The sequence below is a fragment of the Nuphar pumila genome, chromosome 11, assembly GCF_984573655.1.
Source record: "Nuphar pumila chromosome 11, dmNupPumi1.hap1.1, whole genome shotgun sequence".
NCBI classification, from domain to species: Eukaryota; Viridiplantae; Streptophyta; class Magnoliopsida; order Nymphaeales; family Nymphaeaceae; genus Nuphar; species Nuphar pumila.
In genome coordinates this window covers 89,626,606-89,698,694 of record NC_143259.1, presented here as the reverse complement: position 1 = coordinate 89,698,694, position 72,089 = coordinate 89,626,606, and the positions used below count along the sequence as shown (strand labels likewise).

The 72,089-nt window shown below is 36.1% G+C and overlaps 1 protein-coding gene across 3 annotated transcripts; it reads left to right on the top strand.

Annotated features, from left to right (window-relative positions):
* Positions 1-36,025: 36,025 nt before the first annotated feature.
* On the top strand, positions 36,026-50,611 carry LOC149822475 (uncharacterized). 3 transcript variants are annotated; one of them, XM_089981564.1, is made up of 9 exons: positions 36,026-36,516; positions 36,639-36,765; positions 36,898-36,975; positions 46,181-46,547; positions 46,775-46,887; positions 47,353-47,517; positions 47,612-47,751; positions 50,162-50,254; positions 50,368-50,611. In XM_089981564.1, the coding sequence occupies exons 1-9, from the start codon at positions 36,449-36,451 to the stop codon at positions 50,525-50,527; spliced, it is 1,311 nt and encodes a 436-aa protein (XP_089837690.1). In that variant the 5' UTR covers positions 36,026-36,448; the 3' UTR covers positions 50,528-50,611. The 3 variants fall into 3 exon arrangements, with proteins under 3 accessions (XP_089837690.1, XP_089837689.1, XP_089837691.1); XM_089981563.1 differs by having other exon boundaries at positions 36,615-36,765; XM_089981565.1 differs by lacking the exon at positions 36,026-36,516 and adding an exon at positions 45,745-45,962 and having other exon boundaries at positions 36,704-36,765.
* Positions 50,612-72,089: the final 21,478 nt, after the last annotated feature.

The window sequence follows — 72,089 nt, the reverse complement described above, 5'->3', positions numbered from 1 at the left end:
ATACCCCTAAAATTAAAGTTACACCTTTAAAATCAGGGTTTTTTTTTTGAAGGAAAACTTAGTAAAATTGGGATTTCGAAATTCAAATTGAATTCAATGATGATGAAATGCAATATGACATGCTTCTAAACACATTAGGACTGTAAAATCAGAATTTGACAATTTGAAATTTAACCAAATAACGAATTTCGCTTGTTTTTCGCTTGGATCCGGGTCCTGCGGGGCCCTGCTTTGGTATTATGGATGATCCGAACCTCAAATGGATTCCAAATTGCACCAAATTCGGTGTGAAGCATCTACTTACTTTGATAAACAACCTAGAATGCTAAAAATCACGAAATGATATGATTTAAATGCTAAAATTCAAAGAAAGTCCTAAAATTGATGGATTTTGCCTATGGATCCGAACCAAATGCAATGCCTAATATGATAATGCAAGATTTACACCATGGAAACTCCTGATATTTTGCAGACTGATAAAAGACCCGAAATGGAACATTTTTGGTTTTTACAGCCTCGGGATTTGAGCCATGGTGAGTTCAATAACAGGGATTTAGTTCAGACAGGGGTAAAAATCACACTAATCTGATGTAAAATGCTAAAAAAATATCAAACAGTCATGGAAATTTATGCAATTAATCAGAGCTATGAACGACACCTACATGAACAACTTTCATGTTTATGACTTCGGCATTTGATCAACGGAAACACAGATAAAAATATAACTATTTCTGCCTAAACTAACAGAACAGACAAATGTAGCAAAACAGGGGGCTGACAAGAAAAATCCGAAGCAGGGGTCAACACTGTTCTAAAAATTACAGGCTTTCAGATTCAAACAGAGGACATCTTGGAAACCACTTTCACTTTTTACAGTTTTGGATTTGGAGCAACACACAAAGAGAAACCATAGCCCTAAGTCGATCCAAGATCTCAGAGGCCCAAATTAGGCTCTGACACGTGTACCGACATCTCGGATTTTTGTCAGACATAAAACAAAATCATAAAAATCTGATAAAATCATATTAAAAACTAGACATTCTCCCGAGTTCAAAACATCTTTCGGATCGAAAATCGGATCTCCCATGAGGGATATCTCGATTTTACAAGTCGGAAAATGATTTTCAAAACGTATCCCGGGTAACAAAACCCGACTTGCCATTTTGAATGTTTACCGCAGTAAACAAATTCAAATGCCTCCGAATTTTTGGCAAAATTTCAGGGACACCTAAGGGCGCATTCTGTGATTTTTTTGGGATTTTTAAAAAAAAAATGCATGAAATGACGTGTGGACTGACTGACAAAAACAGAGACCTACTGAAAATAAGCAGAATTGAAATAAAGGCTAAATTAATCCTAATTAATTCATGAAATGTACTAAATGAATGAAATAAAATGCAAATTAAACCTAGCTAACTATATGAATGTTAAAAAGCATCAATGAAACATAATGAAACATTTTATGTATGTCGTTTTATGAGAATAGCTCAATCCATCCCTCGGATGAGCTCTTTCTTCAAACGACTCCCGATTCGGATTATAGAATCCAATCAATGGGAAAAGAAGTGCACCTTGCTTCGTTACGCAGCGTAGGAGCTCTTGAAAGGGGCAGCTATCACGAGCTTCCTTCGTCCTTCGCTCCGGGCTTCGGATGGTTCACAAAAATCGACCTCTGTTGGAATCGAATTCGCCACAGCACGAGCTCTGCTCCACCTTCTTCAATGAGCCAAAGGGGACACGAATTCCACAGTTCAAAATCTGATTCTAGGAAGGCTAGGTCGGATTTTCCAAGTTCACCAGAGCTAAAAAAATGATCTCCTTTAGGCTGGGCGTGAACCCTTGTTTTTATAACTTTTCTGAAAATTTTTGAAATTCAAACAGGTTCAATCCGAGCCCTCCATGTGGTGCCATCTCAGGGGGTGTCATCTGAGGGGTTTGAAATTCGAATTTGTCTTCTGCAGGGAGCCCTCAGGTGGCGCCACCTCAAAAGGCTATTTTGATTTTTTGAGAAAAATAAAAAAATGGAAATTTGTGGGTGAGACACCTCAGCAGGGGGAATTTGGAATTTTTCAAAAGTTAGCTTGATTCTCTCTGCAGGGAGCTCCCAGAAGGCGCCACCTCAGAGGGTGCTCTCTTGGAATTTGAAATTCAAACTCACCTTTTGTAGGGAGTCCTCAGGTGGCGCCACCTCATGGTGGGCTACCTTTATTTAAAATAATAAAAAATAAAAATGGAGCCAAGTGGAGTCCTGGAATGGTGCCACCTCAAAAGGTGTTTGACACATGTCAGAAGGACAGAGCAGTGGGCTCAGAAGGCGCCACCTCAGAGGAATTTGAATTTTGCTTTTTCTGATGAAAGGAGATCTGGACATGTGGCGGACAAGTGTCAGTTGTCTGGAGAGGCTTTCTCAAATGGCGCCACCTCAGGGGGGAGTTTGAAATTCAAATAGAGGTTGGCCCTGGAGGAATGGAGGGTGGACATGTGGCGCCACCTCAGGGTGGCTCCTACAATGCCATGTGGCAAGAGGGAGGAAAAAGAGGGAAGGGACATGTGGCGCTCTCATAGGCCATCTGGGAAATCAGAGCTCTGGATTTTCGCCACCTAGTGCCCTGTTTGAATTTTAAATGGTTTGCTTTTTCTGAAGAAGGCCAGGAGTGACATGTGTCTCCTACTTTTCTAAAAGAGGTAGGGAGAAGACATGTGTCCTCTACTTTTTCTGAAAGAAGCAGAGAATGACACGTGGCAGAGGGGAGAGAAGGTGGGCCAAGCCATGTGGCGCCATCTCAGACAGGATGAAAAAGGTAGGAGTTCTTGATTTTCGCCACCTATGGGAATTTTTGAATATTTGAATTCTAGCTTTTCTGAAGAAAGCAGAAAATGACACATGGCACTTGCTTTTTCTGAGGAAATGAGAGCTTGCCATGTGTCCTCTACAAGAGACACTCCAGATGGCGCCACCTCAGAGGAGACAAGCCTACTTTTTCTGTAGGAATTTATGAGTGACACATGTTTCCTACTTTTCTGAAAAAAATAGGGAGAGGACATGTGTCAGGCTACTTTTCTAGAAGGAAGGAGAGGTTGACACGTGTCCCCTGCAGGAGACACACTTCAAGTGGCGCCACCTCAGAGGAGACAAACTCCACTTTTTCTAGACAGGACAACCTATGACACTTGGCATCTCCTGGTAGTCTTTGAAATGACACATGGCGCAGGATGGATACTGACACATGGCAGACATGTGGCGGCTTCTGAAGGTAGCCCCACACTGACACTTGGCATGGAAATGGGAGGAGAGAGAAAAGACAAGTGGCACCAATCCAGGGGACAAGGCTCCTATATTTTTGGGTTTTTTCAAAATTCAAATTTTCAAAAGGAAAGCTTGTGTGACACCACCTCAGTGTGGGTCCCACATTGCTTCTTTATTGAAATAAGGATAAAACAACAACTTCTTTTTGGAATTTTCATAAAATCTGGACTAATGGGCAAAACAGAATTTTTTGGAGAGAGTTGGCCCTTGTAGGGCGATTTTGTAAAAGAAAGATATTTGAAATTGTCAAAAAGGGCAAAATCTGAGGTGAAGTGACTCAAATCCATATTGAAAACTATCCAGATGGTTTTCCTGAGGAAATATTTTGAAATTCAGAGTCCTAGGGGTAAAATGGGAAAAATTGATAATTTTGAATGACCCAGGGCTTTGAAATCAATTTTGAAAAGAGTTGAAATTCTAATCTGGATTGAAAATTTTGAAATCAAGAGTTCTGGACCTCGAAATGACATGCTGTGCAGTGCAGTGATTTGAAATGCTCATGCAATGATATGCAATGTCATGTCTTATGAAATGCAATCTTGAATCAAGACTTGGAGATGTCTGTCTCCTGTCAGGAGTAAAATCTTGAACATCTGAGATAAAAATAGAGAAAATTTGAGAGTTGCAGATGAAATTTGGACTTTTGCAAGGTCCGAGCTCAGAAAATGACCATTTTGCCCTCCAGCGATTTCAGAGGCTGGATGATGATGTTTGGTGGAGATGTCGGGGGGGTGAGTGAAAATTTGGGGTGTTTACACAAGGCGGCATCGAGTTCCAGGGTTTCTCTAGACAGAGTTGTACTGCTTCCTTTTTATTGAACCTTCACTGCTTTTCTAAGCAGTAGTGTTGTAATAAACATGTGCTTTCGATAAAATGGAACACTTTGGTGGTCAATGAGTTGCTTGGCCACATACCTGCAACGTGCTCAGAGTTTTCTAAAACCGACGACTCATTATTGTCTTATTCCGCTGCTAAAAGCTTTCTAAGTTCCGCTGCAAAGAAAAAAAAAAGAAATTCATGAAAAATTTAACTTAGCTTTGTTTTGGAAATCCGGGGCGTTACAAGAGCCATCATTGGCTTTGAACATACACCATTGGATGCATAGGGCGGCAGCCCCATGGCATTCCTGTAATTTAAAAAGTAAAATTTCAAATCTCTTAAGATGATTGAAAGGGCTGGGCGGCGGTGGAGAACCGTGTTCCACCCCAGCCCTACATCTTGGATGGGTGTTTTTCCACCCTCCATCTTAACCCCAACTTCTTTAAAACCTTCTTGGAAAAGTCAAGCCCCATTAGGGGGTGATTTTTTTCTAACACCTCACTCTCATTCTCTCTCCCAAACTCTCTTTCCCTCTCACTTTCCTTCTTCCTCCCAGCCGTGGGAGTGCTTCTCCATTGGCGTTGTAGAGGAGCTGCAACACCTTCCTCCATTTCCAAGTTTCAAGGTGAAGATTCAACACGATATATCTACAAGATTCGGTACTTCATGAAACCGAGGATGCAAATGCACCTATGCGTGCATGCTCCTTAGGCAGATTAGTGTAACAAGTTTCTTTCCATGGTTTTCTTTTTGGGTTATTGTTCATACTTGCTCATGTTTAAGAACTTCTTCTCCATTTTACCGAATTCTTTTGCCTTTGGATGCATTATTCCATGTCATATTGAATGCATGTTATGTTGGGTTATCAATAGCGTTTTCCAGCTTCTTTCACTTTATTTTTTTTTAGCTCCAGCAATACGCCTATGGCTGTCATAGCTAGATCTTTTTTTTTCACGTGTTACCTTTGTTGGGGTGTACTGGATTGAGCTGGGCTCGTCCAACACACACCCAGCTCCTTTAGCACCCTTTTGCAATGCATGCAAGCACAGTTGGTGTGCTGCAGCCATCAACACCATCAATGGGTTTTGCTTGGCGCCTTGGGTTCAACCCAGTACCAACACGTTTGGGACTGGTGTTGTAGCTTGTGTTGGATTGGGTCAAGGCGTGACCAGGCCTTTTCGGGCCCTTTATATATATAGATTCGTTGGTCCTATTCGGACCTTGGCGTAAGGGTCAACCGGGTACCCAAGCGTTTTAGCAGGTTGGGGCCGGCCCATGGCAGGCGCCCAACCCTGCTCAGTAGCTATAGTTCGAGCCAATGGGCTCCCAGCTCCCATTCTAGTAGACGCAAGGTCTGGTCCCATGGACCAGACCCCTGCAGCTGACCCTCCTACCCTGCGATTGGAGTTGGGTGCCTTGCAGGTGGCCCGCGCGCTCAGCATTGGGCACCCAGAATTTTTGTGTTTCGAGTTTCTTTTTTTGTAGCCGTGGTTGGGCTGAAGTGCAGGCCCGAACCATGGGTTCAGACCAGCACTACAGCCAGCTGGGTTGGCTGGTGCGTGAGCTTAGACCCAGCCCGGGCTTGGCACTTGGTGTCAGCCCGGTTTCTTCATTGATTGGAACCGGGTGGAGCCGTGTGGTGCTGAGCACCCAGGCCCTTTCTCCCTTCGGCTAACCTACTTTTGCATGCAGGTCTGAACCAAGGTTCAGGCCTGAGTGTGTTGGCAGTCGGGTTGGCACACGGTGCCAGCCTTGGTTTTTCATTTGTTGGAACCGAGTGTCAGCCTTGTGGTGTTGGGCACCCAGGCCATGTGCGGCCACCTTCCTTTGGTCCAGGTCTGAACAAATATGTTCAGACCTGAGCGTGTTGGACAGGGTGGTACGGTCCTATGGACCAGACCCTCGGATCCAGCCCCTTTGGCACCGAGACCCGTGTAGTTGCCCGCGGCTGCCCTATTGGCGGCCTGATTCAGCCCCAACCGAACCAATATGGCAGTCTGATCCAAACTGAGGATTGGACCAGATTAGCATGATGGACTTAGTAGTCTGGTCCGGAGGACCAGAACCACATAAGTATACAGAACACTGTGGCAGCAGGTCTGCGACCCCTTTGGCCAGCACCCTTGCAGCCCCGTAACTCCATCCAATCGGTTGTTAATAATAATGTCTTTTTTTTATGACCAGAACGATAACCATACTTTTAGCTGGACCTTAATGTGTCCAAATTCGGGTTTAGTTTGCCCGCACCCTTTCGCACTTCGGTTAGGTTGTTGGCATGCGAGCACATGCCTTGGGATGCCCCTGTTTCCGGTAATTATGTATATAAACACATATATGCCTAGATATAGATGCATGTATATATATATATATATATATATATATATATATATATATATATATATATATATATATATGTGTGTGTGTGTGTGTGTGTGTAAGTGTGTATATATATACATATACGGGCATGTCTTATTGAGAGTACATATATATATATATATATATATATATATATATATATATATATATGTGTGTAAATGTAAAATATATATATGTTGATAACAGAGAGCCTCGTAACATATATTTATATATATATATAGGGTAATACATATAGTTGAGTATTTCGGTGTGACCGAATGGACATGTGACACTCTTGTGTCCCGTCCAAGTGTTTTCTCAAAAAATTTTACACCCCGAACTGGATATGAGTTCCCTAGTGTTAATTTACGTTCGTCTTGTCAAAAGGTTTGTTCCGGGTCTGCAGGCGCGGCACCCCGAACCGTGGAAAGCTAATGTAATCCCCATTAGAATGGGATATTACCAGAATTCACCTTTGACACGTATGTGTGTCGTACTACGTAAGGAAAACCCTCACGCCTTGGTTTATGTTCGACGGACTAGTAAAGTAAGCAGATGAACACTATTACAAATCCATGTACTTAGAGTCTCCGTTGATTTAAAATCACAAGTACGGTTCAGTACCTTTGTTTCGGGTCCGCTGGCACGGCACCCCACTCCATGGGAAAAGCTAATGTTATTCTCATAAGATGGGATTTTGGTTAAATTCAATGTCAACACTTAGGTATGCCAAGTCAGGAATTTTCCCTGCGAGAATAATTTCATGTTATGCAAAATGCCAATGTTGATGATTAGAGACAACTACTTGAATGGTGAAAATTGATGAAATTTCAGGTGCATGAAATAGTACACTTGCTTGCATGATTCCTTGTCTCTCAGAAATGAAAATATATTATGCCTCAGTTCTTATGATTGTACAAAAGTTAGAAAGCATGTAGTACTATTACACTTTGCACGTGGCACATCCTGACACTGGTACTGAGTAGTGTGTACCTGGGTTGGTACATTGTTGAGGCATCGATGAGTGCACAAGGTGCACTTACTTCATGAAATAAAAAGACTGAAACTTTAACACCATAGGGTATGAATGAATATGACTTGTTTTGGGCTCAGTTGGAGTCTTTGGGCAATGGCCTTTATGTTGTGAGAGGACTCTTATGTGACTATACCTTGAATTATAAAAGAAATAATATGGTGTTGTGACCGCTTTCACGAGTGGTGTGCTCTTGTTGGCCGCGTGAGGCTGAGCACGTGGATGGGTAGGCCAAGTCCTCGTTTTGCGTACCCTGCGGGGACCACGAGGCAAAATCCTTGTTCAGAGGTATGATTAAACTATGAGCCTAAGAAAGATAAACCCGCTTCGCCCCATTCACAAAATGGTTCACCTTGGAGAGGGTGGATGGTACAGCTCTGAGTGACTTGTTGTTACTACAACACGTGTTTTGACAAGAGCCGTAGCGCCCTTTGGCCTCCAGTCACTCAGAGTCAGGGAGGTCGAGGTTACCTTTTTAGGACCTCACTACTACAGTAGTATGGATTGCAATCCTTGCCTATGTGAGTGTTTTTTCCCAGCTGCGTGCTGCTCGCATGAGGTTTACTCAGTCTGTAGCATCCCTGGTTACCACACTAGAATTGAATAACAAACGCCGGGTGCATGTCTCACAGAATGCGAGGTTCCTTCGCGTACCCGAAGGAGTAATCAAAAGAACTTAAAGACTAACCAATCACAGTTGACTTACTATAGTTGCTACTTTACTTGTTCAGTAGTTCTCTCTTCAGTTACTTTACTTGTTTAGTTGTTACCCTAGTTACTTTACTTGTTCAGTTACTTGCTTTACAGTTACTTCAGCTCTGTTACTTTTCACTTGACTAGTACTTGTCACTCTCGCACTTACCTGACACAGGCACAGACACTTGTTAGTTCTTGTTTATATTCCTTGTTAGAATTTATATATGTTTGTGGTTGTTTCTTCACCACCTCGCAAGAGACCTGACCCCGTTTTATGGAGATGTAGGTGACGAACAGGTGCAGTGCTGATGCGACGACACACGGTGGAGGCTTGGGGACCCACACTTGAGCTGCAGATTTTGTCCCTTGTGGTTTTGGGTTTTTGAGACTTGTTTAGGATATATTCCCTATTTTTGGACATTTTGTACTCTTATTTTTGTAAACCTTTAAACTGATGGGTTTTATACCCTTTTTACATTGTGGTTGTACTTCTATTTATTTACACTATTTTTTACTTATTGCACTCACCTGTGGCCGTCCAGACTCATGGCTTGCTGTCTTTCTTACACCTTGCTTTCTGTTGTTTTCTAGTAAAACCTTTCAAAAAAAATCACAGAAAATTCTAAGGTTTTCCAAAGTCGGGGTTTGGGGCACCACAAGCCCAGTCCAGCAAGCCTTCAGTTTGGTCCAGTCGGACCAGACCTATTTGTTTTCCTGTTCAGTCGAACCACCATCGTTGGGTGCTAGTCCTTTGGCAGGCGCACCAATTTGGTTGGGCCGAGTTGGCAGCAGCCTTGGTACGGTCTGGAGCAACCCATCACCTCTGGATTTGCCCAGACTTACCTAGCCCTGGTCGGTATCCATTCGGCTAGCACCTTAGCCGCTAGATGGTTGTAACATGCATGGTGCGCCCACTCGGTTGGGTCGAGTTGGGTGCAGCCCAGGTGAACCCTGGAGCAACCCATCACCCTGGGTTTGCTCAGTCATGGACCTGATTACGTATAAATAAAAATGTTTTGTAAAACAACAAGGTCTTATTGGAGGTGTGTAGGGCAGAGTAAGAAACAAAATGTGTTTGTCCCTCTTTTCGGTTTGCTCTATTGCCTCATGTTTTGGGGTTGAGCAGGTGAGTCCGGACCAGTTGGCAGTGAGCTGACTCGGTTGTGTTTGTGTCTACCCCTCTTGGCAGCATATCTTGGCTGCTTGGCTCAGCAGCTGGGCGCTCCAACCGTGTGAACCCCGGGTTGTTGCTCTTGCGAACCCCATGGACCCTTGCTTGGGTCTTGGTGCCAGTTTGTGCATCTCAGTCGTGGTCTGAACCCCTCAGTTCAGACCAGGTCTGATACACCTCGATGACCAGATCTTGGTCTGGTCCCACCTAGGTCAGCCCCAGTTGGTTCAGCGACCGCACCCCAATAGGGTGCAGTCTGGCTAAGCTTGGCCGCATCACCCCGTAACCTCGGCCGGCGGCGGGTCTGGGCCTGCATGGCAGGCCAGACCAGGCTGAGTGTGAGCTCAGTTGTGGGCTGGGTACCTACCACTCCAACCAGCCTCTTGTTGCAAACTATTTTTGTTTTATATTCCCGCATGGCAAGACTTGCTTGTTGCCCCTTTTCCTACTGGGAATTTGTGTTGCGGCAACACTATGTTGTTGTCCACCTTTAGCCGTGTTGTGTGTGGTAGCAGCACGTGTTTGTTGCCAAAGTGCCTGCAGGTTTTTGCATTGGTTGGCTGCACTTGCTTGCTGCTACTCCTTCTGCACAATGATCACGGTTTCAGACAGCATTACCCCGCTGCTGTCTTTTTCAGCATGATGGTATTTATGGCAGCACCTCGGGATGTTGTCATCTCATTTCCCCTATATGTATATGTATGTATATATATAATGTGGTTGCATTAACATTTCATAGCATAGTTCGAGCCTCAAACAAAGTTGTTGCACTCGAACGTGATATAGCACGCGCATACCAAGCATATTTGTGAACTTTTCAATGTTGATCATAAGTTCAAGTGTTCTAGCTTTTGTATAGATACGATGAAATAATTCATAGCACGTGCACTCGTCGCACATTCTAACACGAATGCAAGTATACAAACAACCATAATGTGACATGAAAATATCAATGTTATGGCACGCAAGAACACTCTCTACTTGCACATCATGTCACCGAATTTAGATGAATTGAATGAATTATGTTATAATTCGAGTGTCATATATATAATGGTGTTCCTTAGCATATAAAGAATGCTTGATTGTTTTTGTATATGTTTACATTGGACACATGATTCACCCTTGACACTTGATTTGTCCCATAAGTACAAAATGGGACTTGAGGCACATTGTAGTGTTATACTGTCCTTGAGACTTGGTTGAATGTTAGAAACTCTGAGGCTTGTTAAGTGTGGGCGATGGGCCCACCTCGTGAGTCGAGCTCACTTATGTCAATACGTTCTTCTTAGTATATATTTTGTGATATGTTTCTAGAAATACCTTACTTTGGTTGAATGTTTCTAACTGTCTCACCATGATGCACATATACATTCACTTGCATATATGCATTGCTTGCAATATTCAAATTGTTCCATCATATTAAATTCACTTGTGCTATTGCCTTGGTTATTTATGTTAACGGATTCATATCATGTTATAAATGCTTATATTTTTTCATGAATGAATATTGTGGATATTCTCTCACCGAATCGCAAGAGTACTGACCCTGTTTTATGGAGATACAGGTGATTGACAGGATGTGCGATGGGGATCGATATGCTGCGAGGCTTGGATCCCACACTTCTAAACTTCTCATGATTCTGCCAGTCATTTTGGGAGAAATGTCCCATTTTTTTAGAGACATTTTGTAAAGTGAAACAATGTATGTTTGGTAAATCAATTGTAATAAAATGTGTTGTTTCTACTTGTTGTTTCCTCCAGTAACCTACTCAGAATTTCCAACTCTTTTCCCCTTTTGCTTTTTCGCTTTGCCAAAAATAAAAAAAAATACTCTACAATTCAATGGATTTTCTAAGTTGGGATTTTGAGGTGTTACAAAACTGGTATTAGAGCAGTGTTTTAGAAGTGTGGTTCGAGACTCTGCACACATCAACCATTGCACTGTAAGTATACCTAACTTAGTGGATTTTATTGATTGTTTTTTTATTGCTTATTCATGCGTAGTTAGATAAATGTGTATGTTTATTTGATTATCATTGGTTGCGAGACACAACCTGATGCTTAAAGCCTTACATGATTTGGCTCAAGGCATTGAGAGCCTGAACCAAACGGTTTAGACTATTACGTGATGCATGCAAGTGTTTGATAATCAAGCACCTATTTGTGCGAGATGTAACATGAAACATGTGGGGCGAATTTGTCCCCGTAAACTGAGTCTATGCGCTTATTATGGCTTGAGAAAACACTTAGAGATTGAGTGCCAGTTTAAGTTGGTGTAGAGTTCCAGAAAGGTAACATTGTTACGCTGAAGGATGTGGTTTCCCAAGCTAGTTTGTGCCAACTCCTGTGAGGGTTGAAGTCCTTGACCTAAACCAAGAGACTACTTGCGTATTTCACCTTCTTGTTCCACATTACTTGAGTGGAGATGATTGATGAATTATAATGACTATCAAAACTATCACACCAATTGTATTGAAGACGATGTGGCTTTGATAAGAGTCATCTAATGAGACTTTAAGTTAGTGTTTCTTGTTGTTTTCCAACTACGTTGGATATATTTGTAACCCTATCCTTGCTGAAGGGTATTTTTGGAAGTGATCTTTCGGACAGAAGGCTAAAGTTGTGTTTGTGCCAGTTGGACCTTTGAATTTCCCGTTGGAGGAAATTGTAGATCCCCAGTTGTTCTTGGTAATGAAAACATATGCGCTTAGCAAATTGCTTACGAGTTACCCCTAATGGCAATCGACACCTGAGAGGGTCATAGATGGGAACAACATAATGACGATATTCATGGTGGCATTGTTTTTGAGAAATCGTTGTGGGAGTTTTTGTTCCCAGCCATAGTCTGAGGGGCTCGTGGTGTAATGAGATTCGCTCAGGTGGTGATGCCAGCGATACCTTTAGAGTGGTGATTCTCTGACGATGTCGTTAGGGTGGTGATTTCCTGACGATGCCATTAGAGTGGTGATTTTCTAATGAAGGTTATTGAAGTAGTGACTTGTGATCATTGCAAAAAAAATCTTATTTTCCTTTCTTTCCTTTTTCCTTTCAGCCTTTTTTCCCTTTTTGAAAGGGGAAAAATAAAGAAAGAAGAGAGAAAGAAAGAAAGGGAACTCTTTTGCAAGGTTTCACTTGACCTTTATTTGAAAAAGATTTTAAAAAATTACTCGCCTCCGTTTTAAAATTTTACAGAAAAGATGGAGAGATGAGATTCCCTCGTCGATACGAGGTTCAACCGTTCCTGATACATTTACCAGGGGTAATTGAACCAAGGATCGAATTCATGCCTTTGCTTTGCCTAAATTTGTCTAACTAATTATTCTAAAATCCTGAATGCACATTGAATCATGCTTGCGCAATACACTTTGAAGATGATGATTTGAAATATGATGCATGCTTTTGAAAATATTTCAGAAGTTTGGGATTTTCCAAGTGATTTTGAAACCAGTTTGAAAATATCTTTGAAGAAGTGGTTCAGAAATTGAACTTGATTTAGAAATTTTAAAATTTTAAATCAAAACATGGATCTGAAATAAATTTGAGATTTGAAAAGAAAATTTGAAATTTGGAAGTTGAAATTGTAACTGAAATCAAACGTTGAAATAGATAAAAAATTGAATTGAAAAAGGAGGATTTGAAATCGAAAATGAAATTTGGAAGAGGAGTGAAATTATAAAATGAAAGATTGAATTTTGAAACTGGAATTTGGAAATGGAATTTGAAATTGAAAGATTTGAAATTGAGATTTGGAATTAAAGTCTAATTGAAATCTGGTTTTCAAATTAGAATTTAAAATTGAAAAATGAAATGGAAATTGGATTCAAATTAGGATTTTAAAATTGAATTTGAAATTCGATTTGATGTTTGAAATCAGAATTGAACTTAGAAATTAGATTAGAAATTGGAATTTAGAATTTGAAATTAGAATATTGAATTAATTTTGAAATTTGACTTGGTATTTGAAATCAAAATTGAATTTGGAGATTGATTTAGAAATTCAAAGTAAATATCAAAATTTGATTTGGAATCTCAAAGTGAACTTCAAAACTTTGATTTAGAGTTGAATTAAAACTCAGAATTTGAAATGGAATTTGAAAACTTGAAATAGAAATAAAGAATTTGAATGAAATTTGGAGTTAAAATGTGAAATTCTGAAATGAGAATCGAAAATGGAGGATTGGAAATAAAATTTAAAACTGAATGGATTTGAGAATGAAAGAGGAATTTGAATTTCTATAAATAAGAATTGAAAAATGATTTTGAATTTAGAAATGAAAACTGTGTTTTTGAAGATTTATTTCAAAATTCACTTAGAATTTTGAAGTTGATTTAAAATAATTTGAAAAGAATACAATTTCATCCTAAATGATGAATGCTTTGAAATTTATTTAAATATTGGAATTTAAAAGAAATTTTTATTTTTCAATAGAATTGAAATAAGATTAAATCATAATACACTCATGACTATGGTCACAAACATATTATAATCTAATCTATATTTAAATTCTAATAAAGAGTAAAATAAATTTGTGTGCCTTTATAGGATTTAAAATAAAATTAACTTTTAAGATATCCATGACTATGGCCACAAATATATCTCAAGTTAATTTATATCTTAAATTTTGATAGAGGAAGAAAAATAATGTTTTCAGAAAAATATGATGATTTTCAAAAGAGACCTAAGTGGAGGTCAAATGTTATTCCATAAAAGATAAGAATCCTAAGTATTGTTCACACTTTGACTATAGCCATAAATGTGAATTATTTACTTAGGATTAATTACCTTTTATTAGAATGGTGCACATGCCATTCGTGTTTCACCATTGTGAATTTTTGAAATAAAAATAAAATAAGATATCACAAGCAATTATGAGAACTATATGCTCATACATTCTATTCTAAGCTGAAAAGTAGAAATTCTCATTAATATCAAATTATTACAGTTGAATTTAAAATTGAAATTATAAAATTTCTAATCTAAGAAAGGAAATCAACATTTTCCATATTTTTTCTGCAAAAATGAGTTAGCACAAGGCAAAATGCAAAACATAGAAGAAAATGAAAAATACTATGTTAAAAACCAACATGCATATAGTTATGCCTAGGCTAAGGATAAAATGCAGATGCATCTACCTAAGTATGGTGTTTATGCTAAATGAGTAAGGCTACAACAAATATAACATATAAATCAGAGACTAGAAACATTAATGAGGGTGGGAAAATGATGATAATATGTATAAAAGCATGATGAATGAAAATTAGATGACAACTAATTAATATAGATTCAAGCATTGTCAATTACAAGATGAATGGCACACGATTTGCAGGAAATATACAAGAGTTATATTAATGAATGTGCAAAAAAAAAGTGACATACAGGTGGTTTAATATGCCTAAGTATGTAATAGTTAAGCAACCTGTATAATCCATTATATTGTGCAGGCAATATGCAAGAAAGTGATGTGGAGATATAGACTAATATGCAGATGAAGATTATCAAATGAAAGGCAATGAAATGATACATATAATTTAAAATTGATGTAATGCAGAAATGATTTGGATGAGTCCAATGAATCAAATGAATAACAGTGGATAACACCTAGATGCAAAAACTATACATTACCTAAATGCTTAAACTGTAAAAGTTTTGAATGTCATGTTATGACTGCAAATTCCACCATACCGAACGAATATAAATGAGCTTTTGCCTAAGCAATTGCCTTCAGCAAGTTGAGGCCCCACAGCTAACACTGATGTAACTTGATTTCATGCAACAAGTGTTCAGATATTGGCAGTAGCAGATTGATGTGAAAATAAATATGGGATGGATGCACAGGAAATGGGACAAGTGATGGGTTGTGGTAATGGAGAAGGGTATGAAGGTGGCATAGGAAGCCACAACAGCCTTTGAGTTGTTGTGCCATGAAGATACAAAAAGCCACAGCAGCCCACAGGGCTGCTCCACAGTAGCCCACAGGGCTGCTGCACTATGAAGACACAGGAGGTCACAGCATGTGACTTCAACAGAGGCAACGAGTGAAGGTGTAGAAATGGTGGCTAATAGGTAGATGAAGTGGCATATGTTGTGTTGAAGAATGTAGGTGCAGCAAGGGTGAGGTTGATGTGCAGGCACTAAGATGCTTTTGCCCAGCCTATCGAAGTGCTTTCAGCAAATCATGTCAGGCTACCAATGTACAGGAGACAGGGAGCTTCTCGATTTCTATCTCTTCATCAGAGCAGTCATGAGTCTCATGATCATCCATTCCACTAGTCATTGCAGAACTCATTATGTAGTGACAGACCTTTGATATTTGCCAGAAATGCCTTTGTCCTCTTGTGGATGCATAGGTGTGCAAGTTTACACACACAAACATTGCAAAGAATGGAAATATTCTACTACCATATCTACTCTAGTTACAGTCGTGAAAGCTTTAACAGTGCTAGAGGTAACCAAACACAACATGCGATGGCAAATAGAAAAAAAAAATCATGAGGATTTATCAAACATCTTACCTTTGTTCATGTAATTCTACCAAAGCCAAGGACCAACATAATATTTCAGTGCTCTGCAATGTACTTGACTATTGTGTCCAATAGTAAAGGTTCAGATGATACAATTCTTATACCTTAGTGATGGTATCTATGGTCAAAGCTTTAAGGTTGTTGGTAGAAAGGTGTCTGAAATCGCCTGAAATGTTCATATGAGTGTGCATACATCATTGCAAGACTTGGCCAATGCATATAAACAGCATCACAAGATGCTTGATTCAAATTGACCGTGTCGAATTGGTTCATAATAGGATTGGAAGTTATGTAATTGATAGGGTTCTGGGCTCTTAGCACCTGACTCAATTATGGAAGCTCATTGTCATACACAAATGCAAGTTTGAAAGTTCTGCATATTAAATGGATCAATGCCAAACGTCTGAGCATATACAAGGCTCTTAGAGTACCTGTGATAACTATGATCATAATCAAGGTCAAACCTATCTTTTCTTGGTTTATAAAAATGGCCACTTGGCTACCAGCATCTTCATTATTGATGGACTTCTCTAGGCCATCTATGGAGCTTCTACAGTTCTCATTTTCATCCCATCCATTGCTTAATTTCTTTAAGAAAAACACCCTACTTTTGAAGAGGTTGAGTAATAACCTTAAAGTCCTCTTCCTTATCGGATCTGTGAGACCCAACAATAATTCTCGGTGAATGATTATTACAACATGATTCTATGTTGAATGGAGGAAAGGGGGGGGGGTATGTTAAATGACACGCCCTGATGGAGAGTACATGGGCAAATACTCAAAATAATTGTACTTCAAACGACCTGACTGAAGAACATATACTGAATTATAAAATAAACTACAGAAACAACACCAGATGGTGTAATTTTCTTTGTTGCAGAGGTAACCGCAGGACCACTATCTGTATTAAGCCATCCACCACTACCCTTCTTTATACTGCTCACAACAGGAAACCTAAACACAGAGTAACTTAAGCCTCAGGGTAACTCAGTTGTCTCGCAAGGGGTTTGGAAACTATTAACCGTGAAGCAGGAAAGGGATGAGATCCATTGCGTAGAAAGGTTTCTCAGTGAAACCAGAGGGTTTCACTGTGAAGCATGTACAACAACTTATTCCAAATCAATAGTAGATGTTCATTTAACTATTCATGGGTAAATCCATAGAGGCATTTACAATATAGCATATGTATATGGAAAATATGGAGATGACACTATAATGAGATTTAGGAAGTGAAAGTGTACGTATATGCTAAAAAAAAAAAGAAAATATAAGAAGAAGGCAGCACATATATTGTAATGAATATTTTGGAAATGAAAGGGCATATACATGTTGAGATAAAGCATAAACATAAGACCCATGGCACAGAAGCATATGTTTATGCTACTGTAAAACATAAACCTATACTGTAACGAGATTCAAGGAATGACAGTCAAGGCAAACGTGCTAATGATATTGAACCAAACAGAAATGCACATAGATACAATGATATTGCCGAACTAAGGTGATACATGATGCAATGATATCGTGTAAAAAAAATGGAATGGAATGCAAGGCACATTGTGCCGAAGATGCAATTGACGCCAGGTGATGTTGTCACGAAATCAATGCAAGCGCAACCGCCATACTAATCATTTGATTGACTAGAATGTAGCAGAGTAAAAGATGATGTGATTAAATGTGAAATTGGAAGATGCAGGGAAGACATGAAACAAAAGGAACGTAAAATAATAAAATAAGATGAAAATGCGCAGATGCGGATGCTCAAGAATGTGATGCAGAGTAATGCAGGGAAGCGATGATGCAACACAGAATGAGAATGAGGATTCAAACGAAATACAGAAGATGCATATCAAAATAGAGATATAATTGATGCAGAAATTCATATGGCCCATGAAGATGTAACATAGCAAATCCAAATGCTATGATACAAATGGAGGGCAGACGATAAACCACAAGGGAGTATCGAATTTAATACACTGCTATATGCAGATCGACACTACAATGGGTGCTTCAATGGGGTAAGAACAGAAAATCAAGAAAACAAAATTCAAAAGAGGGAAGAAGAGAATCCTTACCATGGTGGAGCTCTGGAGGAAGGAGACGCCTCTTCTGAAGGCTGAGTGGGTCAGGCTTCTTCTCAAGGTGAGAAAAGGAAAACAGGAAAGTGGGAAAGAGAGGGGGAAGAAGAAGAAGAGGAGAGGAAAAGAGGAAGGAGAAGAGGAATGCAAGAGAGAGAGGCTTCTTGGCATTGGAAATGGATGCCTATGGTCGACCTCCTTCGGTTGTTTTTATAACAAGAACCCATTAGAAAAATTTTGACAGGGGTCCTTTAGTTTTTTTAAAAAATTTCAAAATGGTGGTTCTTTTTTACAAGGTTTTTCAAAAAGGGGGATAAGGTCATTTTCTAAATTTTTTTTTCTTTTTTATTTTTGAAGGAGAAATTTAAGAAAAATATGAGGGAAACACGAGGATTTTAAAAGATGGGATCCAGATAAGGTTTTTGAAAGGTTTTTGTAAAATATTTGTTTTGTAATTTAAGGATTTTTGGAAACAAGGTTTTTATGAAAATGCATGATCAATTTCATAAATTGAGTTTCAAAATGGATCTGGATCCGAGATTTTGAATAAATATTCGAGTTTGGATCTCGAATTGAGGAACAGAGAAGAGTAGATCCAAATGGATATTGGATTTGGGTAAAATGTCTGGGCCATTTTATATTTTTAGATTTTGAAAATAGGAGAATCGGGCTCAGAATTGGATTTAGATATCGGATTTGGGTCCGAGATTGGGTCAGATATGGAAATTGAATTTGGATTTCAAATCTTCAACCAGGAACTGAATCCGAGAATTGACTAGAAATTGACCCAATTGCTCAGAAGTTGGGGGTCATGGGCAAAAAGGGAATTTTTGAAAATTTGAAAATTTTGGGGTGTTTACAGGTGCCCCTCTTTGCTGCTAAGCCGCTTGAAAGTCGAGCTTAGTGGTAAAGAAAAACACACCAAATTTCAAAAATAAAATGCCATAGTCAGAAAATCTGAACTGGGTGTGGAAGAATTGTTTTATGAAAATGATTCTCAGGTTTTGCACCTTATCCTGGATGGCTTTAAAAATGATGAAATCCTTGAGCATGTGCACCCTCATCAAATATACCTTGAACAATTAAATAAGTAAGCCATTAAGCAATTACTATGATAGAATCATCAAATTTATAAGTCAGTGGTTAATCTTAATTAGGCATATCCAGCAACATTCCCTCCTTCTAAGGTACTTAGGCCCATCCGGCCTTATGTTCCCTGTAGGAAAACACGATCAACATGTCGAGGTCACACTCGTACATTTACGTGCTCTAGCATAACAAGCCAAGAAGAGTACTTCGCCAGTGAAGGCGATAACATTCAATTAACATACAGGGGTGTGACATACTTAAACAAGTGAGCTTGACTCACGAGGTGGGTCCATTGCCCACACGTAACTTGCCACAGAGTTTAACATTCAACAAAGTCGCAAAGACAAGTATGCCCCTGCAAGGTGCCTAAGTCCCCTTTGTACTTTTGGAACGAATCAAGTGTCAAAGGTGAATCGTGTGTCCAATGTAAACGTATACGAAAACATTCAAGCATTCATTAAATGCTAAGAAACATTATTGAATATAAAACACTTGAATTATCAACATAATTCATTCAATTTTTCTAAGTTTGGTGACATGATGTGCAAGTGGAAAGTATTCATTCTTGCCCTAACATTGATATTTTCATGTCACATTATATTCATTTGAATACTTGAAATCATGTCAAGATGTGCGACAAGCACACGTGAACTATCAATAAGCATGTTGTCATTCACTATCATTCATAAGACATGTTAAGTAACTTACGAAACTTGAATCATCATGCTTATAATGTAACTATGCCATGTAAGGTGCTTCATTAAGCAAAATTCAAAAACATTACAATGTTTGAATATCATGCATACGATAGAAATTCGCAATCATGTCAAGTACTACACAAGTGTTAAGACATAGTCAAACTTATTGCAAAAAGTGCGCTAATTCATTAATACCATTCTACTGCCCTTATAAGAGTCATGTGCATGTGAAAGTATTTCAATTCCATCAAGCATATACTTTCGACGAAAATGCAAGTTTTACCAACTAAGCATGTCACATATGCTTCATATCGAGATCGTGCCAATATGTGCAAGAGTGGAATGTACCTCAGCAACGAAAATTTGTTTGCATAAACAACCATAACTATCGTTTATGATTCTTGGATCATTCCATCACGCATATTGTGAAAAGCTTCTATGTTTGAACATCATGGTTAACATTGTAAAGTTCACAATCATGCTTAGAAATGAGCATGATAAGTTGCAATAACTTTGTTTATGGGCTCAAATTGTGCTATTTACATTAAAAATGTAAGTGCAACCAATGGATGCCATAGGTGAAATGAGAAGGCAGCAAGTACATATAGTTCAAGCGATGATTTAACTATCGCAACAACGACAGCCAAGGTGCTGCCCAAAATGCCAATGATGCAGGAAAATTGCAGCAGCTATGTGTTGCAAAATGTGTGCTAATTGCCACCCAGTTCAGCTCAAAGTTCGTTGCTAGGGCAACAAGGAAATATATGGCAGAAGTAGTGTTGCCACATGGCGACACTTCAGCAAGAGAGTGCAGCCCAAAACATGTTGTCGTGTTGCACCCCTATGGCAGAAGGTTGCAGCAATGTAGTGTTGTCATCAATTGTCAAAATCGCAAGAACCAATGACATGCAAAGCGTTGCCCAGAGATGACAGACGTGCAGCAGGAATTCTCAGCACTATAGGTGTTGTCTTAGAGGCGATCTAGGTGTGAAACAAGGGCTAGCGAAGGGGCTGACCCATGGTCAGCTTCCTAAAGCAAAAGATCACACTGGTTCTTGTCAGTTTTCGCGTAAGAGGAGCTCAGAGGTTAGCTGAGCAAGTGCATCAGTTGCTGACCCTATTAGGCAGGGTTGGAGGGTCATGTAACCAGCCCACGACTGGGCTAGTACACAACTTGGTCTGGCCTAACATGCGGGCCCAGACCCACCGACTGATGTGCATTAGTGAAAACCACACTATACATCGGTGCGAGCTATTCGGGCACATACGATTAGGGCACTCAGCAGCTGAACCAGGCAACTAGGTGTTGCTGCCATGACAAGGCTGACACACACGGCATGGTCAGCCTGCTGACCAGCTGGTCCGGGCTCACCCGCTCAGCCCACAAACAAGGCCAAAACTGGAGTAGAGTCTATGCAGTTTACATTTTTATTTCTTTATTTTTTTCTTTTTTTCTTTTTTTCTTTTTTTTCTTTTGAAACAACCGATTGCAGCCTACTCCCACTAGCATACCTGCGTATAGATCTCACTCTCAAGCTATTGGGTTGACCTAGGACCAGCATGTTGGTGCACCCAACTCAGCCCAGCCGAGTGGTGCACCTGCCATGCAGCAACTGCCCAAATCGAAATCACTAAGTGCCCTGGTCTGAACCGAATGGATTCAGACCAGAGTTAGGCGGTTCAAACCGACTGACTGAGTCTGAACCACATGGTTCAGACCCTGGTCCGAACATCCCAACTGAACCCTAAGGTCTAGAAACAACGGGAAAGAAGTAACTGAAAGTGTAAGCCCAATTCTATTTTTTTTGAAATACAATATGACTTGAGCATGATGTGCATTAATACGCATATATTCTCCTTTTTTTTTGTGCAGGTACCTTCATAGTTGAGTAGCCCTCAGTGTGCTGGGCTGCTAGTGGTCTCAGCTGGGCTGCACCCAACTCAGTCCAGTCGAGTGGGCTCACCGACCAGCTGCAGCCGCCTGACGGCTAGGGTGTGCTCGGTTGGAAGAAGGGGATGCCCAGGTCAGTTCTGACTGGACTCAGACCTGGGACAGGCAGGTTAGGGTTATTCCCAGAGATGATGTTTTGCTCCAGACTGCACCTAGGTTGCACTCACTTAGCCAAAATGAGAGAGATCTAAAATATGATATTTACACCTATCTAAAAATTCATGACTTCCTATAATAGTAGAAATATCGATATTTTTGAGATGCTTAGACAAAGATTCAGCCGTGATGCTAAACATGAAAGTTGTAGAGTTATGTGTCAGCTTTCAAACAAATCAAATTTTTATGAAGAGAGTTAGGAGGAATTCTGAAAATATGGGACACTGTCTACGGTGTTCTGGACTGAACAGGGACTGACAAAAAATCTGATTATCCAACATTTTGACAGGGATTTTGAAGGACCCTTTGGACCAAATCAGGCAAAGTTTTCAACTACAAAGTTTTAAGACTATGTCTTAGCTTTCCATAATGTCCAAGAACATCGAAAATTGACCCGTATCTACGGAGATACAATTGATTCTTTAGAGTCATCTTCAACAACTCTAAAATCGGGAAGCTCGTTCTTGACAAAAATTGAGTATGGACTGTGTGCATGCGGCCATGTTTGTAATAGCATACAAAGAAACTACAAATCTCCATTTACATACCTAATCCGAAAACTGCAAACATAAAAGAAAGACAGGCTGAAATATGTTGCTAAGCTTGAACCAAAATGAAAACCAAAGGGACAACATGTTCATAATGTACCAAAGAGATATAGTGGGTGTGTGTGAGCATTGCATTTATAACCAAATGAAGAAGTAAAAAGGAATCCCCTTGGGGTTCTATTCAGCCCGTTTCCCATGCATTTCAGAAATGCACATAGGAGAGTATGGCAACATGCTATTGATCATGTTTTTGCAAAATAGGAGTTTGAGGGAAAGGGGGTCTCACCTTGCTTCTTCCAGAAAAGAGGAGGAATGTGTTCTTCACTTGGCTAGTAGTGTAGGGGAGAGTCCCTTTTGGTACCACACCCTACACTAGAGTACAAGGAAGCTGTAATGAAGGGCACGACTGGGTAGGGTGAGAGGGAGAGAGAGAGAGAGCCCAAAAACGTTTTTTACTTCTCTCTCCTCCTTTCTCACAAGCTAAATACTCTAGGGTTTCCAATGTGTGGCTGAGATCAATTCTTAGAAAAGGAAGGGCTGAGATGAGTTGCACACCTATCTAGGCCATGACATAGATGTGGTTTCTCAAACACACCTCCCACGCCCCCTATGAGATTTAAGCATTCAAATTTTCTTAAAACTCTTTCAAAAATACCATTGCATTTGGTCTTTAATGCCCTCATGCCTTTTGAAAAACTTCAAAAGGTGCCCCAGGGTTGTCGCCCCCCTATGGCCAATAGGATTGCACCCTCTATGCTACCTTTAAATTCTTTCAGAACTACCATGGGGTTGCCGCCCACATGGCCAATCGGATTCCATCCTTAAAAAGCCTTACCTTTTAATTAGCAAAGGGCCACCGCCCAGCTTGGTCAAACCCCCTAGCTGGTCAAACATGCCCAGCTAGGGTCTAGGTCTGAGCTCTCCGAGTTGAGCCCAACCCAACCACAATCCGATATTAGCTTTACTAATTTTTTTTTTACATAGTGTTATATATATTTTTTTGAAAAGGATTTGTCTAGACTCCCGTAATTTCTCAAACCTCAATCCCTTGTCGAATTACATAAAATGAAAGAGTTTAGATCGTTTAGAGGTCTCGTTGATGAAATTCAATTAATTTTATACTTTTGAACAAAAACTTAGGTATATTTACAAGGAATATATATATATATATATATATATATATATATATATATATATATACTTTCTCTTTAGGATTTCTGATATACATTTACACGTATATATATCTATATACGATTGTGCACACACAGACATATGCATATACATATTTATGTACAAATACATAGATAATTGCATTATGAAATTTCATCTTTTATTAGATAATTTCTCAGAAAATTCATGGGTCTTACACAACTGGACATTCTCAAATATAAAAATGTTGCATACTAGGCTTTTGGTTTGTTCACAATTCATATGAGGTCTTGGTTACTGCTTTAGAGGGTACACGGTTTAAAACATAAGTTGCAGTCTTTAATGCTTCTCTCCAGAGGGACTCTGGTAAGGTAGAAAGAAAAATCATACTCCTTGCCATATACTTAAGAGTCTTGTTTCATCTTTCAGCAGCACCATTCATGTTAGGAGTGTCTGACATGGTATACTGAGGGACAATCCCATATTCTTTTAGGAATTTAGCAAAAGGTCTTGGACGTTGTTCACTTGATCCATCATATCTACCATAGTACTCACCGCTACGGTCAAATTTGACGGCCTTAATTCTTTTGCCAAGTTGGTTTTTAACTTCGCCCTTATATGATTTGAACACATATAGGACTAAGAGTTTTTATGAATTAAATATAGGTACCCATAACGAGAATAGTCGTCTATGAATATAATAAAATATTATTGACCATTCTAAGAAATTGTAGGGAAGGATCCACAAATATCTGTATGGATAAGTTTTAAGACGTTTGTTCTCCTTTCAGCATCTAATTTTTTTATATTTGTTCATTTTTTTATACACTCAACACAAACCTGAAAGTCAGTGAAATCAAGGGGATCAAGAATCTCATTTGACACAAGTCTTTCAATTCTTTGTTTAGAAATATGACCTAAGCGCTTATGCCATAATAAAGTTGAATTTTCATTTGTTAATTTTTGTTTTGTACTACGAGAATTTAATTACAAGGTTTCATTAAATAAGGCAATAGTATCAAGCAAATAAAGGTTATCAATTATAGATAAAGAACTAGTCCCAATAAGATTTGAATCAAGAAACAATTTAAATTCATTATTTCTAAATAAACAAGAATAATTATATTTATCCAAAATGAAAATAGAAACCAAATTTTGCCTAAAAGACGACATAATAAATGTTTCTTTCAAATCTAAATAATTTTTATTCTTTAATAACAACCTAAATGTCCCTATTGCCTCAACTTCAACCATTTTGTCATTTCCCATATAGATGAATCTTTCAACATCAATTGGTGATCGACAACTCAGACAACCCTACATAGACACACTTATGTGAGTGGTAGAACCAGAATTCATCCACCAAGTGTGTTTGGGCACAGAAGTTAAATTAACTTCAGAACAAACCAAAGTAAGGAGTGTATCTTTCTTTTTACGCCAGGCATGATACTTGGTACAATCATTCTTTATGTAACCCTCCTCTTTGCAAAAGCAACAACTAGACTTTGGGTCTTGATGTCTTTTCTATTTCTTTTGCGATTTGGGGTCAACTGTAGCTTTCTTAGTTCTTTTGTTTTTCTCAAACTTGTCTTTAGAGGTTACTGCCAAATGAGCACTCTCAGCCTTTTCTTGCTTCAACCTATCATCTTTTTGCACACAGTGAGAAATGAGCTTATTAAGAGTCTATTTTTCCTTCTAGCAATTATAACTAACCTTAAACTAGTTGTACTGTGCAGGAAGAGATATCAAAACCAAGTGCACAAGTAAGTCCTCAAACAACTCTAACCTTAGTGCATTGAGTTTTAAAGCAAGATGAGACATTTCTATGATGTACTCCTGAATGTTTCTTTTACCCTTATACCTTATTGAGACAAGACTCAAAAGAAAAGTACTTGTCTCAGCCTTTTTGTTTTTCACAACACATTTTCAATTTCTTCAAGAAAACGTTTGGCATTTGCCTCTTCGAACATGGTGCCTCTGAAGGATTCAGGAATTGCACATTTTATGATCATGAGACTCATGTGATTAGATCAATCACAGCGCTCAGAGTTCTTTTTATCTTTAGTAGAACTCCTATCCATAAGAGCAGGTGGTTGATCTTCTCGTAGTGCAAGATCTAGATCCATGCATCCAAGCACAAACATAACATTTTCTTAAAAGTTTTTGAAATTAGGACCGCTTAAAACAGGGATGGAGTTAATGTTTGCAGATATCATAGAAGCAGAGATATTAACTGAATGAAGAACAAACAAGCTCATGATTAACATACATTTTCTCATGTAATAATATAAAATAACATATTTAAACAATATTGAACCCCATTACAAGATACTCAGCACAACATTAACATTTAGTCTTTGTACAGAAGTGTCAACTTGTAAGTGGTACTCTCAATACAGTAATCAAAATATGGACAATCAGTCATGTCAAACAACGAGCTTTTCTTTAGAGTGACTCGTTATTCACATGAAAAAATGAATAATTATCCCATATTTATTACTGAAAGTATACATTTGGGTTCGGCCAAATAGTAATCCTCTTTTGGGTTGATCACCATTCGCATGAACTGCAAACATATGAATATCACAATATTTCAAAATGAACTAACCTACACAACAGAGAATACTTTGGCAATTTATTGATTCAATTAATTCAATTTAAAATATTGGACTCAGAATTAGAAATAATACCAACGTTTAAATATGTCAATAAATGCATATTTACAATACGGCAAGCACAATAACATAAATGAGTCAAACAGTAACCAAATAATGACCCACCAGAATGACCCATAATGTATCCCAAATGGCCCTATAAAATCTTTGATATATATATATATATATATATATATATATATATATATATATATATATATATATATATATATATATATATATATATATATATATATATTAATTGCTAGTACATGGGTCCGACCAATCGGACATGGTCAGACCCACCTGTGGGTCCAAGGTAGGTCTGACCCGGTTCAGGTCAGACTTGGCACATTCATCTGAGTGTAGATCTATAACTAGGCTGACCCGGATTGGGTCAGACGGTAATCTGCAATCGGGTGCAACACTACGCAATGGATCGGGTCTAGACCAGGCTTGATCCACACAAACTGCAATTGACTCGGTTAAGCCCCTCAACCGAATGGGGCTGAACAGAGTCACCAAACCTTCAACCCCTTAAAACAACCTCAAACGGTTCAGCTGGCTGAATGTTGAACTGTCCCCAGTTCGGTCAGCTGAAAGCTGAACTGGCTGGAGTGCTGGTGAAGTCTAAGCCTAGTGAAACACAAGACCGAACTGGTCCCGTGTATGGAGGTTGTAACAGTCTGGACCAACTGGATGAACCGACCTAAACCTAATGCCCAACTCTATCCAAGACTGGCATTCAAACAACCCTATATAGGTGACTGAACCGGCTCGACTAAGTCTAACTTGGTCCTCAACCAAATGACTGAGTCAGTCTTGGCATAAGGTCGACCCACCCTGGTTCGGTGCGCAGTAGAGACCCAAATCATCCCGGATTGGTAGAAGCCTGAACCAGTCCCCGACTGTTACAGGTTGAGCTTGAATAGGGTGTTGCCTTCGAGCAACAACAAGACCTCCGACGCCGAGCCTGGTCTGAGCACTGTTGATTCTCGAGGCATCTGACAACAACGAAATCTAGTCAGAGTGTCGTCAACTCCAACTAGTTCGGCGATGGCTGAATCCGACCTAGGTGTCGTCGAAGACTCTATATCCGGCGAACGATCAAGACCTAAATAGCAACTCGACTGTCGTCGGTCCTGGAGCATCTAAAGATGGTCGATGTGTTCTCTAAGGGCCATCGACAAGAAAATAAGAAGATGTCGGCTATCGTCGGCCTGTAAGCATCCGACGATGGTGTCAGACAAGCCTGTCAAAGAAAAAAAATCACTGACTCGACCGAAATATGAAAGTTGAAAGCATCGCTGAACCCCTGTTGGCCGACAATCAATATAAATCCATATGTCTGGTGGGCAAAAGGTCGATCTAGACCAATAAGGAACATCATCTGAGAGGCGCACCGATGCAAGTCAGGAAAACTGTGCCAAACCTGATCATCCGGTCGTCGGAGCCATTCGGTGATCGAAGCAGGCAGACGCTTGTCCAGCGATTGGACTAGGTGTCCGCCCATTCGGAGGTCTGAATAGAGGCAAGCCTTGCACCACCTGGTGGCAGACCAGTGATCAAGAAAAAATAGGGAAGGGCCAGACGACCCTTCCGTCTGATCGAAAGGGAAAAGAACGAGCCCAACAACCCTCCTGTTCGGCAAACTGAATAGGTAAAAAAAAAAATTTACCGCATGGTGGTGATCTGGCATCCCAAAGAGGGAGGGCTGATCAACCTTCCCTGTATCCAAGAAAAAAAAATTGTGCGAGAAGGGTCGATCAGCCCTCGTCTACCTATGCTTCGCTGCCAATCATAATGGATCACTACGATAAACAAAAAACATATATAATAAAATCATATTTTCAACGATTCAGCGAGAACAGTAGCTCTGATACCAATTGTCAAATTTAGAAATCCACCAAAATGAAAGCAGGATCAAATACATGTTTTTGTTAAGCCGTTGAAATAAAAAACAAAATAGAACTTAATGCGGAAGCATTACCTGAATCCATTGACACTCTGGTAGATCGTTGATGGTATGATCTTCTAGAACTTGTATATCTGGCCTTTTCCCTTTTCTCTGATCCTAATGAGAGAGACTGACTCTTTTTTTGACTTATGGGGTGCCTGGAGAGAGGGACATTATATAAGGTTTTGGGACCTTAACGTAATGTATTTAGGAGTCTATCTCTAATTCAGCCCATTATAGATTTGTAGACAGGGCATGTCTCTCCACATAGTATACCATATCATATGAGATACCACAGGGTCCATCCGGATTAAATCACATAAACTGAGCCTAAACCTGGGACAGTTTTACAATGTGTGGTTCAACGTATGTAGGCCCACACGATTTTCTAATAGGCTGGTTTATTTCCTATCCTTTTTGTACTAGTTTTGTACAATTATCCTCAGAAAGTGAAGATAACTAGTTGGGTCCTAGGTAGAGGTGACCAATGACCCGGCCCTATAAGGGTCGTGACAAGCTGGGCTATATCTTGGCTCGCGCTCTGCCCAACTCAGTTATACTCAGGCTCGGGTAGGTTCCTTTATACCTCAACCAGTTAACAAGTCGGGCTTGTTGGTCCTTGCGTAAATTACACAATGGCCTGGCATGATTCAGAGCAAATTATCTAATTGGTTCGGGCGTGAACTTGACTTGAATTGGGTCTGTGCTGCATTTTGCAGTTCAAAACCCAATGGTATAACATGTATAACTGGTAGGGGTCTAACTAACCCTATCTTGCCTTTCAAAAAAAAAACTTGTAGGGGTCGGACTAACCCCAACCTGCCTTTTTTTAAAAAAGAAAAAGTGATCTTCTTATAATGTTTCAAAAGGGTAAAATAATCATGTTATCTCAAGCTTTTCAAATGTACTTCCTAGGTTTTTATGCTTCCAGTAAGTATGGCCAATTCACTTTCAAAATACTTTCACGTCTCATTGCATTGTTGAACCCTTTCATTTCCCTTTGGTGTACATGTGAATAACGAGTCCACACTCAAATCGAATCTTCCCTGAGAAAAAAAATAGAAAAGGTATCCAAATCCAATCTAAACATGGCACATTTATATAATTAAGAAACCATCGTTCTCGAGGTCCAAGCAATCACTAGCCGTTTGCAATTAATTAATATTTGAGTATGGTGATTCGAGAATTCAAGGTTTGGACCAGGAACTATTTGGAAGGTCAATGTATGGTTTTGTTTGAGTGTTTATATATATATATATATATATATATATATATATATATATATATATATATATATATATATATATATATATAGGGTAGCTAAAATATGTAAACCAGTTAAATATGTAAATTGGTGTATACCAAAAATTTTATAGTTTTTTTTATTCTAAAACTTCACTGTAAGGATGTAATCTCGATGCATGGTTTTATAGAAACAGACTCTTAGATTATTTGATTACGATGTATAAGAAGATCCTATAAGGCTTGCTCAAAAAAATTGTAAATATATAAGCATAAAAAATTATATTTCTTGATCTGATTACGATGATCCAATGGTCGATTCCAAGCAAATGGACCACGCTGAATGCATCTTGAGTGTTAGATTTTCAAAAAAAACTTTGAAAATCTAGTTCATATCAGCTTACATATTCTGCTAGTTTACATATTTCAATTTTCTTATATATATAGAGAGAGAGAATAATGGGTATGTGCGAAATGACAGGTGCTAAATGAGTTTTTTAGGTTTTTTTCATTTTATTTCTAAATTTTGACCATACAAATGTGATTTGTACTTGATTTTATAGGGATAAGCTCTTGAAGTATTCGATTTCGACACATGGGTGAGTTTTTATAAGATTCAAAAAATCAACAGTCCAAAATCTTTATAAATTTTCAAGGTTTCAAATATCATTTTTTTCGAAAACACATGATCCAGGTATGGATTCCTCATAAATCGACCATGCCCAACACATTTATGGGATCAAAACTGCAAAAAACACTAAAAGGCTAGAAAAACCCATTTGGCACGTATCAAATTTGTACCTACCCATTTCTCTCTATATACATAGTGGTAGTTGCTAACCACTTTTCTAACTAATTGTCAGTAATTGGGGCTTTTGAAGGGTTTTTCATGTTTTTCTTAAAATTGAACCATACAAATATATTCAACATGGTCAATTTTTAAGCCTTATAAAAACCTACCTATATATCATATTCATATGATCCAAGAGTCAATTCCTATAAATTCAACATGTAGAATACATCTATATGGCTAGATTTAAAGAAAATACGGAAAAACCCTTCCAAAGACCCATGGTTATGATTAGCAACTACTACTACTCTCTCTCTCTCTCTCTCTCTCTCTCTCTCTCTCTATATATATATATATATATATATATATATATATATATATATATATATATATATATATATATATATATATATGTGTGTGTGTGTGTGTGTGTGTGTGTGTGTGTGTGTGTGTGTGTGTGTGTTTTAATCTAACATTAAACTAGTTGTATTTAATAATAAAAATAACTAAAAATATTCTTAAATGAATGACATTTAAAAAATATATGTTTGCTTTTTTTAGCATGATAGATCCTTTGAACTTTGAGAAAAATGAAAAGTCAAACACATTTTGCAAAAAAGTAACTTTATGAATTTATCAAAGTTACCTTGCTAACCTTAAAAAGTAATCATGTATTTTTTTTAATGTCATTTATTTAAGGGTATTTTAGTTATTTTAACAAAATTGAATCTATGTTTAATGTTAAATTAGCCACATATATATATAGAGAGAGAGTGATGTGTAGGTTCCAAACCATGGTTGGCATTCTCGTGATTCAGTATCGAATTGGCCACATACAACAACTTTGGGCGAGTAAAAAAAATTATTTAATTTATTAAAAATGAATAATAAGTATGTAATTTATTATATAAAAAAGTATATTAGGTGTGATTTATTATATATAGTAATAAACATAACTTCAAAATTTATATATATACATTAAACATATTTTAAAATATTAAAATTAATATTTTCACTATTTAAAATTAAAAATTAGTGTGTTATTTACAAAATATCATCATGCATTTGATAAAATGTAAACATCACATTATAATAATGATATTTTATATTTTAAAAATAAAATATTCAGAAAATATTGATATTTGCATGAGAGTTGCTTAGATGCATTAAAATAGTGTCATTTTGATAAAATACCTATTTATTATCATTATTTTAGTATTAAATATTATTATTTAATTATGTATCTCTCTCTCTTGAATGCTAATAAATTCTCATTCATTGAGTACCAACACCAAATGCAAATTTGGAAACTAAAAATATTTCAAAAATCTAGCTCTGGAAAATTGAAAATTTCAATGTGAATTTTTAGCAAAACATATTTAATGCTTTTAGCAAAACATGTTTTTAGTTATTGAAGTTTTAACATAGTATTTAAGACTCAACTAAGTCAATGATAAACTCAGTCGAGTCTTAGTTGACTCGGCAGAGTCAAAATGTGACTTGGCCAAGTTTGGTCCTAAACATGTTATACTACTTTTTTAGCTTGGTTAGGTCCTGATCTGAGACAAGTAGGGTGAGTCACGAGTTGACTTGCCAAGTTTGCCAACTATGTTCCAAACCATTTATGTCCCATACCATTTTAGACCCTTTTAAAAAAAACCCATTTGCATGTGTTTTTTGCTTAATCCAAACTATAGATGTGTTTATCATTATTTATTTACTAAGAATTATGCTTTAGATCAAATTAATTTAACAAAATTCTTGATTTTTAATTAATCAAATTTTTGGTGTAATATGAAATGTTGATCTTTTTTGTTAAACTAAAAACACATTTAAACATGAAAATTGCTTATACTAATACATGTTTTCTACTAAATGAAGCATAAAGATCACATTTACAAGTTTAGATTAAGTAAAAAATACATGAAAATATGTGTTTTTTAAAGAAGTCTAAGATGGTTAAAAAGATAAATGGTATGGAACTTAATAATGTAGTTGAAAACAACATTTATTTTCTATTATTTTGTGGATCTAACATTATAAATGTGGTCTATATAGTTTGTTTAGTTGAAAATAAGCCTTAGGTTATGGAGTTGCAACCATAGTTGCCAAAGACCGATACAGGTACACAAGGCCCTTAAAAGTTTCGGGTATGTTTTCATTGAAACATGTATCTAAAAATTTTGATACAAGTCTCTAATAGACATTGATACACAATTTTGGTATGTGTTTTTTTTTTATGATGGTACGAGTTTCTAATGAAATTGATACGAGTTTGTGTAAATTAATTCTCGTCATTTGTATTGTAAGAATAATGACATTATATATGTTGTGATAAAAAATGCTAAAATTTAAAGCAAAAGTGCTTACTTTAAACATTAAAATATCACATAATTGCTCAATATATAGTTATAAAATTGGACCAATGTCTCAAGCACATGTAAAAGCAAAATGTTTTAAGACAATAACTAAATAATCTGAAGTTAATATGGTTAATGCCCTAAAGACCGCCTTTTGCAAAATATTGTGAAAAGTACTTGCAACTATGAGTATGATATCTTGTGTCTTCTCAAACCTTAACCATGAAATTATAAAAAGTACAAAAAATAGGTTTGGATTAAATAAAAGGAAACAACCACGCATGACTGCGACCATGGAAGTGAGATGGGCCAACTAATTGTTTCAATAGAAATAAGATAAATCTACTTATATAAAAACAATTTATGAGGGTCTGTGGAGGTCCTATTACTCACCTTATTTAAGAGGGATATAATTACTGACACCACCGTAGATGGAACAAGGTTTGGTACTGGTTTCAATTATACAAGGGATCAATTTTTTTATATTCTTACAGATGAGTTTAATATGCATTTAGAAACGAGTTTCTTGGCATTTTTAAAACTGGGTTCAGTGTTTTTAGAATTAGTTTTGTATCAATACGGTATGCTTGAAACAAGTTAGGTAGGGCAAAATAGAATTTTTATGCAATTATGCATGCAACATGTACTTAAGTTTTTTTAGGGTTTCAAAAGTCAATAGGCCACAAAGTGCCAAATTTTAAAAAATAAAAAAATTCTATTTTTTATGTAAAAACATATGTTCCAAAATACATTTTAACACATCTATAAGGCCATATTGAGTGTACAACTTGCATCCAAAGTTTCAATTGTACAAAATGTAGACAAGAAGTCTACCTTCATCAAATACTAGATTTTGAATTCAACTAAAGTGCCTCATATCTTAATTTCAAATCCAAAGGGTAATATGAGGGATCCAAATGCTAGAATCATTCATTTTTCTAATGATTTATTGAATATGTCAGATCTCAAATAAGTGAAATAAATTTAGAATGGGGATTACATTGAGACATGAGATAAAACAAACATTGAATTGTGAATCCGCCCTAAATTGAAAAGTTGCGACTCATTATTCAACAGACTCGTAAATTTCTACCCCAATTACAAGGGGGTTGGGGAAGAAATATGTGCATTTTAAACAAATGTTAATTAGAATTCATTTTTCAACCGTTTTTTTTTTAAACTATTCACATAACCAACCCAAATGAAATTGATTCAAATAGTTCAAATTAGCTTTCTTTAAACTTTTGATTTCCTAAAAGAAATTCAAAAATCATAAAAACAAAAAAATTAAGAAAGATTATCTTAAACAAGAAAATACAAAAACAATGCACAGGATGGCTTATAAAATCCGATCAAATTTCAAAATGCGCATTTTAATGTTGAACAATATAGTAGCCAATAAGTGTCATAACTCTTCTAAAAAAATCAAAACTATCACAAAAATCACAAATAAAAAAAAATGATTGAATCAACTTTCTTTAGAATTTATAACTCGAAGCCACTGCACCGGCATGAAGACCTGTTCGCACTGACTCAGCCTGCTATACCTATTGTCGTCGTGTCGACAGCATAAAACTTTGAGGCTAGTACCTCTGCCTTCATAATCAACTTAAAAATAAAAAATTGTTGGATCTATTCGATTAAATAGGCCACATCTAGGGATGGCAATGGACTGGGGCGGGGTGGGGGACTTGCCTTGTCTCAAGATTTTTTCCTTCAGCAGCACGAATTTTGATTTTAACCTCCATCCCCGGTTCATTCTCTGATTCATGTCCTTCATCTTTGATTCAAATGGGCCAAGGCGGGGAGGAGGGGTGCGTTTCTCCTATCCTTCCACTGCTACCGTCTTACACCATTAGAGGAAGGAAATGAGAGAAATGGGAGCACATGTGGCTAGTTAAAGAAAAGAGAGAGAGGAGATATTCTAAAAAGCATTTTTTGTTAGAGCTAAGAATATATATATATATATATATAAAAGGATATAATAATAATTTTCTTAACGAAGATCAGGAACCGAGCAGGGTGGAGGGCAAGAGTAAGTCCTTTCTCGCACTAATTTTTATTTTAATCTCTATCCCCAATCCATTTCCTGTTTTATCTACTCCATCTTGGTCCAAACGCCACCAAGATACCCAGTCCCCTGGCGGCATCTTGGCCATTTGATTGGATGCTAACAAAATTTGCTCCTATCGACAGCTTGGGCTCCACGCAGTCAATCAACAATGCCGGTAAATTTACCGATATACCTGAAGTTCAACTCCTAATCTTGCGTCTAAATCCAATCACCAATTTGATATCCAAAGGCAATCAAACTCATACGAAACTGACTGCCCAAAAAAGTGGAAAAAAGAGTAGAAACCCAAACGCAAAACAGTTCAAGGTGCCAGCAGAAAGTCCAAAACGCCACTCAAGGTAAATCATTCATAGCACCATATGAAAGGTGGATGACGTCATCACGGGGCAAGCGACACAATCAATTTCTTTTTTTGATGTCAGACAGCTACCATCACCCATATACACCCCGTTAGTTAGTGTTCCATGTAATAATCCAGACAGTTCCATAGCTGAAAAGAGCAAAACTCTATTAATCTTTTTTTTATAAATGTAAGAAAATAAACGTTGTCTGTCGTCGATTGAACATTAGCTGGCTTCCGGTTGATAAAATTTTTGGAATCCTCTCTTTCACGAGAGGGTACAGCCAGTTTTGACCTAACAGAAAGGAACGCTGCTCGTGGATTTCGATTTTGTGAGGTTTCATCAACTTGGTAACATCTAATCAGATGAGCTAAACCCTTTCAGGCCACCTAACTGCATTGATTCATATCTAATGTGAGGGAAAAGTGGTAGCTGCATGATCAAAACGAACTTGCGTGAAACGTTCATCGCGCGCAGCAAAAGTTAGTTTTGGTCATGTTCGAAAGAGACTAAGACTCACTTATGGTGCTAATTTTACTGATAAGAAAAGACAAGGTAGGCACAGTGTTGTCAGTATTGGCCGGATACCCAATCATATCAGCAGAAAATGGATACACACGACCTGAACTGACTAAAAAAGTCTAAAAAATGATCACAACTAATTTTTAGAATGTATTTTAATATATTTTGACACGGGTTAGTTGATCAAAAGAGATCAATTCATCTCCAGATCAATATCACTCGATTCAGCTGAATAGTTTGAAAAACGATTCATAGCTCGAGACGATCATTACGACACAGTGGGCGACAGATAAAAGATGGCAATTTTAAAGGGAGAAGAAAAGGAAAGGCCTTATCTATATAAAAGCAAAGGACATCTCTGTCAAGCGACATCATTGTCCACAATCACTTTTTTCTTTTCCAAAGTTTTCACCTTCACCCCCCCCCCCCTCCCCCCCCCTTATCATTGTGAGAGAGATTCAAGAAGACCACCAAAGAAGGAAGGGATGCAGGGGCGTGAACTCTCATTCATTGCACTCTTTAAAACTCCCACCATTCGTTCATTTCTTGGAACCCATCGGTTCTATCGAAGGCCGATATTGTGGTTTACGTTGGCCTTGCCTCTGCCCTTCTGCAGTGCCCAATTCCTGATTCTCTTCTCTCGTTTTTCGTTGGTGGTAGTGATGTTGAGAGGTCTGTCCTCTGCCTTCGTCGAGGCCAGGTGTCTTGGAGGAGGCTTCGACTCTTCTTCTTCTTCGATGGTGACACCACGAAAGCGTCACTCGTCCTCCCCTGTTCCTACCACCATAAACTCTTGCTCTTGCTACAACGAATCGTTTTTCCGCGTAGGAGCCAGCAACAACGCGTGATCCTTTGATCTCTCTCTCTCTCTCTCTCTCTCTCTCTCTCTCTCTCTCTCTCTCTCTCTCTCTCTCTCTCTCTCTCTCTCTCTGTGCTATGGCATCTCTGTTGCGTCCGACAATTGCTGCATGCGTTTATTCGACCAAGGGGAGCTTGCCTCTCCGGTAAGGATTGGATGATGACCAACAACCTTTTTTTGTTTGTTTCAATTATGTGGGTATGTGTGGATTTGCATGTATTGGTTTTGATATTACGAGCTCAGGATCAATCCTTGGTGGGGTTGTAGTAACAAAACGATGGCAACGGCCACGACTGATTTCTCGAGTCGAGGAAGACGACGGGTGGTCTTCGGGCCGCTTGCTGCCGCCTCTACCCTCAACGTCCTTAGCCAGACGGAAAATTCTTACACCAAGGTCTCTCTCTCTCTCTGGAATTCTTCATAGAAATGCGGTGGTTGGTGCTTTTGTTTTTACTTTCTCCTCCATCTCCCCTCTCCCCCTTATATCTCAGAGGAGTATTGTTTTTGTTTTACTTGGGAATTTTAGGTTCTTAAAATGGCAAGGCAGAAGTTCACTCAGGAGATCTCCTTTGCGAACAAGGACAGTGATATTTCACTTGCTAAGGTATTGTGTCCTCTCTTTTTGTGGATCTGAATCCAAGTAAAAAATTTGATATAGCGTCGACGTGTACCGGATTCTGTAGCTCTCTTTCTTTCCTTATGCTTCTTATCTTGGTCAAGTTTTTCCTAAATATTGCGGTTTTCCAGTGCTAATAGTTCACTTCCCCTCTTGATTTCATGTTCCTGTGGGCATGGCAGATGTTTCTTCTCATGGTGGCCCCGTGCATGGTTACATAATGGTCCTCCTCTTTGTTATTTTAAAATCATTTAAGCTAAATATTGCTGCATTTTTATAAATGTTCCTGGAGCTCAGCTTTATTCTTGAGGAGATGTATTTTGGTCTTGAGCCATTTTGCTTTGTGCAAATGTATTTGATTGGAGAAAATGTTATTTACAAGTTTTTTATTTTTAGTTTCCGGTTGGCTAAGATGATGAAATTTCCCCCTACTCTTGTCTAGCATGAGGCCTTGATCTGTATGTGTTGTATTTTGCATTATGAGAGATTAAGCTATCTATTTGCTGTTTCACTTCTGTCTAAAGACTCTAAACTGCTGTTGTATCTTAAGTCTGTTGTTCTTTGAGTATTTGTCTGCAAGGGAACTTGCTTCTTGGCCCTGTTAAGCCAAATTTATCAAGTTTTTCAAGCCAATGCTCCAGGTCCATCCTGGCTCATATGTGGATGTTTTGGTTTTTTGTTTTGAAGTGGCTGTTTTGGTTCTGTTTCACTCCCCGGTTGGCCATCAGGGTGAAGTGACAATGTTACTAGAGTTTTTGTCATGGGCTGATCAAGCTATGTGTTTATCTGTATCTCCTTTGGTTGGACATGCAGCTTAGATACCTGTTGTGAATGTTTCTTCTGCTGGCTGTAGTGTTAGATCTAAAGGTACTTTTAACTGGTTTATAGTTTCCATGATTTAGTGTTTTTAAGCTATTGGAAGTCAGAATGATATTCACGGACATTTTCTATGTAATTATCATGAAACATATATAATTATCGCACAACTTGTCATGCAGTCATTTGTTTCACTTGGCTATGCACACTGTCTTGAAACTTGAAATTTGATGCGTAACCAACCCATTTTATATATAGAGCCTTAATAAAACATTATTTGCATGGTGATCATGCTTGTAACTTGTTGAGAATGCTGGCAAGTTTCACACTTTTATGATGGTTTGATGATCCTTTTCTTTTTGATAAGGTGCCATTTATTCTGTCCATGGGATTGCCTGTGAATGCATCTTATGAATAGACTTGTGGTAGTGCGTTAAATCCTTGCTAGAGCATGTGGACCCCGCAATGGAGGGAGGGGGGGGGGGGCATGGGTGGGGTTTTGTAATATTTGAAAATCAGTTATATGCTTTCATATCAGGTGTCATATGAGATGAGGGATCTACTCATCTTGATTTCTTGTCATGTGGACTCATGGGCTAACAGGTTACAATGCCGCATTTGCTTATCAGTCCACTTGTCAGTTCGCAGTCCACTTGTCAGTTCGCATTCTTTATGTATTGTTTGTGTTGGTCATGATGTTACAGGTTGGAAGGGAACAAAAACTTGGGGAACACATTTGTGATGTTACTTAGATTAGCCCATTCTTATGGACGAGTTTACATGGTTTGATCTCATTCAGGATTTTCAACTGTAGATCAGATTCTATAAGGACTGGAGCTACTTAAGTTATGCTTGCATTGCCATGTATTTCAGCTATAGTGTAGCTAGACAACCTACATAAAGTTATAAACATGTCAACTATCTTGGAGTTGTGAACTCTTGGATTGTAGCAATGAAACCTGTTTTTCTTAATTAAAATTTGGCACAAATAAAATGTGGAAAAACAGCAAGAAAAAAAGGCAAAGGGAAAAGCTAATGTTAGGCATTAAGAATGGTCAAAGCCCACTAGCCTATGATACCTGTGCAAGTAGGCTTGAGATTCTGCAAGATAACCTACAATTGAGTAAATCTTTTCTTGTTTTCCTGCTTATAATGCTGCATTACCCTTGATGGTCAGCTATTGTGCAGGCATCCTTTGGGTAATCTTATCCTGCATCTCATAATTTTCTGTTGAAATGTCAGCATGTGCTAAAAAACAGTAAAAGATATGTATGTATTTTGGACTATAATGGAATTTGTGTATATTAATGGGATGGTATATTTTTCCACCAAGGGAGAGCACAAAAAAAATCTGTGCAGAGGCTGTTTCTTTCTTTTGCTCTTTTTTATAATGAACCTTAATGTATGGTTTATGTGTTTCAAATTAATTAGAACATTATGATAAAAATGCAAAAAAGTGTTCTGATGAAGTATAGTTGGTAATAAACTTGGAGTAAATTCTTATAAAGGACTTTTTGGGAACTTTCCCTGTTGGATCCACATAATATCTCCCTCTAGAAAATATCAGGCAAAGATTGCCGGGGATCTTGGGTAAGTACCAGTGTCCTTCACAATGAAGATTTGAATAAAAAAGGGAAATTGTTTGGATATCTAGAAAAGAAATTGATTAGCAATCCCAGCCTGTTTTCTGGCCATCTATCCACCATGGCAGACTATGTCACATGGATATGCCCATTTTTATGGTTTTCAATATGACTAGTATATTTGGGGACGTGATATGGGGGCCAAATTGGAGTATTCATGTGACATAGATAGCAGGACATTTGGTTATCAAACACAACTTTGTTTGAATTTATGAGAAAGGTTGTCAAGTTTTGTAGGTTTCTCTTGAAAAATGATTACTGAACAATTTACACAAGTCCCACTTACTGAACAATTGACACAAGTCCCACTTGTCATAGGTTGAAAATTTTGTGCTGGAATCAAGGGCAGCAGTTATAGTAAGAAATAGGTTAACCTATCGTCTGCATCTTCACTATTCTTTAGGAGTCATTGTTTTGGAAAAGAAATGTGGCAAACTTCTATCATATGCATGGTTTTCTCATTCATGCTACTGTTGGTGTGGGATTTTTCTCCCTAGCATACGTGAAAATTTGTTTTATTTTCTTCAAACCTCCATTTTACTTTCTCAGAAGATTCACATGCTTTAACATTCTTCTACATTCCAACCATGTAACTTTTGAAGGGAGGCTATTCTCGTGGTTTTCTATTTCAAAATGTAAATTTAAACTGAAGCATTTGTTAGTGTTCTGTTATTTGCTTGTTCAATCTTTCATTAGAAAATAGTTTTATATCTTCTACTGTGGTAAATATACTCATCATTTTCATGATATTTTAACTGGAAAATGATAAATTAACAAAATGATTGTAATATTTTTATTTTATCATTTTTTTATTTATCCTGATTTGATTTATAAAGCATGATAAAATCAATTACACTATTGGAGGCCAATTTTTATTAAACTCATATCTAACATAAACACAACTTTTGAAAGGTGTCTAGTCCCTGCATTTTTTTTTGTTAAAGATAAATTTAAACTGGGATGTCATTAGAACAATATGTGAATATTTAATCCTTTTATTAGAAAATAAATCTATATCATCTGTTGTGTATAAAATGGCTTTATTGTATCATTTTATGCCATTTTAAGTTCAACAATTTTTTTAGCATTACCACAATTTATTGCAAAATCATGAAAAATATTCTTTTTTTCATTCTAAACTATTAATACCAAGGTTGTAAGTCTCGTATCGGTCGGTCCCAAAATAAGATATGTATCATATTGTATTTTATCGTAACAATTCATAATTTTTTAATAATTTTTTTCAGAAATTCCAACATCATGAAAAATCAGAAAAAATAGCAAAAAACATAAAAAAACATAACACATGAAACATTGATGAATTGCATAAAATACAACCATAAAATCGCATATAAAGCATTTATGTCTCTATGAGATGCATAAGACATCATCAAACATTAATTATCTCACAAGAACAATGCAAAATATTAAATATCTTGCAATTAAGAACATGCCACAAGACTCATGCTTCTATGTTACATAAGCAAAAACAAAATAGCCAAGTTTATGTTAAATAACTAAGTTTTTTAAAATATAACCTCAATCATCATCATTATCTTCTTTTTATTCTCCTTCGACATTCACATCCTCTCCAATATACGTGGGCTCTTCATCATCTGTCTCTTGTGCTCCTTTCATGTTGATCCACTTAATGCTCTCTTCATTCAAAATACCTACTTCTTCTTTAATTCATGCATCTAATGCATCAAAAATTTTTAAACTGATGGGATCAAATTGCTTTTTGTGTCTTCTTGATGGTAACTTCTTTATTTGCTTAAAAAGATGACATGAAAAAATTAAAATTAGTTGGATTTTGTATGATATACAAAAAAAACTTTAAATAAATAAATGAAAATGACAAATAAACTGCATAATTTTATATACCTTTGCCCCAATTGTAAGTTGTAGCGAATGTGGATAAGGTCATTAAGCTTTTTGTGCTCCAATCTATTTATTCTTTTTTTATGGATTTGCTCAAAGATGCCCTAGTTTCTCTTGCATCCACTTGCACTAAATGTTTGGCTAAGAATGCAAATGTCAAAGGCTCTCAAATTTGGAACATTACTTTTAAACCTAGTTCACCATATGTCTGAAAAAAATAAAAAAATGAGAAGTCAATAAGACAATAACAATTATAATCATATAAAACATCATAACTAAATAACAATATGAAATTAAAATTGAAATAGACAAAAATAAATTACCGGAATGCATCGTGGCACGGTTTCACACTGTTGCAGGGCTTCCCATATCATACAATGGATTATCATAAATTTTCATATCTTTATGAATTTGATCTTGAATGCCATATTTAGGGATCAACTTTTCGATGCAATTCAAAAGTCCCTTGTTGGCTTCCTTCACTATTTTAAATTTAAACGTAGAAGAGTATCTAAATGCAAGATTTAATAACATGTTGCAGCATGAAGAGGTTGATGGAGTTTTTCAGTCTACATTATGATCAATGATGTTCTATATAGGCATGTAAATTTTTTTCCCATTCAAATTATCTGTAATGGCCTATTTTGCCTTATCCATGATTTTATATAGATAACCCATATTTGGTTTATCTTCACTGTTCACCAATCGAAGCACCTTTACCAAAGGTATAGTGATTCTCAACTTCCCGCATGAATCTCAAAATTCACTTTTAAATACAATATCTATAATTTTTCTTGGTTTTTTTATACATAGAGATATGCATTCCACTTATCTGATGAAAATATTTTTTAGTGTAGTTTTATTTTGTACTGTACTTTGCACTATTACAAAAATTCGTAGCAAATCTAGTAGCTACACTACGAATCAACTCAACACCACTAGTGTACTTTCTCATTAGGCTCAAAATCCATGCATGATTGTAAATAAATTTAGTAATTGTCTTTTTTCTCTCATGCCAGGCTTAAAATCCATTCATGATTGTAAATAAGTTTAATAATTATCTTTTTTCTCTCAAACCAGTGAGTAATGGCTGGCATTGCCATTTCACGGCATCTGACAAATTCTTTGGCATGTATGCCATAACATTGAGATGTGTTTCGGCTAAATGATGCTTCAACCAAGAGATACCACCCGAAAAAATATTATAGAAATAGTTGCACTCGATTTTCAATCGGTTTTCAGTCATTACTTGAGTGCCCCATCGCTATGTCAGATCATATGGTGGCATTTTTTAGAAAAAAACTCAATAAAAAGCAAATAATAGGGATTTTTTACCTTAACCCACTTTCTTGAGTGGAAATTTTGTGAAAATGCACTCTTACTTGAGCAAACTGCAAAATCCCTCACACTTGTGCTAGGATCGACCCTCAAATCTCTCTCACGACTCCTAGGGTGTGTGAATACCCCTTTATTGGCCTCTACACAAATGAGAAAGTCGGCCCTCAAGAGGTCTTTAAAACAAAAAAAATAAAAAACAAGTTTCGGCCCTTTTTAGAGTGTGCCAAAGGCGTATCATACGACACACCATGTATCATACGACACGACATGATATATGGCTGTATTGTATGATACGCACACTACGGATATAATGCACACTCATATCGCAATGAGTGTGTATCATATCGCTTTTGCCTATAGTAACTATACTTACAACATTGGTTAATACGGTTAATGTTTAATAACATATAAACGTGTCAAATAATTTAATGACTATAGTCACCAGAAGCTTCTTAGAACCCCAGGGGAAGCTTCGTTGCAACGGATTCTCGAATAATATTACTAATGACTATAGTTACCTGAGAACTTGTAAATTGCTTAAAAAAATTGTTTTTTACTGATATATAATATATATATATATAATTTCCCTTTCAGGTTTATTCCTACTTGCTTCTCTCACCAGCTTATTCACATGCGGTTCTCAAGCAAGATCTAATCATTTCCCACTTTTTGTTGCTTATGGCACCCACTTCTTAACCATATCCATTTTATCATGTTATGCTAGGAGCAGTGTTATCAAAAATGTGCCTTGAGGCGCAAAAGGCGCGCCTCGCCTTGAGGCGCGGCCCTCTATGCCTCAAGGCGCAATTTTTTTTTACAACAAGATTTCTGAGACATAATCAACAAAGTTTTTGTAGGTTAATCTCATATATTTTCTAGTTATTTCAGTTATGTAATAAGTTTATTAGTATATTACTATATTTTAACTTTTGTAGGTTAATCTCGTATATTTTTTAGTTATTTTAGTCATGTAATTAGTTTCTTAATATATTTTAACTTTTGTTGGTTAATCTCATATATTTTTCAGTTATGTAATCAGTTTTTTAGTTAATTTTATATGTTAATCTCATATTTTTTAGAATAATCTCATATATTTTAACTTTTGTAGTTTAATCTCGGATATTTTTCAGTTATTTCAGTTATGTAATCAGTTTTTTAGTATATTTTAACTTATGTTGGTTAATCTCATATATTTTCCAGTTATGTAATCAGTTTTTAGTTACTTTTATATGTTAATCTCACATTTTTTAGAATAATCTCATATATTTTAACTTTTGTAGGTTAATCTTATATATTTTCCAGTTATTTCAGTTATGTAATCAGTTTCTTAGTATATTTTAACTTTTTTTGGTTAATCTCATATATTTTCCAGTTATGTAATCAATTTTTTAGTTACTTTTATATGTTAATCTCATATTTTTTAGAATAATCTCATATGTTTTAACTTTTGTTGGTTAATCTCATATATTTTCCAGTTATGTAATCCGTTCTTTCGTATATTTTATCTTTTGTTGGTTAATCTCATATATTTTCCAGTTATGTAATCATTTCTTTAGTTACTTTTATATGTTAATCTCATATTTTTTAGAATAATCTCATATATTTTCCAGTTATTTCAGTTATGTAATCAGTTTCTTAGTAAATTTTAACTTTTTTTTGTTAATCTCATATATTTTCCAGTTATATAATCAGTTTTTAGTTACTTTTATATGTTAATCTCATATTTTTTAGTACTTATTTGAGATTTTCTATTTTTTATTGGTTGTTATTTCATCAATAAAGCATTTCTTTATTTATTTGTATTTTTAGATTTTTTTATAATTTTTGTAAAGTTTTCAAAAAAAAAATTGGGGCTTACGCCTCGGTTTTTGGTGGAGCGCCTCGCTACGCCTCAACGCTTTTCACAACACTGGCTAGGAGTATCATGATTTATCATCATCATGGATAAAACCTTGACTACTGCCATCATCATCATATTATTAGTATTACTATCGTTAATTATTTACTATTAACATTAATACTTATACTACTATAACTACTACTGTAATTATATAACATTACTATGTTGTGACTAAGGATGATAGCATTACCTATAAAATATTTATTTTGGTTTTCTTATTGGTAAATTTTATATTTTTTGTTTTTTTAATTTGTTGAGCTTTCCTTGAGAAAAAAAAAGACATTTTAAAATGTCCCAAGATGCCATCTTGCTGAAAATATCCCAGGAATGATCTTTGTGATATTTGCTTCAAACCAGTGTCTTGAAATTCAAGCTGAACTGGCCTGAATCAGTCAATCTGAATAGAATCTTAGACAGTTGGGTTTGTTAAAGCTTCATAACTGGTACTGCCCAAAGATTAGCGACTTCTTTTGCTATTCTTGAGATATTTTGAGGATTTCTTTTACTGAATCTATATATCTTTTGATTCCATCAGGTTTCAGATGTTTCTTAAGGAAGATTTAAAAGATTCTAGAGACAATATGAACTTGATGTTTTTGGACTCCTTTAGCTAAACCAATTTCCTATTCCATTTCAAAACATTTAATTTTTTTTTGTAAATTTTTTCTACCCTTCAAATGGATCTGAAACCTATCCAAAACCTTTTGAATTATTGAATTGATTCCAAGAAAGGAAGGCAGCCGAGAAGGTTCTGGACTTGGAATCCATTTTTCTTTTAATGCATTTTCTACTAACTCTGTGATTTTCTTTGACATATTTTTTTGCACCTGTGTTGACCCATTTAGGTTGCCTTTAGGAAATGAATGTGGGTTCTGTTTTGAACTATATCCCGGGAAACACTTCGAATGTCATTTGTGATAATATCTTCAACTATTTTTTCAGTGAAACATTTTACTATCTAAAAAATTTTGTTTGATTTGTTCAATTCAATCAATTGAATCCTCAACCAAACCAGCTGAAGCTGTGTTAAATTTTCAGAACATTGCTTCCAACACCAAAAAGGTAGAAGCCCCTAAAACTTATCTCTATAGGAAGCAATTTTAGAAAAAAGTGCTAGAATATTATTTCATAAATTGTTTGATGATAAGTTGATTTTCTCTTCTGTTTTATTCCTTCCAGCTTTCTAAAGTGCAAATAGCTGAGCTGTTTTGAAGGAAAATGGAATGATTTGGGTGAAAAACCTAGGTCTCAGAGTCAGAAGAATCTGTTTTCCCACACAGAGGGACTGAGCCGTTTCGGAGAAAAACGTAATGAGTTGGATGAAAATCCTAGGTTTCAAAGAGTTGGAAGAATCTGTCTCCTTCCACATTGGGGGATTTAATAGAGTAAAGCACAACGTAAGAGTAGGTCTATATCTATTGCTTGATTCTTTTGATATATTTTTTTGTGAAAACACCTTGCAGATTCTGGTAAAATGGCTGGAGACTGAAACTTGTGACTTTGCTTGCTATTATTGACTTCAGTGGTTATATATCTTCTGGATCAAAAAAATTTATCCTACACTTCTTTCATCTGGGAAACATGATGGCTGAACTATGCAACATGTCTTCCGCAGGCCTTGCTTTTTATTGCAGCTGAAGATGAAGCTTTTGTTTCTTTTAACCGAGATATGGATGCTTCCTCATTTTCAAATGAACAGAAAGATTCTTTATTCCCTGTTGAAGTGAAATATGGATGGGATAATGTCGAAGATATACCTATGGCTGGCAAGAACATTTCTGGCTGGCTGGAAGAGCTGGATGTTATTGCAAAGGAAGTAGAAGCTGAATTAATCTCGAGAGATATTGGTTGCCATTTGGTGCAGGTTTTAGAATCTGTGAATGTAGTTCTTTTTGAAACAAGAAGATTTAAAAGGTCTCCTGTTCTGGTGGATTCAAAGTTTTCATATTTGCACACTGCATTAAGCTCTGGATTCAGCAGCGGTATGATTTTATTTTTCTTTATTTCCTTACTATGTCTTCCCACTTATTTGCAGAATTCATTTTTCATTTTATGTTTAAATTCTTGCTTGAATAATGAGCTAGGTTTGAGTTTTTCCCTGTGCTCTTATTGATGTTATGTGCTCACTTGAATGTGTGTGCCATTTACTGAATGATTGGAGATTGTTATTTATTAAGCTTACCTGGAATAGCTATTCATTTGTTGGCAGCTATCATCCTTAGCATAATTTACATTGAAGTTTGTCAAAGACTAGGCATTAACATGGTGGGATCTCGAGTTGGGGAAGATTTTTTGATATGGCCTAACATCTATAGTCTGGAGGTACGTTGCAAAATTTATTTGTACTTCATACTGAATGTGTCGATAATGGCTATGAAAAACTGTAGAATTTTTTGAAGTTGGAACTCGGAAGCCACTCCAAGCAGGAGTGCTATTCTCTGTCAACAACACCTCCTGCAGTCTAAGTCTAGTGGTTATATGTTCTCACAAAATGTTTTATCATCTGAAAACCTTTTAGTTTGGGTTACTGTTAAATGGGTTTCTGGAGGCTGTCAACTTTCAGATGGACAACTTGGACTTACTTTGTTGAATGTTGATTGTAATATTATAAATTGGAGTTTTTGTGTAAAATTGTCAAGCTCTTAGCTCTTCCATCTTTTTAATTGTTCTTGTAGGTCTGCATATTCTAGTCTTCCATTATACTGAAATTGCAAAAAATTTCTCTCTTGCCTTGAAGACTTTCATGTTGATTTGCTGATGGTTTGTTTTCTCAATCTCTTTTCTCAGGAACTTTTCAAGGCTTCATCAGGGCACAACTTGTTTGCTGTTATAAATGGACAGTGTGTTGAAGATCCTAGATCAAAGGCCTACGACTTGGACAGCAAGTCACTTCTAGGGCTTGAAGTCGTGACCAATAGAGACATCATTGGGATTGCATTGGCCAATTTGATTGTAATTCTAATAGATACAAAAACAACAGTCTTCATGAGATATCACTATTAACCTAATTTTTCTCAATATCCTTGCTTACGGTATCCTTTTACAGAGGCTTCACTGGAAACGTGCTTCAAGGTTGAATCATGGATTGATGTTGACTTCTCCACTCAGGCCTGTTTATAATAGTACTGACAAATCTAGAAATATTAAAGGTTCTTGGCCACCTTTATTGCGCCCCCAAGAGATGAGGTATACAAATTTTCCCTAGGAACTCTAATCTTTATTTGTGTAAATGCTCGCCTAGTGTACGCATAGTGTACACTGTACACAGTTCCTTTGATACTGGTTGAATTTCTGTTTTCTGATAACAAGGACTGAGACACATGGATTAATATAGAACTAAACAAGAATTTTCTTGGGATATTGATCCCATGGAAGCTTCCTGTATGAATGTCCTTGCTAATAATCAGCTTCATATGCTCCTTATACTAGCAATCATGTGAAATGAACCAATATTTTATGTGTATGTCCCAAGTCAACATGACACGAAATCTACATGGGCACTTGGCATGCCATGACACTTCATGGACACAGTCAAACCTGATCGGACATGGTCAGCTACATGTCTCTAACTTCATCCATGTTTTTTAGTGAATTCAATCTTTTATTTTGGGTAAATTACAAAAAGCCACCAAAATTATCAGCTATCACAAAGAATCACCCAACTTTTTTTTGTTAGGAAAATAATGTTCAGGACATTTTAGTCATTTTTTGGGTCAACAATAGTCAATTAAATGTTTTAAGACCAATTGTGTATTTGATGGAAAACACAAGCTGCTAAATGTAATAAACGAAGGTTGGTGGTTCTTATGTGAATAGCTGACAAGTTGGGCAGTTTTTTCATTTACCGTTTTACTTTCTAGTTACCTTTTTCTTTAAATTTATCATTGATTATGTAGATGTCAATTTCCAAGTTAGATATATTATTTATTGTTTATTATGGTTCAGAATTTCCATTCAGGAATTTGCACTTTTTAAGATGATATTCATGCTTTATTGATTTATATTGTGAATTTTGAATTCACAAAGTCACAAACATAAGTATATGTGTATGTATATTCATGTATCATTAGTCACAAGTATCAGATGCTGTGACAATTTTGGGAAGTCAGGGGGAAAGGGAAAAGAGTTGGTTTTTTTCCCATGCGCTGAAGAGCCTTCCAACTTTTGTTTGTGGACGGTTATGTAGAACATCTTACTGTTCGAAAGCTTAGCTTTGTGCTGTTGATCAACCAAGTAAAGGATAAGGGAATGCAAGTAGCCATGTCCTGCAGTTAGTTTCATGCCCATATTGCTACCTAAAAATCAAATGAAGACTTAATGAGAGTATCAAAGAGGTGATGTGACCTATAAGAATGAAAAGACCCTTTTATTTTGGGTATCTACTAGTAAGTACCGAGTCCAGTGTGGAAGCATAAGAATGGTCCAGTTGGGGATCAAGATGAGGGATGAAGTTTGTGGCTACAAGAAGAATGATAAGAGGTGGGATTGGCATCATGACTGTGAGCATGGGCAGAGGAAGTTGGAAAACAAAATTCTTATAAATAAAAGTCTGTACAGCATTTTTGCTTAAGCTTACTTTATCACTATTACATATCAGTAGAATGTTTATGATTTACTGTTTGAAGTGTTCTCAAATGTGAAAAAATGATCAGTGTGCCAATATTGAAGTTTAGAGTATTTATTTACATGTTCATCTGCTTATAACCCACATCTGAACACATTTTGTTTCTCTATATGCGATAGGTATTTTTTATATATATCCTTTTCTCATGTATGAATTCGATCCATGTGTTTGTGTTGTATGATTTTTGCATGGATTTGCATGAGAACTTGCAGACAGCTATTCCTGCATGCATGGGCTTGCATTCCTGCATCAAACCCATGACAACTTTTTTCTTGGTTTATTGAGAAAGGTAGTGTGCTATGTTATCTGTACTTTGTTACCTTAAAAGAACGTTAGCATTGGACTTTTAGCCAAGATCTTGTTCCTATTTCCTGCATTTGTCTGAAAGCACGATGTAACTGGCTTGCTGCTTAAATGCATGTTCTGAATTTGGACCTGTTCACTCATTATATGTGAGAATTCAGTTACTAAATATGATGAAAGCCTAAATTCATTGCATTTTCATTCAATACAGTGAGCTTCACAGATCCACTTCCTCATCCATTTTCCCCATTCAATGCCAAACTCCATCCTTATGACAGAATAGGATAAAAAGATATTCATTGCGGTTTTTGTGTGGTTAGCAGAGATAAGGCTGAAATACCATCTCCTTCCAGTGGATATGGAATTAGACCTAATAAATGTCTTAGCTTTGCTTTCTCTCTACATAATCAAAATCTTTTCATCCGTGTGAACTTAGTTCTTATAATCTTGGATGTCACTTAGGATTTAGAAATGAAAGATCAGCTGTCTTCAGCATTCATATGAATATCTTGCAGGATATTTTAGTTGCTTTACAGGCTCCGTAGGCACTCTCCTTTTCATGCATCCTAAGTAGAGAAACTGCCATGTGCTTCTTGCAATGAATCTTTGAGTATCAGAACTTTTTTTATTCTCTATTGACTGCTTTCAACCTGATGTTTTGAACCTCAGATTGGCTATCATGGCATCAGAGAGGCTGTTGATTCTCCAACCTCATAATTGGGCTTTGCGGAGAGACCATGGTTTGCTTCTCTACCACAGCAGGTAATGTTGTTGCTCTCTCTTTCTCTCTCTCTGCTGTTTCAGAGCAGTGGGGAGCAAAAGGAACCAAACAAAGCATCAATATGTATTTATGGATCATTTCACTATTTGTTCAGGAGATATGCAGAAGCAGTCCAAGAGCTTAGCATATGCATGGCATTTGCGCCAGCAGAAGAGGCAGAGGTTTTAGAAACATTTGTGGAGAAGCTGCATCTTCTAAGGATCGAATCATCCTGGAAATTATTTGAGAAATCTAGCAAATCAGCTGTTCCTTAATGTTTTTACATGGTTTTTAAGCTCCATTCAGTGAATGTACCTCCTAGTTCTTCTACTAATGTAAAGTCGTCTTTATGTTGCTCCTTGAGTTATGCAACTACAAAAGCTTAACCTTGACATACTAGCTTTGGCTAAAACAAGTGCCCGTGTGGGTGTCCCTTTCTGCAAGGCGAAGCAAGAGACTTCCTAGGGGTCAAGGGTGGTGCCCAAGGAGTTTTTTGCCGCTGGGACGGCAACTGGAAGTAAGGCAGGCTAAGACCAGATCGCCGAGGTCTCAGACTCCGGTTTGGATTTTCCATGTTAAAAAAAGAAAGACTGATAAAAAGTATACTAATCCTACGAGACCAGTCTTATTTGCAGTGATCTAGCTTATGAGCGAGCCCATACAAATCTTAGAACGCTCTGGTCATCTTTTCCAACAATTTCAAAATAGATTGGGTAATGCTCTTTTTTCTCATGCGGGCATGCATGCATGTTTGGGTACCAATCGGTGGGTGGGGTAGAGTTGAGTTCTTGAGTTTGGAGTGTGCACAGTCAGGACATTGCCGAACAATTAAGATCTGTTCAAGTTTGCGAGGGGAGCGCTGCTATACTGATTTTATGGATTGATTTGGTGAATTCTGCAGTGTTTCAAGTCCTATGCAAATTGAAAGCCACCGCAAAACTTGGGTGTGGGCAGAAAGTCTATGGAGCATGGATGCTCAAATGATGAAGTGGTATTGGTGAAGCTTCACACTCGCTTCTGATTTCAGTCATTTTTGCTTTGCTCATAGGTGGGGATGAAGAGAAAGTGGGAATTGTGATGGTTGGTCACAAGGTCAATCTTGTGACCAACTTTCACAACATTAAAGGCAAAAACAGTCACCGTTCGCCATCACAATCACAACTTGTACTTTAATCATGTATCACTAACCTTGAAAAATCATTGTGCTTGTGACTTGCAATCACAAGATCTTAAAAAACTGGAATCACGGGATTATTGTAAACATGCTCTTTGTTTCACTCGGTATGTGGGAAAATGGACAATTTTCCCGTGTGCCCAGAGTGAAACAAATTCTCCACCATTGCCCCCCTGATGCGACCTGCATTTTCATAAGAAATCATATTTTCATATGAAAACTCAGCTGCATCCCTTAGCTGGGGAACAGTTTCACGCTAAAATGGACCTTTCATTTGCCATGTTCCACTGGGAAGCAGATCAGGTCATGCTGAACATGAGCATTTTTGCTCATGCCCACATCATGGCCATCCGATTTGCATTTTAAAAAGCTCAAAAGTCAACAAAACCACGTGGCATTCATCCAAAATGCAAATAGACGGTCACGATGTCGGCATGAGCAAAAACGCTCATGTTCAGCATGACCTGATCTGCTTCCGTTCCACTGTGGGGTGGGAAACAAAAGGAGTATCCTGGAGTTCCCAAGTAACCAAGTGTGGATGTGTCTGTCTGGGTTAGCCAACCTCCGTAGATTGGCTTCCAACTCTGCATCTTTTAAAGTTCTTGATTCTTTTGGGACATTTAATGATGAAAGCATATCATATATGCTATTAAATTATCCCTGAAAAAAATGCTTCAAGATTATGGATGTTGTGCACGTCAAAGCGCTACAAAAACCCAGGAAACGCAGAGGACATATGAAGTAGAGAATGCAAGTATAACATGTAAAATCAAAGTTGACCGGACATCATGAGTTTGAAGCCCATGGAGGGCAGTCTTTGCCACAAGATCGAAGCTGGGTGCACTCCCTGGTGGGCAGGGGGGGACTTCAAGGGTTTTTATCAACTGAGGTGATTAGTGGGTGATTCCCTTGGCTTAGCTGAAAAAAATATATAGAAAGATCATGCCCAGTACGGAGCACAATTCCAAGATGCTTATACACAATTCCTTTCAAACAATTCGTTCCAGCAACCAAAAACTAAAGAATGGTATCTGATTGCTGCAGAGCCTAAGGAACTGGCAGAAACTTGTTCCGAAGGGGCCTCCCTCTTTCTGATGAAAGACAAGACCTTTCCATAAATTCTGCAGTAGAGAGTTGCTCTTCGCAGGACAAGTCATGAATCTTTTCAACATTATACTGCAAGACCTTATAACTGTATTATCCCTAGCTTGAATTGCAATATCCAAATGCTTTTTAGTAGATTGCTCAGAGAAGTCATCGAGATGATTCTCTTACATGCTTCTGGGAAAAAAGTATGCCATATGCTTATTAAGACCATTTGATCCACTCCCTATAAAAGGGAAATCCATCTTATTAAATGAGCTATGCTGCAAGTAACTAGAGAATGTCATCCTCCATAAGACTTGATAGCAGTTTCCTTAGCCATCTTCATATATATATATATAATTCTTCCCTAAAGGTAAGGTTTCTCCACTCTAGAGACTGCGACCTTAACTTGTTCCGGAGCTTGAGAGATAAATCTTGACATCTTTCCAGGTGTTCACGGATGACAACCGAATTCAATTCCTCATCCCAAAGAAATTTCTTCCACGACCCCAATTGACCCACGTAAAAATAGTGATTTTTTTTAAAACAATTGCGGAAACAAACCCAAAGATTCTGGGCCTCACAGATTTAATATACAAAACCACAACCTAAACTATGCATTGAATCGAAGAAGAGTAATTCAAACTTTATTAATCAATAAATAAATGTCAAATAGACTCACAACAAAAACCATTTATATCATAATGAGTCACTCTATCAGATAACCAGAATCAGTCATAGGGCTCGCAGTCTCCAGCTAGCAGGTCAAAACATTACTGAGCATCCAAATCTATAAAAAAGTTTTATGAAAATGGCTAAGAACCAAAGTTCTTTATATGAATTCCTCTAAAAAATCAAATAGTAAAGAAAATAACATAAACCAAATTCATGCATAAATTTCAGAAGAATATCACAACAACAATTTACCACAATCAACTTATCATTCAAGCATTTAAATAAACATCATGCAATAATAAGTATCATGCAAAACAAAATAAACATGAATACATGAATTAATGTTGAACATTAAATATGCATGATTCAATTTTCATGCATGTCCTTATTAAATGTACACAAGTTTAATTTTTACTTTTTCTTAAACCCGCAGATACTTAAAACAGGCACAAATTCTCAAAGTACAAGTTAGGTTCCTAGTTGTAGCTTATCATACCATTTGTATTTTATTACTGAGTTACACACTTGTTCCTCAACCGTTATCATGAATCCTCACCTTCTATCGTAACATTAGAAATTATCACCTAATGTTGTGACATCAATGTAAATCTTCAACCATTAACGCTACTTTCTTGGTATACAAAAATTACACCTGAGTCAACAACAACAACACCCCCAGTCAAAGTGGCTGAAAACTTTCTAAAATCATGGTTGAGACGTGAATCACCACATCGGGCTCAGAGGTATAATCACATATGGAGCTTTAGTATCCTCACGTCTCCCAAGACCACTATTCAAGATTCCTACACTATGAAAGGGACATCAAGGGAGAGATTAATTGTTTGCTCTCTTTTACCTTTTAAACAATTCAAGTTCTTTACAGAAGAACCATTTGGAAAATCCACATGCAAACCAACTTTGAGCCCTGACCCTCCACATTTTAATAGTGCAATTAATTTTGAAAAACTAATAATTAACACATAAATTTTGTAATGCATAAATAAAATCAATAATAAGTAGAGCAACACATGCTTCTTGCCTATATGACCTGCAGTGGTTAACATCTGACCACTAAAGCATCTCAAAAGTGATATATGCATCTTATGCAAAATTTTAGTGAACATACAATACACACCTTATTTTATAACATGATTACAATGCATATTAAACCACACAAAATGAATGCACATAAAGAGCAACACATATGCATGCGAACAGATGCTTGCAACATACATTATCATGACAAATTCCATGCATAAACACCCAAACATGCAATCATATTTATGCAAACATTAAAATAAACTTTAGATTCATGCGTATGATATGCACATTTGAAACATGGTATTCAAATGTATAAGCATGCATAACTGAATCAAAATATATAATCAGATACATAATCTTGCAACCAATATGAATATGAGCTTAAACACTGCAAAACTGTTCAAATTTTACATATATCTTGGACTTAGTAAATCTGATCAGATTCACATACAAGTGAAACTCTGTAAATCGGATCAGATTGCATACACCCAGTCCATCGAAAAATATAATCAGATTGCTCACATGCAGCATACCAGCAAATCTGATCAGATTGCGAGACCAACACACTAGCAAATATGATCAGATTGTAAGCACACAACCCACTAGCAAATCTGATCAGATTACAAATACAACACACATTGGCAAATCTGATTAGATTGCAAACACAACACACATTGACAACTCTGATCAGATTGTATATACACACACATTGACAAATCTGATCATATTGCATACACAACATATTAGCAAATCTGATTAGATTGCACACATACTACCATCGACAAATCTGATCAAAATGCTCACTCACAACACACTAGCAAATCTGATCAGATTGCAAACATGCAGCACACATTGGCAACTCTGATCAAATTGAACATACACGCACATTGGCAAATCTAATCAAATTGCACACACAAATCTAATCAGATTGTACACACAATACATTAGCAAATCTGATCAGATTGCACACATACTGCCATCGATAAATCTGATTAGATTCCTCACTCACAGCACACTAGCAAATCTAATCAGATTGTAAACACACAACATATATGTCAATTTGATCAGATTGCTCACACACCAGATATCGGTAGTCTTATTAGCTTGCACATGCATACATACATCGACAGTCTGATCAAATTGCACAAGCACACATACATCAACAGTTTGATTAGACTCTACATATATATATATTAGCCATGTCGACTTTGCTATTTGATAATTTTTTTTTCATATTCTGAAACAAAATATTGAGTGAACCAAATATGTTATATGCGAGCAGTCTAATCAGATCTGTCGATATATTTTTTTTGTGAGCAATCTGATCAGACTTGCCGATATGTGTGTGTTAGCAGCCTGATCAAATTTATAGATTTGAGCATATAAGCAATTCTAATCATATTTGCCAATGTGATGTGTAACTGCAATTTGATCAGGTCTGCCACTATACTGTGCATACGCAATCTGATCAGACTGCCGATGTAACGTCTCCCAAGACCACTATTCAAGATTCCTACACTATGAAAGGGACATCAAGGGAGAGATTAATTGTTTGCTCTCTTTTACCTTTTAAACAATTCAAGTTCTTTACAGAAGAACCATTTGGAAAATCCACATGCAAACCAACTTCGAGCCCTGACCCTCCACATTTTAATAGTGCAATTAATTTTGAAAAACTAATAATTAACACATAAATTTTGTAATGCATAAATAAAATCAATAATAAGTAGAGCAACACATGCTTCTTGCCAAGATTCAAACTCATGCAAGATCTATTAAGCAAGAACAAGAATCATGGTGAAATTCATATAATCACAATTTTTGATGCTCTAAATATATTTACAACATCATACAACACATCTTTGATCATATTTATGCTAATCTTGTTAAAACCTTAACATCCATAATCCAAAAATCATAAAACCTTCATAGAATATCTCAAATACAATTTTATCTATGCAAGAATCATAAAAAACATTAAGCAACATGAAATCATGGTTTATTTAAGCAATAACATGTTGTTTTAATCATAACACACATGTACTAATCTACCATAAATGCTTTAATTAACTTTTCTTACCATAAAACATCAAAACCCTAAAACATTTTTGGCAAAACCTTCTTTAAAATAATTTTTTTGTATTTTTAACCAAGATCTATGCAAGAGATAAATTTACAGCATTAAGATCTATAGAGAAATACTCAAACACACCCTTCTATATTCATTATACATGATGAACAATCTAATAAAATACAGATTTAATTATTCATATAATTTTTGCTTTTTAGGGTTTCAAAACTAGTCTTTTGCAAATTATTTTCTCAAAACAGGTCTTTTAAAGCACTGTTTTGGTTTTTCAAATAGCTTTTTCATATAGATTTAATAGCCATAGATGTTCTAGGTATATATTACATGTAGATCCAAGTTTTGAATAAAAAAAGAAGGTATGTTAATGCAACTCAAAATCGAATACCATGAAAGTAGAGATTCCCTACCGAAAATGTGTTTTCTACAACAATATTGTCATTGTTTCCTCTACTCACACCTCATTTTAAGCTGTATTAGACCTTGAACAAGGTAGTTGCAGGTCTCTAATAGAGGTCCAAATGACCTTAATGGTTAGGAAGAAGAAGAAGATGTGAGGAAGAAGAAAAAATAGATGCACTTCAATAGGGAGAGGGAGAAAGAACTAACTTTGTTAATCATCTTCATGAATACCTTTATTTATAGATGGGCTTACGCAAGAGTCACATCTCTAATATAAGAGGTTAATATCTATTAATCTCTTTTATTAATAAAATAAAATAATAAATTATGGGTCCTAATTCATTAAATTTTAAAATTAATTAAGCTAGAAAAGAAATATGGAGACTTCTTACCCTAACTTGGGCTCTAGTAACATAATAACTTTTTGAGAGGCCTACAGACTCAAAGACTCTTTAGAATTCAACGTATTAACAATTGATTCGATAATCCTCAAAACGTAGATCATTGTTGTGGTCGTATATTTAATCGTACAAACACGGATCAACAACAAAATTTAGTTGACGCTGAAAAATATTGATATTCGACCTACAATTAGGCATGAACTTCGGTCGATGATAAAATGCTCAAATTAACACCAATTTGAGCATGTAGATAGTCGATTTTGTTGCCCTCAAAATGAGGAACACCAAGGTTGACTTTGATTTAATGGATGATGTTACGACAATGAAGCCATACATGATACTTCAAGTACAAGGTTTTGATGATGAGCAAGTAGAATCAACTGCATTTCAGCTAAGGCTATGAAGAAATTAAAGAATTCAGTGAAGAATCCTTGAAGACTAGTGTGCAAATGTTTAATTCATTAAAAGTCTTAGATTCTTGTAAGAGCCTTACTTAGAGTGCATATTTAGGTTGCATTTCACATTAAAAGTCTTTAGAAAAACTTTTCTAAAAGAAACTTTTTTGAAAATCTTTTTAGAAAACTCTTTTCTTAAATTTTCATGTTTATTAGTCGACCAATAGACTTATCAGTCGACTAATCCTTTCGCGCCATATTTTCTAAAAAGTCATTCTTGTCAAATTAGTCGACCGAAGGTTTTATCAGTCGACTGGACAAAATGTCTATTTTTTGGAAAATTAGCAGCAGTCGACTAATGGTTTTTTAGTCGACTGAACAGAACATGTGTTTTCTGAAAAATTTAGCAGCAGTCGACTAATGCTTTTTATCAGTCGACCGAACAGAATGTTTGTTTTTCAGAAGTTTTTAGCAGCAGTCGACTAAAAGGTTTTTCAGTCTACTGATGATATTATCAGTCGACTAACTTTTCTCCAGTCGACTAAGTTTCAAAAGTTCAGATTTTCAAACGGCTCGATTAACAGATCAGTCGACCGACGATAACTGTCAGTCTACTAATAACTAACTATTAGTCGACTAACTGATGTTTCAGTCGACTAATTTTGTCATTTTCCTGAAACTTCAAAAAGGCGTGTCTTTTCATTTTTTAAACATTTTGATCGTTCAAAATGGAGAGTTTTGACACCCTTTCATACTCTCAACGTATGGAATCTTTTAACTATAAATATGAGTGCATTTTACACTCAAAAACAACAATTCAATCGATTTGAATCTTGCTTTTCACTCTTATTCAGTCAAGTATTTGTTTTCTCACTCACGTGATATTTTCACTTCAGTTTTTCACTCAAATCACTTTGAGAGATAGTGAATTCGTGAGTAGAGTGTTTTCAACAACCTCAAAAGCCAATTGCATTTCATTTGCATTCAAAAGGAAGGCTCATAGGTTGTATTGTAAGTTCTTATTTCTTTTGTGTAAAAAGAAGGACTCCTTGGTGTAAAGGAGTTGTTTGCTTTCAGTAGGATTGTTACTGAAAGTGGGACCGGTTATGGTTTGTGTGATCTTGTAGTTTACAAGGTTGATAGTGGAAAATCTCAAGCGGGTTTTGCTTGGGGACTGAATGTAGGTCGGGTTTGACCGAACCAGGATAAAATCTTGTGTTCTTTGTGTGTTTGCTTTGAGATTTGCAAAATTCTTCAATATTCCGCAGAAAGTTTTAAAAGCACTATTCACCCCCCCTCTAGTGCTCGTTGCCTCGATCCTAGTGCACTTTCATTTGGTATCAGAGCACAGGTTTGCTATTACTTTGATTTGACCATCATCTAGCATGGCAACTACAACATCTCAGCACAAAGAAGGAAGTTCCTCTGTTCGTCCTCCTCTCTTCGACGGAACAAACTATGGATACTGGAAAGTAAGAATGACAATATTCCTGCAATCCATGGATCTCGATATCTGAAGAGTTGTTTCAGAAAAGTACCAAACTCCATCAATTGATTTCAGCCGATGGACCGATGATGAAAAGAAGACCGCTTCACTTAATGCCAAGGCAATGAATGCCTTATATTGTGGCGTTGACAAGGTAGAGTTCAATCACATCTCTCAATGCTCTACAGCAAATGAAATCTGGCATACTCTTCTCGTGACACACGAAGGTACGTCAAAGGTAGAAGAATCAAATGAAGAAGTCGCCAACATGTGTTTTGTAGCACAAGAGAATTCGGTAAGTCAATTTGACTATGATGAGTTATTTGAAGCATTTAATGATTTATATGCTAAATTTAAGAGTCTTAGTTCTAAAAATAAAGAGTTAAAAACTGAAAATTTAACTCTTGACTCTCAAAATAAAGTGTTACTTCAAGAAATAGAAGATCTCAAGAAGGAAAATTCTTGCCAAGCACTTGAGATAAAAGAAATTTGAGTTAGAACCAATCTCTTACAAAATGAAATATTTAGTCTTAAAGAAAAGTCAAATGATCTTCTTTCTATAGTGACCAAATTCACAAATGGTCAAGAGAATCTAGAAAAACTTCTTGGTTCTCAAAGATGCTCGGTTAATAAAACCGGATTGGGATATAGCTTCTTTGATACTCAAAATAGACCAAACTATGTGGTGAAAAATCAAAGACATTATTCTCAACCTTTTGTTCATAAAACTAAACTTTCTAGTTCTAATAGAAATGCATCTAGAAATGATTATTCTAGAAATGTTTATAGAAAGAATATTTATTATCAAAGGAAACCAAAATCCAAATGGATATGGGTTCTTAAGACTAACTCTCATGGACCCGAAAATAGAAAGGGGTCAAATGCTCTGTTTTCTGATTTTGTTGTAGGTACACAACATAAGGAGCAAATGGATATTGGACAGCGGTTGTTCCAAACATATGACTGGAAGGCCGGAGTTATTTTCCACCCTCCAAAATAAGGATGGAGGAACTGTCACCTTTGGTGACAATAACAAGGGAAAAGTGATAGGTATTGGTAATCCAAAATTTCCCTTGATAGAAAATGTTCTTTTAGTAGATGGTTTAATGCATAATTTAATATCTATTAGTCAATTATGTGATAAAGGTTTTCATGTTTCTTTTGAAAATGATTTATGCTTAATTTTTGATTTTCAATCTAAAAAGATCATTTTTAAAGGTAAAAGAAGAAACAATGTGTATGAACTATATCTAGATGAATTACCCTCTTTTAATGAAAAATGTCTTATTGTTTCAAATGAAATTCAATGGTTATGGCACAAGAGACTTGGACATGTTAATTTTAAAATTATTTCAAAATTATCCAAGAATGATCTTGTAAGAGGCCTACCTAGAATACCATATAAAAAGGATCACTTATGTGATGCTTGTCAAAAGGGTAAACAAATTAAGAGTTCTTTTAAAGCTAAAGATATAGTTTCAACAAAACGTCCTCTTGAACTTTTACATTTAGATCTATTTGGACCATCTAGAATTCAAAGTTTGAATGGTAGCAAGTATGCTTTTGTTATAGTAGATGATTATTCTCGGTTTACATGGGTGATTTTTCTAAAAAGCAAAAATGATGCTTTTTCATAATTTTCTAAACTTTGTAGAAGAATTACAAATGAAAAATCTACATCTATTATTAAAATTCGTAGTGATCATGGTGGTGAATTTGAAAATGAATCTTTTCTAAAGTTTTGTGATTTACATGGTATATCTCACAACTTTGCTTTTCCTAGAGCGGCTCCACAAAATGGAGTTGTTGAAAGAAAAAATAGAACCTTGCAAGAATGTGCTAGAACCATGCTTCAAGATAAAAATTTACCAAAATATTTTTGGGCTGAAGCAATTAATACAGCATGTTATGTCTTAAATCGTGTTCTTATTCGACCAATTTTACATAAAACATGTTTTGAATTGTATTATGATCGTATACCAAAGATCTCATATTTCAAAATTTTTGGTAGTAAATGTTTCTTGTTAAATACCAAAGATAATCTTGATAAGTTTGATTCAAAATCAGATGAATCAATATTTCTTGGATATTCTTCTAAAAGTAAAGCATATCGCATTTTCAATAAAAGAACATCTTGTATTGAAGAATCTCTACATGTTGCATTTGATGAGAATTGTGAATAGGTTATACCTCTAAGCGAAGAAGAAGAAGCAATACTTCAAGAAGAACCCTTGATAGAGAGTACTTCTCAAGAAAATATTCCTCTTCAACCGGTTTGGAAAGAAGTTCCTAATCATCCACATGAACAAGTTATTGGTGAAATAAAGAGTGGTGTCCAAACTAGAATGCAGTTAGAAAAATATATTGCAAATGTTGCTTTCATATCTAAATTAGAACCAAAGAATATCAATGAGGCATGTGATGATGAATTTTGGCTTTTAGCCATGTCTGAAGAACTTAACCAATTTACTAGGAATGATGTTTGGGATCTAGTTGATAGACCAAAGGATCATCCAGTAATTGGAACAAGATGGGTCTTCCGAAATAAGCTGAATGAAAATGGTGAAGTCATTCATAACAAAGCAAGGCTAGTGGCACAAGGCTATAATCAAGAAGAAGGCATAGATTTTGATGAAACCTATGCACCAGTGGCTCGATTAGAGTCAATTCGTATGATGCTTGCTTTTGCTAGTTACATGAACTTCAAGTTATATCAAATTGATGTTAAGAGTGCATTCTTAAATGGACACATCAATGAAGAAGTTTATGTAGAGCAACCCCCAGGCTTTGAAAATGAGAAATATCCAGAAAAGGTCTACAAATTGAAAAGAGCTCTGTATGGACTCAAACAAGCACCAAGAGCGTGGTATGAAAGACTACAAAATTTTCTAGAACAATCTGGTTTTTCCATTGGTCGGGTAGACTCCACTTTATTTATTAAACATTTTAATTCAGATATTCTTATTGTGCAAATTTATGTTGATGACATAATATTTGGTTCTACTAATGATTCTCTTTGTAAAGAATTTGCTAAGACTATGCAGGAAGAGTTTGAAATGAGCTTGATGGGCGAATTAAACTACTTCCTTGGACTTCAAATAAAGCAAACTGAAGAAGGAATCTTCATCAATCAGGCTAAGTATACAAAAGAACTTCTCAAGAGATTTGGGATGGACTCATCGAAATCAAGAAGGAATCCTATGAGTACAACTACTTCTCTTGATAAAAGATGAAAATGGTAAAAGTGTAGATACTAAGCTCTACAGAGGTATGATCGGATCTCTATTATACTTAACTGCTAGTCGACCTGATATTATGTTTAGTGTTTGTATGTGTGCAAGATTTCAAGCTAATCCAAAGGAATCTCATTTAACTGCAGTAAAACAAATTCTTCGTTATTTGAAAGATACTTCTGATTTCGGTTTGTTTTACCCAAAATCATCTTCCTTTGATTTAGTTTCATATAGTGATGCAGATTTTGTAGGAAGTAAATCTGATCGCAAGAGTACTAGTGGAACTTGTCATTTCTTGGGAAATTCCTTAGTCTCTTGGTTTAGTAAAAAGCAAAATTCAGTATCACTCTCAACAACTGAAGCTGAATATATAGCGGCTAGTTTAGCATGTTCACAAGTACTTTGGATGAAACAGACCTTAAAAGATTTTGGTTTAAACTACTCCACAACAACTATTTATTGTGATAACACTAGTGCTATAAATCTTTCGAAAAATCCTATTCAGCACTCAAGAACTAAGCATATTGAAGTTAGACATCATTTTTTTAAGAGATCATGTGTTAAAAGGAGATATTTCGTTAAATTTTATTTCCACTAAAGAACAACATGCCGATATCTTCACTAAACCTCTTAAAAATGAAGATTTTATGAGAATTAGGAGAGAACTAGGTATTTGTTCGTTTTTGGATTTATAAAAATGCTGATTTTTGAACAAAATCTCAAAATCGCACTATATGAGTCGACCGATAAAATTTTAGTCGACTGGTGTTTTATATTTTGGAATGTATCGCATCATATTAGTCGACCGATATAGTTCTAGTCGACTGATGATATTTTTTAAAATAAGTCGCAATTTTTTTTAAGTCGACCGACAAAGTTTTAGTCGACTAAATTTTTTTAAAAAAAATTTAAGTGAAGGGACTCGACACCCCTTGGATTTGTTTTTTAAAACCCGTTTTTTAAAAGAGGCATCGTTTCACTTCGTACCTTTTCGTTTTTCTTAAAAACGAAACCCTTTAAACCAAAAACCCCTCTTTCTCTTTTGCCTCTCTCTCTCTCTTCCGAAAAACCCTCGGATTACCGTTCGACTCCATCATCGCCGGGATTTTCTTACCGTAACAGGGAGACGCCAGAAACTTGTGGCCGTAATCTTGAAACGCTGGAATCCTCTTGCAGTGACTGGCGCATCTTCAAAACACGCCGAAACTCTCTTGCCGTGTTTTAAAATAGAGATACGAGTTAAAAGTCTATTTTGCTTATGCTATTTTTGCCCTTACTCTTTTTGATTCTGACAAAGGGGGAGAAAAAGATAAAGATAGCATTACTTTGAAATTGCAGGGAGATCTTGAGAAAAAGATGATAGCAATTACATTACAGGAGATCTTGCATGAGAAATGCAAAATTAAGAGAAAAAGAAAGCTTTGAATGAATGTATTTCTAAATGCATGAAGAAATGATGAATGGAAATGCAGACCAATCAATATGTATTATATGTGCTTTAAATGTGCTAACTTTTAATGTTTTGCAGCATATTGATAGGGGGAGTAAAATCTCCATCTATGCATCTTTGATTAAGTTTGTCATCATCAAAAAGGAGGAGATTGTTACGACAATGAAGCCATACATGATACTTTAAGTACAAGGTTTTGATGATGAGCAAGTAGAATCAACTGCATTTCAGCTAAGGCTATGAAGAAATTAAAGAATTCAGTGAAGAATCCTTGAAGACTAGTGTGCAAATGTTTAATTCATTAAAAGTCTTAGATTCTTGTAAGAGCCTTACTTAGAGTGCATATTTAGGTTGCATTTCACATTAAAAGTCTTTAGAAAAACTTTTCTAAAAGAAACTCTTTTGAAAAGCTTTTTAGAAAACTCTTTTCTTAAATTTTCATGTTTATTAGTCGACCAATAGACTTATCAGTCGACTAATCCTTTCGCGTCATATTTTCTAAAAAGTCATTCTTGTCAAATTAGTCGACCGAAGGTTTTATCAGTCGACTGGACAAAATGTCTATTTTCTGGAAAATTAGCAGCAGTCGACTAATGGTTTTTTAGTCGACTGAACAGAACATGTGTTTTCTGAAAAATTTAGCAGCAGTCGACTAATGCTTTTTATCAGTCGACCGAACAGAATGTTTGTTTTTCAGAAGTTTTTAGCAGCAGTCGACTAAAAGGTTTTTCAGTCTACTGATGATATTATCAGTCGACTAACTTTTCTCCAGTCGACTAAGTTTCAAAAGTTCAGATTTTCAAACGGCTCGATTAACAGATCAGTCGACCGACGATAATTGTCAGTCTACTAATAACTAACTATTAGTCGACTAACTGATGTTTCAGTCGACTAATTTTGTCATTTTCCTGAAACTTCAAAAAGGCGTGTCTTTTCATTTTTTAAACATTTTGATCGTTCAAAATGGAGAGTTTTGACACCCTTTCATACTCTCAACGTATGGAATCTTTTAACTATAAATATGAGTGCATTTTACACTCAAAAACAACAATTCAATCGATTTGAATCTTGCTTTTCACTCTTATTCAGTCAAGTATTTGTTTTCTCACTCACGTGATATTTTCACTTCAGTTTTTCACTCAAATCACTTTGAGAGATAGTGAATTCGTGAGTAGAGTGTTTTCAACAACCTCAAAAGCCAATTGCATTTCATTTGCATTCAAAAGGAAGGCTCATAGGTTGTATTGTAAGTTCTTATTTCTTTTGTGTAAAAAGAAGGACTCCTTGGTGTAAAGGAGTTGTTTGCTTTCAGTAGGATTGTTACTGAAAGTGGGACCGGTTATGGTCTGTGTGATCTTGTAGTTTACAAGGTTGATAGTGGAAAATCTCAAGCGGGTTTTGCTTGGGGACTGAATGTAGGTCGGGTTTGACCGAACCAGGATAAAATCTTGTGTTCTTTGTGTGTTTGCTTTGAGATTTGCAAAATCCTTCAATATTCCGCAGAAAGTTTTAAAAGCACTATTCACCCCCCTCTAGTGCTCGTTGTCTCGATCCTAGTGCACTTTCAGATGAGGCACCAATCGGCCAAAAATTTTATCAAAACAATAATGACATTTTTTGGAGCATCCCACCATATAGGTCAAATCTAATGAGATTAGATCCAAACTCCTGAGTTATATCTAATCCAATTCAATCCATCCCTAAATTGATTTAAATGTCATAGATTATATCCAACCTAATTATGTTATATCCAAAATATTATCCGATTAATTTTAAACAATCAAATTATGAACCTCATCCAAGTTGAAAAACCCAAAATAGAGGTTGATCAATTTTAAAATTTATTTTTTTTAACCAACCCATAACTAAAATCACCAAATCTGATCTCCTATGAGATCTATGGCTCACAACGGACCTAACTAAAGTTTTTGTTTAATTTAAACTCTTAAATTTTGCTTGAATTTAACTGGAATATCACATGAATTTAGAAGTTAAAATAAACAAAATTCACAGGTGTTATAATTTTAATTTTTTTTTATTTTTTTAACTAAGATTTATCTAGAGGGTGACATCCCCTCTAGAGTACTTAACTGGGTAAAGTTCTATTTCATGTAGAACTCTACATTATTTCTAGATTATTATTCTTTTAATTTATTTATTTATTTATTATTTTATTCAATATAATATTATGAGAATATTCTAGAGGGTGTCGCCCCCCTCTGAAAGTGTCTTAAGAGTAGAGTTCTACTATACCTACACAATTTAAATTTTAAATTGATTTTAAAATTTTAAATTGATTTTAAAATTTTAAATTGGTCATAGATGAATTTTAGATCTAGATCCAAGGTCCAAATCCATATCCAAAATCTACATGGATCCTACATGGACCAGATTCTAGTTAGTATGGGTCTTGAACTGGGTTCAAATCCATATTAACTTGGATCAAACAGAGCGGATCTAATTCAATCAAATCTAGAAAAAAGGCAAAAATAGAGGTGGGTCAGTTTTTGAAAAAATATGATTTTCAAATCAATTGTAACCCAATTTTAGAAAAATAAGTCAACAACGTACTCAGAATTATGAGGCGTATCTAATGGTATACATGCCTGATTTTTGCCTCCAAATTTTGCCTTAATTTAACCTAAATTTTGCTTGATTTTTGCTCAAATTTAAAGGTTAACAACAAAAATGTTCTCAAATTATAATTAGCTTATCTAGCCCTTGTCATTGGGTTCTAGGCCTCGCCCAGACCCTGACGTCACCTTTATTTTAAATATATTTTCCATGACTTTTATCAATTTTATTAAATACTTAATTTAAGAATCATAATTTTGGAATTTAAAAATCATGAAAAAATACACGATATTACAATTTCAGAAGAAAGGTCCTCTTAATTAATTCAATAATGGAGGGGGGGCAATTTCTACATGGACTTCTAACCTAAACCAAACACTAATTAACTAACCTAATTGAATCCTAATTAAACTCTAAAAATCTCAAATGTGGTGCCACCTAATGTGGGCCCACATTTGGTTTTTTAAAACCCTAACTAGAAGTTAAAATCTAAGGTTAAAATGCCAAAATAAAGGTGGAGTTTTAAAATCAATTTTGACTTTTTTTTCAAACTTCTAATTTAAGTAGGACACTAACTAAACCTAAACTAACATAAATATCCTCAAATGTGTCTCCACCTACTGTGGGCCTTATTTGATTTTTTAGAAAATGATTTTAAAACTTGAAAATAAAGGGGTTAAAAATGTTTTTTTTTTTCAAAAACCTCAAAAGGACACCTAGACTCACTAATATTTTTGTATTTTTGAAATGTGTAGAACATGGAAATGAAATGAAATTGGATAAAAGATGAAAAATTAGGATTTGCTCACCGACAAGGTGGGCCCCACTTGAAGAAAGTTGATAAAAATTGAAAACTAGTTTGAAAATCAAGTTTGAAACAAACCCAAATCATTTTTCTAAGGAAAATGTTTTTGAAATAAGAAATGTAAAGCCCTGGGGGTTAGCCAAATGGCAAATATTGATTTAAAACCTAGGTTTTAGAAATTGATTTCGAAATAAGGTTTTAAAACTCGAATCTAGATTGGAGATTTTGAAAAACCAGAGTATTGGACCTCGAAGATGACATGCAATAACATGCAATATAACAAAATGACATGAAATTATATGAAATGATATGAAATGACATGAAATGATACAAAATAATTACAAAATGTAAACCATGAGCGAGGGATTTGAAGTCCTGAACCCCTGGCATAAATGAGGAATTAAACATTCCTATTTGAGGATGAAAGTTGAGGATTGAACATCAGACCCGATATTAGATCCGATCCAAATGTGAATTGAGACTTAGATATAACTAAAATTTCCAGGAAGAAACTTATTCGAGCTTCGATTAATGGTTGTGCCAGCTGGGTGAATGATAAAATAAAGTTTCAGATAAAATGATCCGAGAAATGATTTTGCCCCTGCAGGGCATCGAGTGACACTGGAAACGAGGTTTGAACTGCTCTTGACTGGTTTACATTGAATCCTAGGGTTTCTAAACTCAGAGAGACTAAAAAGGCACTGACCCAACTGAACTCCTAGACTGAATGATTAAGAAATGGTATAACTCTTAGAGAAATGGTGAGAAATACACACTGGAATGAAATGGACAACAGAAATACACTGGGTTTGAGCTAAAATGAAGATAAAAAATACTGAGATGAACTAAAACTAAAGCTCAAACACTAGCTCAACTGACTGAATTTAGCTCAACTTCAGCTGAAATGGGCTCCTAGACTACGAAAAATGGACTTGAACAAAAATTGAGCCAATTGAACTCCTAGTGAGATCAGGTTAGACTCAGAAGAATAGGGTCGACTGGAATTGACTGACTCAAAAATAATTGACTACAATTCGAGCAAGAAATAAGCTCATTTCTCCAGAAATGAACTGGTTTTAGCCGAAATGGTCAGAAATGAACGGTGTTTGCTCATCGTGAGCTTAGGGGAGCTAGAGATGATAGACATTTTAACTATTTTGAACTTAAAATGAGCTTGGTTGTCTCTGACTGACAAGAATCTAAGGTAACCTAGGGGCAAAATGAGAATTTTACTGATAAAAAGGGCAGAATGATACCTAAACTGGGGTGGACTTACCTAAGGGGATTGACATCTGCTGAAAGGGGGGTGTTTAAAATGAACAAGGAAAATTTGGGGTGTTTATAGATGCCCTTCTTTGCTACTAAGCCGGTTGAAAGACGAGCTTAGTGGCAAAAAAAATACACCAAATTTGAGCTATAAAAATGCCCCAGTTAGAAGAATCTAACTCGGTATGAAAGAATTAGCTCTGGTGATAATAGTAGATATGGAATGGAGAAGAAGATTCACCTCATCGGAATGAGGCTCAAGCTTGACCCTTACCTGAATGGGAAGGCAAAAATACTTCACGAACAAGGGTCAGGTGTAACCCTTAACCTGAATGGGCCTGTATAAAATACCTCACGAAATGAGGCTCAGGTGTAACCCTTAACCTGAATGGGTATGGGTAAAATACCTCACAAAGTAAGGCTCGGGTTTAACCTTTAACCTGAACATACCTGAATGAGTATGGATAAAATACCTCACAAAGTGAGGCTTAGGTGTAACCCTTAAGCTGAATGGGTATGGATAAAATACCTCACGAAGTGAGGCTCAGGTGTAACCCTTAACCTGAACGGGTATGAATAAAATATCTCATGAAGTGAGGCTCAGGTGTAACCCTTAAACTGAACGGGTATGGATAAAATGGGATCCTCAAATGAAGAAACCATGATGGAACCTTCGAATTTCGCACAATAAATCCGAGAGGGGTTTGTAAAAGGAAGAAAATGGGGTTCTCTAAAGCTTTGAAAAGAGATTGATCTTGGTGTCTCATTGTTGGGACTAAATAGCTTTTGAAATGACCTTTTGCTGGAAAAATAAATGTTGGCTCGACCTCGAACTGAAAACAAAAAAAAATAATCTGTCTATGGTGGGACAGTGGGGAACACAGAAAAGTGTGTGAATCTAAGAGCCCAGACGCTCAGATATAAAAAGAAGGGAAGGATCTTGAAAACTCCTATTATCAAGTCCTAAAGAGGGATAACAACAATGCTAGGATATGTCAAAATGGACATCAAGCTCTCACTTCATGTCGAGATAGCTTAAAAATATTGTCAATAAGATAAAAATTGTAGTTGATTCAAGATGATTGAAATGTGCACGTCTGTGCGAAAATATATTATCTCTTCTACCTAGAGTATTACCTCCAATTGGGTTAACTCCATAGAATCAAGAGTCAAAATCAAATTATTGTTATTGGGTTTCTTCAAGGAAGCTATCCATTTCTTTGATATGAAAAGAAAGGAATTTGTTCTTTGTTTCATAAAAACAATTAATGAAAGGATATTGATAAAAGAATTTCACATGAATAAAGATAATTCTTGGCAAATTTGGTAGTGTGATATTTGGGGTTTACCCATGATGATCTTTTTTTTACTCTTTTGAGGCATGGGGATTGAGCTTTCTCAGGGTTTAGCGATAATTTCATCACATCAGCCTTCAACTCGACTATGTTTTGATTTTCCTTGTAAGAACACATCACATCCTCCTTCAACTCAGAGATGATCAGAGTCTTCTTTGGTCCCAGGAATTATATCGATAATATTGTCTCTTTTATTAAGAAATCTCTTAATGATCTTTTACGCTCTTTTGAGACATGAAAAGTAAGCTCTCTTGGGATTGGACGAGAATTTCATTACATCAACCTTCAACTCGGTGATGTTCTGATTTTCTCTAGAAGGACAAGCCACATGCCCCTTCAACTTGAAGATGATCCGGGTCTTCTATGGTCCCAAGAGTTATATTGATAATATTGTCTCTTGGGTTGAAAATCCCTTGACGATAACAATGATCAAATATCTTTTAGGGATTGTCGAGAGGTTCATTGCATCATCCTTCAACTTGATGATGATTTGAACTTTTCTTAAAATGACACATCACATGCTCCTTCAACTTGGAGATGATCCGAGTTTCTTTTGGCCCTGGGGTTCTAACTTATACATCAACCTTCATCTTGGTGATGATTAAGAGATCCCTTTTGCAGATAGTTAATTACAGCTTGAACGATTGGAGATATATTGAGATTGAGTGAATTCTTTTTATTACCCAAGATATTTCCACTGCCTTGTTACCAGAAGAATGGTCTTTAAAAATGTGTTATTGCTATGATCAATATCAATTCACTTATGGCTTTCCAACATCATTGAACTTTCCTTTATAGATCATATCAAGGATTTTTCTTCCTCCTTTTGGTTGACCAACAGAAAAAGCTTGAATTTTTTTTTCTTCGCAAAAGTCTTTGTCCTTTTGGAAAGAATACTAAAGATAATTTAAGGTAATTCTTTGTGCAATAAAAGCTTGAGATCAACAACTATTTTTTATAGAAAATTGGCAAATTTTATGAAATCCTTGATAAAAGAGAGTACCTGACGTCTGATTGACACATCCATGACTAAATTTTTCTCTCCTTTCTTCAAAAGAGAGACTCAGACTTGACCCTTACCTGAACGGGTAATAAAAGATACTCCGCTCTTTCCTGAAGAGAAGGTGTTTGAAAAATAAGACTTTTGAAGAGAAATTAAGTTTTCATCAAAACTCCTTAACTTTAGGCTTCTCTTATGGAAAGGTAGTTGTGAACACCCCAAATTTTTTAATTTTTTTAAAAAATTTCTCTTTTTTTCCCTGACCCCCATTTTTTGAATAATTGAGTCAACTTTTTATCAAAATTCCACTTATTTCTTGGATTCACTTAAATTCAAATCCATTTTCTATATCTGACTCAATTTCAGATCCGGATCTAGTATCAAAATTCAATTCTGAGCCTTGTTATCTAATTTTCAAAATGAAATTATAAAAATATAAAAATAATCTTTGAATGGCTCAGACAGTGCATCCAATATCCATTTGAATCCATTGTTCTATATTCCTCAATTCGAGGTCCAAAACTTAAATATTTCCTCAAAACCTTGGATCCAAACCCGTTTTCCAAAGAATTTTCCAAAGTTTAACCCCGAATTCTCAGAAAACTCCTCTCTTGTAAATATTTTTAAACTTTATAAAAATAGTTTAAAATCCCTTATTTTCCCATAGTTTTAGAGTTTTATTTCAAAAACACAAAAAATATAGAAAATACAAAGAAAAGAATAAAAAATAAAAAAAATAAAGAAAAGAAAATACAAAAGAATAGGTTTTAGAAACCCCTCCTTGAGAGTGGCCTTTTGCTAAAAACCCCTTTTTAGAAAACATTATAAAAGGAGCCACCCTTTTGAAAGTTTTAAAAAAGTTTTTGGACCTGATTTGTAAAATACCTAACGGTTTTCTCTTATAAAAGAAAACCGCAGGGGTCTCGATTCTTCATCGCTTTTCACCCCGCCATCTTCTTCTCCTTTTCGATCGTTTTCCTCTTCCCCTCTTACTTCTTCAATCTCCCCTCCCTTCTTTCCTTGGTGCTTTCTCTTTCAAGCAGCTGAAGGTCGAACGCATCTGCAATTACAGGTAAGTAATCATCTTCTTCCCTTTTTTTCTGTGAAACTTTTTTTTATTTGATCATTTATTTGTTTTAATTTCATTCTTCATTTTCTTTCTTTTACCCAAAGGCACAAATGGTGGGATCGACCTGCATATAGCAGTGTCGACCCACCTGCCGCTACAGCAATCAGAATGTTTCATTCCAACATAATTTTTTTTCTTCGTTTTCCTTCTGTATTTTGCCTTTTCATTTACATTACGTTCCATTCTATAGTTGGTTCTGTTTCTTATTTCCTTTTGCTGTCTCGATTCCCTGTTTATATCAAAATTCTAGTGAATTGGCATGCATTCTGATTTCCGGTT

Bases quoted from the DNA above. Each gene is read 5' to 3' on its own strand.
- LOC149822475 (XM_089981563.1), top strand. From the start codon at position 36,449: ATGGCATCTCTGTTGCGTCCGACAATTGCTGCATGCGTTTATTCGACC. The intron at 46,888-47,352 runs GTACGTTGCAAA...CTCTTTTCTCAG, and splicing joins CTAACATCTATAGTCTGGAG to GAACTTTTCAAGGCTTCATC. The intron at 47,518-47,611 runs GTAATTCTAATA...ATCCTTTTACAG, and splicing joins TTGCATTGGCCAATTTGATT to AGGCTTCACTGGAAACGTGC.